The following is a 69,338-nucleotide window of genomic DNA, read 5'->3' on the forward strand; positions in this document are numbered from 1 at the left end:
GTTAACAAACTATAGTTTTGGCAAGTCAGTTAAGAAATCTACTTTGTGCATGACAAAAGTCATTTTTCCACAATTGTTTACATACTGATTATTTCACTTATAATTCACTGTATGACAATTCCAGTGGGTCAGAAGTTTACACACACTAAGTTGGCTGTGCCTTTAAACAGCATGGAAAACTCCAGAAAATGATGTCATGACTTTAGAAGCTTCTGATAATTGACATCATTTGACATCATATGTGTCAATTGGATGTGTACCTGTGGATGTATTTCAAGGCCTACCTTCAAACTGAGTGCCTCTTTGCTTGACATCATGGGAAAATCAAAAGAAATCAGCCAAGACCTCAAGAAAAAATATTGTAGACCCCCACAAGTCTGGTTCATCCTTGGGAGCAATTTCCAAACGCCTGAAGGTACCACGTTCATCTGTACAAACAATAGTACGCAAGTATAAACACCATGGGACCACGCAGCCGTCAACCGCTCAGGAAGGAGACACGTTCTGTCTCCTAGAGATGAACGTACTTTGGTGCGAAAAGTGCAAATCAATCCCAGAACAACAGCAAAGGACCTTGTGAAGATGCTTGAGGAAACAGGTACAAAAGTATCTGTATCCATAGTAAAACGAGTCCTATATCGACTTAACCTGAAAGGCCGCTCAGCAAGGAAGAAACCACTGCTCCAAAACCACCATAGAAAAGCCGGACTACGGTTTGCAACTGCACATGGGGACAAAGATCATACTTTTTGGATAAATGTTCTCTGGAGTGATGAAACAAAAATAGAACTGTTTGGCCATACTGACCATCGTTATGTTTGGAGGAGAAAGGGGGAGGTTTTCAAGCCGAAGAACACCATCCCAACCGTGAAGCACTAGTGTGGCAGCATCATGTTGTGGGGGTGCTTTGCTGCAGGAGGGACTGGTGCACTTCACTAAATAGATGGCATCAAAATGATGTGGATATATTGAAGCAACATCTCAAGACATCAGTGAGGAAGTTAAAGCTTGTTCGCAAATGGGTCTTCCAAATGGACAAGACCCCAAATATACTTCCAAAGTTGGGACAAAATAGCTTAAGGACAACAAAGTCAAGGTTTTGGAGTGGCCATCACAAAGCCCTGACCTCAATCCTATAGAAAATATGTGGGCAGAACTAAACAGTGTGTGCGAGCAAGGAGACCTACACACCTGACTCAGTTACACCAGCTCTGTCAGGAGGAATGGGCCAAAATTCACCCAACTTATTTGGGGAGGTTTTGGAAGGCTACCCGAAACGTTTGACCCAAGATAAACAATTTACAGACAATGCTAACAAAGACTAATTGAGTGTATGTAAACTTCTGACCCACTGAGAATGTGATGAAAGAAATAAAAGGTGTAATAAATAATTCTCTCTCCTATTATTCTGATATTTCACATTATTAAAATAAAGTGGTGATCCTAACTGACCTAAGACAGGGAATTTGTACTAGGATTAAATGTCAGGAATTGTGAAAAACTGAGTTTAAATGTATTTGGCTAAGGTGTATGTAAACTTCCGACTTCAACTGTAAATGTGATACTTCAGTTTGGTTTTTTTCATACATTTGCAGACATTTCTAAAAACCTGTTTTTGCTTTGTCATTAAGGGGTATTGTGTGTGGATTGATAAGGGGGAAAAAAACAATTTAAGAAATTTTAGAATAAGGCTGTAACTTAACAAAGTGTGGAAAAAGTCAAGGGGTCTGAATACTTTCCGAATGCACTGCAGTCAATGTACTTGCTAGGCTAAGTCTAACTTAGTGAAGCCCTTACTTTTTAGAGTGATAAGCTGTAGTCAGGTGGTCATTACCATGTAATGAGGTGTTAACTATAACCAGTACGTAATATAGCACGTAATATAGTGTTCATAATTATGACCAGCTGGTCAGATAGAGGTCATAATTATGACCAACTGGTAGTTTTGTGGTCAGACAAATATGTCATATTCTGGTCCGTATTCCTTTTTTAACCAGTTTGCGTCCAGAAGAATACGTCCTAAAAATATATCATACTGACTGACGTCTTTTCAACCAGGGTATGGATTCATTACCATCTACATTTGTGGCCATTTTTTATTTCCGCTTCCTGGTTAAGTTTGCAATGAGCACCCCTATGTTTTCTTGTCATCTGAGGAATGTTTGTACCAAATATCATGCTTGTGAACATCACGTTGCGTTTTTTTTAGCTAAAACTATGCTGACTACTAAGGATGCTCTAGTCTAGAGCGCCTGGTTAAATCTTGCTTAAGATAATTATGAAACTCTCTCCATGGTTAAAGTAGGAGGATATATATGTTATTGCTGTAAAAAAAATGTGTGTGTGCTACATTTAATATCATAATTTTTTACAATTATTACTTTGACATGTTGAATTATTTTATATTACGTTAATTTCCCTGTGGTGGAGAAAGCGTGTTACTACATACATTACACAAGCTTGCATTTTCACCACATAAAATTGAGTGGAATTACACATTCAGGGTCGTGATTCGTTAAAGTTAAATAACAAAGCAAATGATTTGTTGCCCCATTTTGGTAGCCTCCCATAATCTCTGTCCTACATTCTAGAATTTAGATGACTGTCTTCAACTAATTTTATTTTAACCAGTGATGTAAAAATTATTCTCAGATTCCGTGTGGCATTTGAATAGTGTTAGTTTAAACAGCACATACACCCCAAATATTTGCCCCACATTCAACTGATTTCAACATCATATAGATAGTGATTAAAGCCCCAGTGCAGTCAAAAACGTGATTCTCCCGTGTGTTGTCTATAATACTGGAATAAATTGGAATAATACTGTGAAATTGTGAAAATTATGATAATGCCCTTTTAGTGTAAGAACTGTTTGAAAAGACCACTTTTAATTTCAGCCTTCTTTGGCAACCTGGTCTCAGAGCATTTCGTATTATTCCGTACGTACAATAAATCAGAGACACCGCATTTAGTATGATATGTTGCGTTTTGTATGGTTTGTATTCATTAGTGGATGTCCATCACCCATTTTGTATGATATGTTACGAATTACAATTGGTATTATATGTTACGAATGAGCAAAATGTACAATATGTTACGAATTTGCAAAATGTATGATATGTTACAAATTCTAGCTTTGTGGCTAACGTTAGCTAGCTTGCTAACATTAGCTAGGCAAGGTGTTAGGGTTAGGGGTTAAGGTTAGGGTTAATTTTAGGATTTAGAGTAAAGGGTTAAGGTTAGGATTAGGATTAGGGGAAGGGTTAGCTAAAATGGTTATGGCTAGGGTTAGGGGAAGGGTTAGCTAACAGGCTAAGTAGTTGCAAAGTAGATAAAAAGGAGTAAGTAGTTGAAAAGTTGCTAAAAATGCTAAAGTTGTCCCAGATGAGATTCGAACTCACAACCTTTGGGTTGCTAGATGTTCGCGGCAGTAAATTAGTTAATAGATAAGAAAGAGAGTTCCAAACCTCTCTGCCAATAATAGCTAGTTTTCAGATCACTCCCAGACAATCCTAGCAAAATTCTTGCTTGATTAATTGCTCTTTGCTAAGAAGATATTTTTGTTTCTTTTTGACCATTTTAATTTAAAACAATCACAGCAAGTTACTTAATTGTTAACAAGAAATTATTTGATATTGAGATAAAAACGGCTGATTGGACCTTTAACAAACAAAAAATGGCCTTACACTTACTGCGCTGGCAACTCACTTGAATCAAAACGAGACACTTCAAAAACAGGAGGTTGGTGGCACCTTAATTGGGGAGGGCGGGCTCGTGGTAATGGCTGGAGCGGAATGGGTGGAATGGTATCAAATACATCAAACACATGGTTTCCTATATCAAAATGCAAAATTCCAAAATGTGGCTGACTGTCTTCTGCCGGTTGTCCTCTAACCAGTGATGTATATGGGGCGGCAGGTAGCCTAGTGGTTGGACCAGTAACCGGAAGGTTGATGGATCAAATACCCGAGCTGATAACGTAAAAACCTATTGTTCTGCCCCTGAGCAAGGCAGTTAACCCACTGGGTGCCGAAGATGTGGATTTCGATTATTAGAGGGATTGGGTTAAATGCGGAAGACACATTTCAGTTTGCATGTGTTTTTTTAGTTGTGGTAGTTTCAACAGCGCATATAACCTGATTTCAACCCTAATTGATATTAATATTGCCCCTTGTCACTAGTCACCAAAACGGGACCATCTCACCTATTCCCTACTCACCTTCTAGACATGCCCTCTACTTCCAATTCACCACACCTTAACTCACTCTGCTAATCACCACCAGTTTGCAATATTTACAAATATTTTGAACAAATTCATTGGAATATAACTGATTAAATACTGATTAAACACACACACACACATTTCAAAACAAGAATTTAACATAATGGCATTTTCCCAGATTTTTTCATTGACACAGAGGTTGCAAATGAATCCCACCCCAGTTCAATTTGAGCATAGCTCATGAGCCCACCTCTGACACTGCTCACACTGTATCCAGTTCCCACAGGTAACACAGAAGAGCTTGTTACAGAACAATCATTCTGCATCCCCTTCTTTTAGGGTGTTTGTTGTGGTTTTGGAACCTGAAGCAAACTTTTTCAGTAGCGCCACAGCTTTCTTCAGTATCACAGCTTTCTCCCTTTGCTTTCTTCCTTCTCTCTTAGTTTTTTTTGCCTTGTCCTCCAGGAACCTCTTGTGGGGTTCAGTCTGTCAGGACTGTACTCAGCCTTAATATTCCTAGGCCTCGTCTCCTGTATCCTTGGCCTGGAGGACAACTCCAATATGACCTCTGCCGCTGTTTGTTGTTATCAAACTGGTACTTTAACCTAGCTTAAGATAGTACACCCTAATCCTTTTCTTTAATGTTCTAGGCTACTGACAGTGCTGTAATGTCTGGGGTGTAGTGGAGGAAGGAGTCAGACGCAGGAGACAGAGAGTTCAGATTAGGCACGTCTTTAATACACCGACCAGGTGAAAAAGCAGACGCCACTCAACACAAATACCCCAAACCAAAGGGGAACTAAACTGTATCCAAAAAACACATACATGCGTGCACGACAAGTACACATAGAACAATCCCGCACAAAGAGCAGGCGGGCCGGCTGGCAAATAAAGCCCAACTAATAACCAAATTAACCACGGGTGTAACCAATAAACAGACAAGGAGGGGGAGGAAAAAATCAGTGGCAGCTAGTAGGCCGGTCACGATGACCGCCGAGTGCCACTCGAACGGGAAGGGGAGCCACCTTCGGTAGGATTCGTGACAGTACCCCTGACGCTCGGCTCCCGCAGCGCGCCGACTCCGGCCTCAAGGTCGACCCGCAGGGCGATCCGGATGGAGGCGATGGAAATCCCTCAACATCGACGGATCCAAAATGTCCCTCCCCGGTACCCAGCACCTCTCCTCCGGACCGTACCCCTCCCAGTCCACGAGGTACTGCAGGCCACTCACCCGGCGTCTCGAGTCCAGAATGGCCCATATCGTGTATGCCGGAGACCCCTCGATGTCCAGAGGGGGAGGAGGGACCTCCAGCACCTCACCGTCCTGCAGGGGACCAGCTACCACGGCCTGAGGAGAGACACATGAAACAAGGGGTTAATACGATAATAGGAAGGGAGTTGTAATCGATAACACACCCCGTTTACTCTCCTCAGGACTTTGAAGGGCCCTACACACTGCGGCCCCAGCTTCCGGCAGGGCAAGCGGAGGGGTAGATTTCGGGTCGGGGGCCTCACTGCGGTGGCGGTCAGCACTCCTCTTCTGCCGTCCACTGGCTTGTTGGAGGGATTCCTGGACGGCCCTCCAGGTCTCCTTGGAGCGCTGCACCCACTCCTCCACTGCAGGAGCCTCGGTCTGACTCGGATGCCATGGTGCCAGGACCGGCTGGTACCCCAACACACACTGAAATGGGGACACGTTAGTAGAGGAGTGGCGTAGTGAGTTCTGGGCCATCTCAACCCAGGGGATATATCGCCCACTCCCATAGCCAGTCCTAGCAACACGACCGCAGAAACCTACCCACCTCCTGGTTCACTCTCTCCACCTGCCCATTAGTCTCGGGGTGATAACCGGAGGTGAGGCTGACCGAGACCCCCAAATGCTCCCTGAACGCCCTCCATACCCGGGACGTGAACTGTGGACCTCGATCAGAGACGATGTCCTCCGGCACCCCGTAGTGCCGGAAGACGTGGGTGAATAATGCCTCCGCAGGCTGTAGGGCTGTAGGGAGACTGGGCAACGGGAGGAGACGGCAGGACTTAGAGAACCGATCCACAATCACCAAAACCGTAGTGTTCCTCTTGAGACGGGGGGAGATCGGTCAGGAAATCTACGGATAGGTGAGACCATGGCCGTTGTGGAACGGGGAGGGGTTGTAACTTCCCTCTAGGAAGGTGCCTAGGAGCCTTATTCTGGGCGCACACCGAACAGGAAGAGACATAAATCCTAATGTCCCTAGCCAAGGTGGGCCACCAATACTTCTCCCGGAGGCCCCCCACTGTCCTTGCCACCCAGGGTGACCCGAGGAGGGTAGGATGTGAGCCCACCGAATCAGTTGGTCCCGGACACCAAGCGGCACGTACTTCAGCCCAGCTGGACACTGAGGAGGTGCGGGCTCTGCCCGTAACGCCCGCTCGATGTCCGAGTCCACCTCCCATACCACTGGTGCCATCAGCCTCGAGGCGGGAAGGATGGGAGTAGGCTCGGTGGACCGATCCTCCGTGTCGTAAAGGCGGGACGGTGCGTCAGCCTTTACGTTCTGGGAGCCCGGTCTACATGACAAAGTAAAACGGAATCGGGTGAAGAACATGGCCCACCTTGCCTGACGTGGGTTCAGTCTCCTAGCTGCCCGAATATACTCCAAATTCTGGTGGTCGGTCCAGATGAGAAAGGGGTGCTTAGCCCCCTCAAGCCAGTGTCTCCACACCTTCAGAGCCCTGACCACCGCAAACAGCTCCCGGTCCCCCACATCATAGTTACGCTCCGCTGGACTGAGCTTCCTCGAAAAGAAAGCACAGGGGCGGAGCTTTGGTGGCGTACCCGAGCGCTGTGATAGCACGGCACCCACCCCAGCCTCGGACGCGTCCACCTCCACTATGAATGCTAGAGAGGGGTCCAGGTGCGCCAACACGGGTGCATCCGTGAACAGCGCCTTCAACCTGTTGAAATCTCTGTCTGCCTCTGCTGACCACCGCAAACGCACCGGGCCCCCCTTCAGCAGTGAGGTAATGGGAGCCGCTACCTGGCCAAAACCCTGGGTAAACCTCTGGTAGTAGTTGGCAAAACCCCAAAACCGCTGCACCTCCTTTACCGTGGTCGGAGTCGACCAATTACGCACGGCCTTAATGCGGTCACACTCCATCACCACACCCGAGGTGGAAATGCGATAACCCAGGAAGGAGACTCGTTTGGAGTACAAACACTTCTCAGCCTTGACGTATAGGTCATGCTCCAGCAGTCTACCAAGCACCTTGCGTACCAGAGACACATGCGTGGTGCGGGTGGCTGAGTAAAGCCCAACTAATAACCAAATTAACAACAGGTGTAACCAATAAACAGACAAGGAGGGGGAGGAAAAAATCAGTGGCAGCTAGTAGGCCGGTGACGACGACCGCCGAGCACCACTCGAACGGGAAGGGGAGCCACCCTCGGTAGGAGTAGTGACAAGTGCAGATTATTTCCAAGTTCATACAATAGCTAACTGATTGATTAAAGATTTTCTTTAGATTTTCTATGATCTATAGATGTTTCTCTTATGTCTGATTTCTGAATTTCTCTGTGGCATTGTGTTGTGTGGCAAAACGGCCCATTTTAGAGTGGCCTATTATTGTCCCCAGCACAAGGTGCACTTGTGTAATGATCATGCTGTTTAATCAGCTTCTTGATATGCCCACCTGTCAGGTGGATGGATTATCTTGGCAAAGGAGAAATGCTCACTAACAGGGATGTAAACAAATTTGTGCCCAAAATTTGAGAGAAACACGATCATTGTGCATATGGAACATTTCTAGGATCTTTTATTTCAGCTCATGAAACATGGGATCAACACTTTACATATTGCATTTATATTTTTCTTCAGTATAAGTACCTTACTGTGATTGTTTTAAATTAAAATGTTCAGAAAGAAAAACAAATATCTTCTTAGTTAGCAACGGGCAATTTCACTACAAGAATTTCGCAAGGACTGTCTGAGTATGGTGTGAGTGAGGAGGGGAAAACTGAAAACTAGCTGTTTTTGGCAGAGAGGTTTGGAGCTCTCTTTCATATTGGTAAATTAATTAATTTACCACCTGCTGATGTAACCAGGCAGGCCAAAGCCCCATCCCTGAAATTTCACTAAAAGGACATTATCATCATTTGCACTGGGCCTTTAAGAGGAGGGGTCTTCATTGCCATCGTCAAGCATGAGTAGCTAGCTACTCAACCATTAAGTGAGATCCATTCACTATATAAAAAAGGAGCGATTGTGCAGGATGGGTTATGTGCAGTGCACCTATTCACGACAATGGACAATGTTTTACTGCGCCAGAGTAAGAAAATAACTGAGGTTCTTACAACTGGCCCACGTCCTGTTTTAGTAGTTAATAGTAGTTAATAGGTAGTTATTAAGGTGCGTGAGTACGGAAATCCGCAAGTTGGGTCTCCAAAACGAAGTTGAATGCATAATGAATAAAGGGAGCACTGAACGCTAAGTGTGGAAGACGCTAAAGACGCTATATTTGATATGCGCAGAAAAGAGGAGAAATTAGTCAATGGAGAAATCTGACAACGAAACCGCAAGTGCTGAAACGGACAGCTCCAAGCACAGCGTCCGTGCTCTCACCGGGTGCGTCTTGTTCATGCTGATCGTCTCCACGCTTTTTGGGAATACGCTTGTGTGCGCCGCTGTGATCAAATTTCGACACCTTAGATCTAAAGTGACTAACTTTTTTGTAATCTCCTTGGCGGTGTCGGATCTATTCGTGGCCATTCTTGTGATGCCGTGGAAGGCTATGTCTGACGTGGCCGGCTACTGGATCTTCGGCAGCTTCTGTGATACCTGGATAGCTTTTGACATCATGTGCTCCACCGCGTCTATTCTCAATCTTTGTATAATAAGTATGGACCGATACTGGGCAATTTCGAGCCCTTTTCGATATGAACGTAAAATGACTCAAAGGTTTGCTTTCGTTATGATCGGAGTGGCATGGACCCTCTCCATTCTTATCTCCTTCATTCCCGTCCAGCTCAATTGGCACAAGTCAGAGGAGGAAATGGAAAGAGTGGACGACACTAATCAAATCAACCAAATAGAGGACTGCAACGCAAGCTTGAATAGCACGTATGCCATATCTTCCTCATTGATCAGTTTTTACATTCCCGTCGTTATTATGGTTGGCACTTACACCCGGATCTACCGGATTGCGCAAACCCAGATCCGGAGAATATCATCCTTGGAGACTGCCGTGGAACACGCACAGAACAATCAGCAAGCAGCCGAGAAAACAAACTCATTAAAAACAACCTTTAAAAAAGAAACTAAAGTTTTGAAGACACTCTCTATCATTATGGGAGTGTTTGTATTTTGCTGGCTGCCTTTTTTCGTGGTCAACTGCATAGTACCTTTTTGTGACATTAACAATCTTGGTGATCGCCTGTGCGTAAGTAACACCACGTTTAACATGTTTGTGTGGTTTGGATGGGCAAACTCATCGTTAAACCCAGTCATATACGCTTTTAATGCTGATTTCAGAAAAGCATTCTCCACCATTCTGGGCTGCAAAAGATACTGTTCCAGTTCTGTAGAAGCTGTCCATTTAAGTAACGAGTTGATGTCTTACCGCCACGACACTACGTTCCAGAACGCAACTATCAATGCCTCTGCGCATTGTGCGCAACGCCTGCCCATGGTCTCACACGGGGAAGATTTGGACCTACCATTTGACAAAGTCTCCGTTGTCTCTAATACCTCACGTAACCAAAGAAACATTATCCTGCCTGCAATACTGCAGCTTGAATGTGAAGCAGAAATATCATTAGATATGATGCCTTTCCCCTCAACTGGACCCAATGAGTGTTATGTGATTCCAGGTCAAGTTGAGGATCTGTGAAACAAGTCTACATTTTGCTCACGTTGTGTCTTTTTTTATGTTTGATCTACAAAAGGGCAGTTATTATCCCTATATTCTGACGTGCCGATGGTTTTATAGTGTGCAATATTCGGGCATATCAGTGTACATAAAAGCATTGGTACAAACCCCAAGTAATTGAGTTGAAGATGAAAAAGAAAAAGATTACACTGACCAATAAATGTCTCTTTCTTAATTGTAATTTTTACAACTCATAAGGAAATGTAATTATGCTAATACAATACATTGTGTACTTTAATACCATTCCACTCAAAATAAATAAAAGATGCATCATGTGTGGGCGAGTAAGTCTTTGATATGGTAAGATGCAGGAACCAAGTAGTATAATTACAGATAATTGGCTGTTTAATTGCAGTGGCAATTATGTGGTAGTTATCTTGTGAATGTAGCAGCAGGTTTAACTGTGAAAGCATACCCACTCCAGGAGAGGTAGAGAGTGAAGAGTACATGTTTGCAAAACATGTAAGTGATATATAAAAGCAAACATACATTGGAGCCAAGGTAGACATTTATGGGCCAGTTTCCCGGACAACAGAGATTGTTTTATAGTCCAAGGCTAGGCTTAATCTGTGTCTGGGGGAGGACAATTTGGCCTGTACTCACAACCATCTCAGAGTAGGAAAATTGGACTAGAATCACTTCTGCCTTGTAAATCATAATGAATTAGAGGGGGTGGGATGTAATCCCAGATAAACACTCCTTCTCTGAAACATTTTGTGAATAAGGGCCCTGGGGCTTCATTTATAACGATGGTGTACATTGACATGTACAAACTTGGCTCACGTCATACATGTATGCTTCCCTTTATAAATCAGACTTGGCGTAAAACGTGTGGAGGACCATCAATGTTTTATTTTTCCAGTGACATTTTACCATTTCTGAAACACAAAAAGAATTGCAAATTGTTGTGGACCTGAGAACAGATAGTTTGAATTCAATAATGTTTTGCATTTGCTTTCAGAAGAAAATAAAAACTACAGTAGGCCATTTTACACGCTTCAATGCAAAAAATCAGCTGTCTGTTGACCTTTTAAATAGTTACTGTATGCTATGAACCATGCTCACTGGATACATAGAGCACAAACTTGAAATAATACTGACCAAAAATGTAAACGCAACATGCAACAATTTTTTTTTTTTATTGAGTTAGAATTCATAAAAGGAAATCAGTCAATTGAAATGAATTCATTAGGCCCTAATCTATGGATTTCACATGACTGGGAATACAGAAATGAATCTGTTGGTCACAGATACCTTAAACGAAAGGTAGGGACTTGGATCAGAAAACCAGTCAGTATCTGGTGTGACCACCATTTGCCTCATGCAGCTCGACACATCTCCTAGAGTTAATCAGGCTGTTGATTGTAGCCTGTGGAATGTTGTCCCACTCTTTAATGGCTGTGCGAAGTGCATGGATATTGGCGGGAACTGAAACACGTTGTCATACATGTCAATCCAGAGCATCCCAAACATGCCCAATAGGTGACATATCTGTTGAGTATGCAGGCCATGGAAGAACTGGGACATTTTCACCTTCCAGGAATTGTGTACAGATTCTTGCGACATGGGGCTGTGTATTATCATGCTGAAATATGAGGTGATGGCAGCGGATGAATGGCATGGCAATGGGCCTCAGGATCTCGTCACAGTATCTGTGTATTCAAATAGCCATCGATAAAATACAATTGTGTTTGTTGTTCATAGCTTATGCCTAACCATACCATAACCCCACCACCACCATGGGGTACTCTGTTCACAACGTCGACATTGGCAAACCGCTCGCCCACACAACGGCGTATACGTTGTCTGCCATCTGCCTGGTACAGTTGAAAACGGGATTGATCTGTGAAGAGCACACTTCTCCAGTGTGCCAGTGGCCATCGAAGATGAGCATTTGCCTACTGAAGTCGGTTACGACGCAGAACTGCAGTCAGGTCAAGACCCTGGTGAGGACGACGAGCACGCAGATGAGCTTCCCTCATCTGAGATGGTTTCTGACAGTTTGTGCAGAAATTCTTCAGTTGTGCAAACCCACAGTTTCATCAGCTGTCCGGGTGGCTGGTCTCAGATGATCCCGCAGGTGAAGAAGCCGGATGTGTAGGTCCTGGGCTGGCATGGTTACACATGGTCTGCGGTCATGAGGAATGTTGAATGTATTGCCAAATTCTTTAAAATGACATTGGAGGAGGCTTATGGTAGAGAAATTAACATTTTATTTTCTGGCAACAGCTCTAGTGGACATTCCTGCAGTCAGCATGCCAATCGCAAGCTCCCTCAAATCTTGAGACATCTGTGGCATTGTGCTGTTGGACAAAACTGCATATTTTACAGTGGCCTTGTATCGCCGCCAGCGCAAGGTGCACCTGTGTAATGATCATGCTGTTTAATCAGCTTTTGGATATGCCACACCTGTCAGGTGGATGGATTATCTTGGCAAAGGAGAAATGCTCCATAACAGGGATGTAAACAAATTTGTGCACCAAATTTGTGAGAAATAAGCTTTTTGTTTGTATGGAACATTTCTGGGATCTTTTATTTCAGCTCATGAAACATGGGACCAACACTTAACAGGTTGCATTTAAATTTTTGTTCAGTGTAATTTGAGTGTCCCGGATTTACATGTGCTATGTTACATCTACTCTATGAGACTAGGCTGGAGAGTCAAGTCCATTTATATGTGAAAAAGAGCACCACCGTGTGGTGGTCTCTGGTAGAGGTGCTGGTTTAGATTTGTATTTGTATTTATTAAGGATTGCCATTAGCTGCTGCCTCAGGCCTCTACTCTACTACCACATATCTACAGTACAAAATCGATGTGTACATGTGTGTAGAGTGCGTGTGTAGCATGTGTATGCCTGTGTCTGTGCCTGTGTGTGTGTCTTCACATACTTCGCTGTTCCATAAGGTGTGTTTCTCAGTTTTCTAAATCTGATTCCACTGCTTGCGTGAGTTACTTGATGTTGAATAGAGTTCCATGTAGTCATGGCTCTATGTAGCTAATGGGGATCCTTAATAAATACAAATAATGTGTTCTGGACTTGGTTGTGAAGAGACCTCTGGTGGCATGTCTTGTGGGGTATGCATGGGTGTCCGAGCTGTGTCCCCATCTTAGCTACTGTTTTGACCATGACAGTTTACAATCCAGGGATACTCCAAGCAGTTTAGTCACCTCAACTTGATCAATTTCAATATTTAGTTGAGGTTTAGTGAATGGTTTGTCCCAAATACAATGCTTTTAGTTTTTTGAACTATTTAGGACTAACTTATTTCTTACCACCCATTCTGAAACTGACTGCAGCACTTTGTTAAGTGTTGGAGTAATTTCACTCGCTGTAGTAGCTGACGTGTATAGTGTTGAGTCATCTGCATACATAGACACACTGGCTTTACTCAAAGCATGTCATTAGTAAAGATTGAGAAAAGTAAGGGGCCTAGACAGCTGCCCTGGGGAATTCCTTATTCTATCTGGATTATGTTGGAGAGGCTTCCATTAAAGAACACCCTGTGTGTTGAATGTCCTTCCCTATAAGTGTGCTGAAAGTCTTTAGTCAATTTTTCCAGCAGCAGACTATGATCAATAATGTCAAGAGCCACACTGAAGTCTAGCAAAACAGTTCTCACTATCTACTGTTTACAGTAAAATAGCATTGTATCTGGTCAAACACTATTTTTTCCAAAAGTTTACTAAGAGTTGGTAACAGGTTGATTGGTTGGCTATTTGAGACAGTAAAGCGGGCTTTACTATTCTTGGGTAGCGGAATGACTTTTGCTTCTATCCAGGCTTGAGATCACACACTTTCTTGTAGGCTTTGATTGAAGATATGGCAAATATGAGTGGCAATATCGTCCGCTATTATCCTCAGTAATTTTCCATCCTAGTTGTCGGACCCTGGTGGCTTGTCATTGTTGATAGACGGAACTCAATATTACAATGCTTGTCTTTCATAATTTGATCAGTGTAGTGTCAATGTTTGTTGCTGGCATGTCAAGTTTTCTAATCTTGCCAATGAAAAAAAGTATTATAGTATTTGGATATATCAGTGGCTTTTGTGATGAATGAGCCAACTGATTCAATGAATGATGGAGCTGAGTTTTCCTTTTTGGCCAACATTTCATTTAAGGTGCTCCAAAGAGTTTTTACTATCATTTAATCTTTGTTTCATAGAATAGTTTCTTCTTCTTTTTATTCAGTTTAGTCAAGATTTCGAAATTTGCAGTACGTTTTCCAATCGGTTGTGCAAACAGACTTATTTTCTATTCCTTTGCCTCATCCCTCTCAACCATAAAATGTTCAATTCCTCATTAATCCATGGGGATTTAAGTTTTTACAGTAATTGTCACGCCCTGACCAAGGGAGCCTTTGGGGTTCTTTATGGTGCAATAGGTCAGAGCGTGACTAGGGGGTGTTCTAGTCTTGAATTTCTATGTTGGTGCGAGTATGATTCCCAATTGGAGGCAGCTGATGATCGTTGCCTCTAATTGGAGATCATACTTAGTGTGGTCCTTTTCCCACCTGCGTTTGTGAGATATTGTTTTGTTTTGGTTCAGTGCTACGAACTGCACGTTTGTTTATTCTTTTTTTTTTTTGAAGGTTCACTTTAATAAATACACTGCTCAAAAAAATAAAGGGAACACTAAAATAACACATCCTAGATCTGAATTAATGAAATATTTTTATTGAATACGTTTTTCTGTACATAGTTGAATGTGCTGACAACAAAATCACACAAAAATTATCAATGGAAATCAAATTTATCAACCCATGGAGGTCTGGATTTGGAGTGACACTCCAAATTAAAGTGGAAAACCACACTACAGGCTGATCCAACTTTGATGTAATGTCCTTAAAACAAGTCCAAATTTGGCTCAGTAGTGTGTGTGGCCGCCACATGCCTGTATTAGATCTGAATGAATGAAATATTCTTATTGAATACGTTTTTCTGTACATAGTTGAATGTGCTGACAAAATCACACAAAAATTATCAATGGAAATCAAATTTATCAACCCATGGAGGTCTGGATTTGGAGTGACACTCCAAATTAAAGTGGAAAACCACACTACAGGCTGATCCAACTTTGATGTAATGTCCTTAAAACAAGTCAAAATGAGGCTCAGTAGTGTGTGTGGCCTCCACATGCCTGTATGACCTCCCTACAACGCCTGGGCATGCTCCTGATGAGGTGGCGGATGGTCTCCAGATGGATCTCCTCCCAGACCTGGACTAAAGCATCCGCCAACTCCTGGACAGTCTGTGGTGCAACGTGGCGTTGGTGGATGGAGCGAGACATGATGTCCCAGATGTGCTCAATTGGATTCAGGTCTGGGGAACGGGCGGGCCAGTCCATAGCATCAATGCCTTCCTCTTGCAGGAACTGCTGACACACTCCAGCCACATGAGGTCTAGCATTGTCTTGCATTAGGAGGAACCCAGGGCCAACCGCAGCAGCATATGGTCTCACAAGGGGTCTGAGGATCTCATCTCGGTACCTAATGGCAGTCAGGCTACCTCTGGCGAGCACATGGAGGGCTGTGCGGCCCACCAAAGAAATGCCACCCCACACCATGACTGACCCACTGCCAAACCGGTCATGCTGGAGGATGTTGCAGGCAGAACGTTCTCCACGGCATCTCCAGACTCTGTCATGTCTGTCACGTGCTCAGTGTGAACCTGCTTTCATCTGTGAAGAGCACAGGGCGCCAGTGGCGAATTTGCCAATCTTGGTGTTCTCTGGCAAATGCCAAACGTTCTGCACGGTGTTGTAAGCACAACTCCCACCTGTGGACGTCAGGCCCTCATACCACCCTCATGGAGTCTGTTTCTGACCATTTGAGCAGACACATGCACATTTGTGGCCTGCTGGAGGTCATTTTGTGGGGTTCTGGCAGTGCTCCTCCTGCTCCTCCTTGCACAAAGGCGGAGATAGCGGTCCTGCTGCTGGGTTGTTGCCCTCCTACGGCCTCCTCCACATCTCCTGATGTACTGGCCTGTCTCCTGGTAGCACCTCCATGCTCTGGACACTTTTGTAACTTCCTCTGCGCCGGTGTCCAGTCCGGGCACGGCGTCCAGTCCCAGCGGTCAGATCAGTGGTCTGAGCGGGGGCTATGTCCCACACCGGAGCCGCCACAACGCTAGTTGCCCACCCTAACCCTCCCCATCCAGGTTCAGGTTTTGCGGTCAGATTCCGCACCTTTGGGGGGGGGGGGTTCTGTTACGCCCTGACCATAGAGAGCCCTTGGGTTCTCTATGGTGCAATAGATCAGAGCGTGACTAGGGGGTGTTCTAGTCTTGAATTTCTATGTTGGTGTGAGTATGGTTCCCAATTGGAGGCAGCTGATCGTTGCCTCTAATTGGGGATCATACTTAGTGTGGTCCTTTTCTCACCTGCGTTTGTGGGATATTGTTTTGTTCTGCACATTTGTTTATTCTTTGACTCTCCTCACGCTGCGCCTTGGTCCTTTCATTATGTACTGTATACGACGAACGTGACAGTAATTTTCTTAATGGGTACATGCTTATTGGAAACTGGAATAAACAATTTCATAAGTGTCAAGTGCAGCTTCTGGTTGCTCCTCATTACACACCACAGGCTATCAAATATTCTTTACATCATCAACACAGGAATCACTACAAAACTTATTGTATGACCTCTTATACACCATATTATGCCCAGCCTTCCTACATATGGCTACTATATTGTGATCACTACATCCGATGGATTTACTAATGCATGTTGATGATTTCATTCTTGTTTGCTATTTGTAAATACCCTGGTAAGTTGACTGAACCAGGTTGTAGGCACTGGTTACAGTTTGAAGCTTTTTGCTGAATAGCCAGCTGGATGAAAGACAGTCAATATTTAGTTCACCCAGAAAATATAGCTCTCTGTTAATACCACATACATTGTCAAGCATTTCACACATATTATACTGATACTGACTGTTAGCACATGGTGATCTATAGCAGCTTCCCACCAGAATGGGCTTTAGGTGAGGCAGATTAACCTGTATCCATATTACTTCAACAGTATTTAACATGAGATCCTCTCTAAGCTTTACATGAATGTGGCCCTGAATATACACCGCAACATCACCCCCATTGGCATTTCTGTCTTTTCTGTAGATGTTATAACCATGTATTGCTACCACTGTGTCATCAAAGGTATTATCTAAGTGTGTTTCAGAGAATATGAATGCTATCTCTTACTAGCAAGTTATTGATTTAATGGACCTTGTTTCTTCGGCTACAAATGTTAATGTGGGCTATTTTTAGCCCTTTTCTGCGATGCTTGATTGTTTTTATTGCATTACTGGGAGGCTTATCAGAAGTAGACATGACAATGTTATTTATATATGTAAGCTGATAGTGCAGGGTGAGCTGAACACAGTGGACTTACTACTAGGGCACACTGCCTCAGTGCTATGATTACTGTATACAAGGCACATGATTACTGTACACAATAGCTGTAGGATCAACAGAGGCATTCAGCGGAGTTAGAGGGACATACATTAGGTTACTTACATTGTGACTGCCAACACCACTGTGATAATGTAAACTCAGCAAAAAATGAAATGTCCTCTCACTGTCAACTGCGTTAATTTTCAGCAAACTTAACATGAGTAAATATGTGTATGAACATAAGATTCAACAACTGAGACATAAACTGAACAAGTTCCACAGACATGTGGCAAACAGAAATGGAATAATGTGGGGGGGTCAAAAAAAAAGTAACAGTCAGTATCTGGTGTGGCCACCAGCTGCATTACTGTAAGTGCTGCAGTGCATCTAGATGTTTTAAAAGCGTGCATCAGAGGCTTGTATGCAGCTTGTATGCATGGAGACCTGGAGATGCTAAACTCATTTATGTTAATTAATGGTAAATTACCGTGATACCAGCAGTCTTTTGTATGACAATAACCAGCTGACAAAACCAGCTGACATGACCTCCACAGCCGTAGTGGGGAGTATCAAACATAGAGGAGGAAAAGGGTGGAGCATCACCCTTGGCCAATAATGTGCCGGTGTTTTCAACCCTAGTAGTGTATCCACTGGGGTTGGAAACAACAACCTCTCCCTCAATGTGAGCAAAGGAGCAAAGGAGCTGATCGTGGACTACAGGAAAAGGTGGGCCGAACAGGCCCCCATTAACCTCAAAGGGCTGTAGTGGAGAAGAGGCGACTCCGGGATGCTGGACTTCTAGGCAAAGTTCCTTTGTCCAGTGTCTGTGTTCTTTTGCCCATCTTAATCTTTTATTTTTATTGGCCAATCTGAGACACGGCTTTTTCTTTGCAACTGTCTAGAAGGCCAGCATCCCAAAGTCGCCTCTTCACTGTTGACGTCGAGACTGGTGTTTTGCGAGTACTATTTAATGAAGCTGCCAGTTGAGAACTTGTGAGGCGTCTATTTCTCAAACTAGACACTCTACTGTACTTGTCCTCTTGCTCAGTTGTGGACCGGGGCCTCCCACTCCTCTTTATATTCTGGTTAGAGCCAGTTTGCGCCATTCTGTGAAGAGAGTAGTACACAGTGTTGTATGAGATCTTCAGTTTCTTGGCAATTTCTCACATGGAATAGCCTTCATTTCTCAGAACAAGAATAGACGGACAAGTTCCAGAAAAAAAGTTATTTGTTTCTGGCCATTTTGAGCCTGTAATCGAACCCACAAATGCTGATGCTCCAGATACTCAACTAGTCTAAAGAAGGACAATTTTATTGCTTCTTTAATCAGGACAACAGTTTTCAGCTGTGCTACCATAATTGCAAAAGGTTTTTCTAATGATCAATTAGCCTTTTAAAATTATAAACTTGGATTAGCTAAATACAACGTGCCATTGGAACACAGGAGTGATGGTTGCTGATAATGGGCCTCTGTACGCCTATGTATATATTCCATAAAAAATCTGCCATTGCCAGCTACAATAGTCATTTACAACATTAACAATGTCTACACTGTATTTCTGGTCAATTTGATGTTATTTTAATGGACGGAAAATGTATTTTTCTTTCAAAAACAAGGACATTTCTAAGTGACCCCAAACTTTTGAACGGTAGTGTATATACTGGTTGACCTCCACATTAGGAACGTGCTGACTTCACTAGCCTCTGTGTTATGAGAAGATGGGCGTGTTACTTTCGCCCCGGCTCTCCACTGCCTGGCTAAAAGGTGAGCCACCTTCTTGTCAATGGTTATCCCAAATTGAACTCAGAATTTATCAAAGTGGTCTCAATAATTCCTCTTCCGCTTTGTAGTGTACATCTCAGTTCAGGTCGGACAAAAGGTTAAACTACATTAAACTGTAACAAGCCCACTCCTACGGCCCAAATGGGTTCTCTTGCATGTCAAAACATCTTGAACTGAAGAGTGCCATAATCGGACACTCAACGTCTCATGAAAACAATGCGGCAGGAAAGCAGTAGCCTAGGTAGAGAGGAAGACTGTATGTATAATGTCCATCCTAGCCTACTAAATAGTGTGCAAAAAACACAAGTTTATAGTACGCTGTGACATTTCGAAAATAGTACTTCGAATGCGTCATCTAATGCGTGATTGCGGTGACTTTCGTTCATTTTATTTTTTGGTACAGCGCGTCATTTATATGATTATCAGCGGTTGTCAAACTTGAGTCGTAAAAGACCAGTGAATTCTACTAGATCAAACGTCGAAATGAGTATGCAATTAAGTAGTTTAAGTATGTAGTATGCTCGTATGGCTAATCGTACACTATCTTGGGAGACATCATACTGACAAGTGAAACATGTGTAAATAACAATGATAGTTATTCCACTACCTACAAAAACAGATAACGCAAAGTTTGGTCCATAAGTAATTACATGCAACTTCAATTTTTTTTTTTTTTTTTACAGTAGACTACAAACAATTTACAACCAAGGATTCACAAATAGCTCATTTATTTTGATGTGGCTGTTTTGTGTGGAGATTATTCCCACCCAGATCCAGCCATGATGCATCCAATTAGCACTAAGCAAACACTGTTCAAACATGACGTACAACTCTAACGAGAGTTAATCAGACAGGAATATCATGCAAAAGGAACAAAGTGCTGCGAGAACATCACGCAACCACAGCATATTAGTGTAAATTAACTTCACATTATTTCAAATGACAGACACGGTTCTCACAGCGCATCCAAACACTGACCGAGGGAAATTGACAAACTACATGTTTTGTTTTCTCTGCGTAGTCTCGTCACCCTTGTGTGGTGTGTAAAACAAACAGCTTTCAAAGCAAAACAGACTTCGTGGAGGGGCAATTTATGACAATTTAGGAGTCCTCAAATTTGAAGACTTTGCTGCGGCCACCATTACTGAATGAAAGGACACTGATCCTGATCTTTTAACTGTCACTGTAGACCAAACAATACACCTAACAGGATAATGATCTGAAATTGTGTCCTGATTTACAATACTGGATAAATAAGCCATTAGGCAATAGGCACCAATGGAAGAAAACAGACTGAAACAGGGAGTGACCACCTAGGCTTGTCCAATAAACATTAATTTTCCATTCCACAACTTTTGAAACATTTTTGCTACCATGTGCCCTAATAAATATGACCCAGACATCCCCACAAGGCAGACTTTGAAAACACTGATTTTGCCTGCTGGTTGATGGAATACATATTCTATGGGTCATTCATTTACAATAACTTGGGCATAAAAATGTAAATAAATTAACACGCTAGTACAAAAAAATAGATACACAATGTCTCCAGAAAATAACTACTATAACACATAAGTTTTTTTGAATTACAGTTAGACATTAGCCAGTTGTAGTTGTCCTGCACAGCATTTGTTAGAATGGCTACAGATGGAAATGCTTCAAATGGAGGAAAAAATAAATAGATCTGTTTGTGCATGCATTTAGTAAAGCTGTTGCTGCCCTGAACATAACAGAAACAGGCTGAGATGTTCTTCTGTACAATTAACTTGTTGCTCTTCCTTCCTCCGTTCCACTTCTATCCATCCACAGAGGCATCGGGCTTTAATATCTGATAGGTGATCAAATACTCTGGATAGGCCTAGAGTAAATGACACAGGTGTCAGATCAAGTCAATTTGAACAGCTTGGTAGTCATAAGGGCATGCTACCATACAATTAACACATTAGATCCAAGAGGAGCAGTATTAAAAATGTAATGTAAGGCTGATAACAAAGAATGACAATCCTGTGACTTCAGTAGTTAGTGTCAAAATGAAAGTCACACACTAATGCAATATGCCAAAGCCACTAGTTACCGTACCTGCTCTCCTCTGTAGATGACATACTCTGCCAGTGACAGTCCATTGACACTGGGCCTCCCTGTGACAGAGTGGTGTCCTGGAGGGGAGTGGGCCATCTTCATGGCACTGAACTGCAGGAAGGACTTGCCCAGGGTCACCCTGCAGAACAGCAGGTGCCTGAAGACCCATAGAACCCATCACAGACAATCAGACATCACGCCACATGTGATGCCAGGAAGGAACCTCCATTCAATCAATCCACTTGACACATTTGAGCCATTCTTTCTTAACGTTGTGAAACTCTCATTGGAGTGTTATTAGCGCCCAGCTATGGCTTGGTTCAGTTGTACTGTGGTGACTAAGACCTCAGCTTTGATATGGTTTACTGTGGTAGAGAAACATCAAAGGACTGGGTGGCTGGTTTACCGTTGGCACACGTAGCAGGACCGGTCTTTGTGCAGAGGGCAGCCTGTACCGCCTCCTATCCCGTAGACGTACTGGTTACTCTTAGACGAGTTCTCAGCAAAGTAGATGCCTGCGCCAAACATGCCGCCTTTGTAAGCATGCCTCTCATCAAAACCCTTGTGGAGGATGGCGTTGACAAACGGCGAACCTGTTGGGTCAAGAGCGGCATGAATGCTGGACTGAGCACTTGTAAATAGGATTTCTGAGTGTCTAAAACACTTAAGCACGCAAAAAAAGATCAACCACGAACACAACATGACCCAAGTGGTTTCTGGAGTGTCACGGATGATGGGTTCTCATTGGAATGTGGGCGGTGCTATTCTGTATATTATTCTCTTACCGTGAAACAACATCCGTTCATTGGAGTGATTGTGATTCTCCTCGGAGACCTCCTTCCTTCGATGGGTGTACCTCTCCCAAAGCTTCTTGTTGCACACTTTCTGGATCTGCAGATCAAGAGGGGAAAATAGTGAATTAACAATACCTTTCTCTCAAAGCAGGGATAAGAGAATATGGTTAATGGTGGTTAATAAATTTGATATAACATCATCTGAATGTGCAGTTGAATAATGACTTCCATTAACTAGACTTTCATTAACTAGATTAAACTGGACGTGCTACCTGTCCCAGACCTGCTGTTTTCAACTCTCTGGAGACAGCAGGAGCGGTAGAGATACTCCTAATGATCGGCTATGAAAAGCCAACTGACATTTACTCCTGAGGTGCTGACTTGCTGCACCCTTGACAACTACTGTGGTTATTATTATTTGACCCTGCTGGTTATCTATGAACATTTGAACATCTTGGCCATGTTCTGTTACAATCTCCACCCGGCACAGCCAGAAGAGGACTGGCCACCCCACATAGCCTGGTTCCTTTCTAGGTTTAGGTTTCTTCCTAGGTTTTGGCCTTTCTAGGCAGTTTTTCCTAGCCACCGTGCTTCTACACCTGCATTGCTTGCTGATTGGGGTTTTAGGCTGGGTTTCTGTACACCTCTTTGAGATATCAGCTGATGTAAGAAGGGCTAAATAAATACATTTGATTTGATTTGACAGAATAAAACAGAGCTTTGCCTTCCTAATGTGGATAGAAACCAGCCAACTGTACCTTAACAATGTTGTATCTGTTGAAAACCCCTCCAGCAAGCCCTCCATCTCTGTGCCCTCTGATCGTACTCTGCAACTGTTCAAAAACAAGACTCAAAATTCGAGTCAACATTTTCTAATTTACAACAAGATATGATCAATAAGATGTAAGAGTTTGATAGCGAGTCATCTTGTTGGTTGTACCTCCTCCTCCACCAACTGAAACTCCTTGTCGTCAGGCGCCAGATCTATTAGTATGGTCCCACTGTTCGCCGTGTTCAACGCAAGGTATGGGTTCAAACCTGCATCACAGGAACGTGAACTTCTTTTTACTATTGCAGTAGTTCAAAACTTCCTTCAGGATGTGAACATCAATCGAAGCACACTGCCCTTTCATACACGAAGATCAAGTCAAAATCTAAATCTCTGATGGTTGCATTCACTAACAGCCCTTGGAAAACACGTCGTTAAATGCTAAACACATTAACATACATTTGAAGTGAACCTGTGTTATGGACAACTGCATGGGTCCTGTAGTGTGTAAACGTACTTTGAGGTCCGCTAGTGAGTCTCTCTACTCCTTTGATAATCTTGTGTCTGTGTCCGTAGGCATTGATACCAATCTCTTTCAGCTCCTTGTGTCCCATCTCTACCAGGACATCCAGTGTGATCTTCAAAAAGAGAAAACGGTGAACTTTAAAATAATGCCAGATCTCACCTTCAGCATCTTAAGTAATGCTTCATAGGCCTATTGTGGAACATCTGATGCTGAAGACATCCTTGAAGCTTTTTATATAAAAAGAGGTTTATCTAAGTTATCAGACTTAAGCGAGCTGCGTTTTGGGGTTCAGCTTACCTGCTCTCTTTCAAAGATCTCTAGTAGGTGTTCCAGTCCAAGGTTGTTGAGGAACTGTCCGATACTCAGATCCACACCTGGACCCTCCTTCTTGTCCGTGCCCATAGCCCCAGAGGGCCCCAGGAGAGCAGGTAGCTCAGGGAAGGCAGTGCAGGTGGAGGCAGTGACCTGATTGTCCAGACTGTTGCTGGAGGCCAAGGTGGACAGAGGTGTGGAGCTGGCTGAGAGGCTGGGGGGGACCACCACCCCTACAGGGGCAGACATACGGATTACCTGGGGTTTATAGCAACCGGGCAGGGCTGAAGGTGGCATGGCCGCTGTCAACAAGGCACGAACATCGTCCACCTGTAGAAAGAAAAGATAGAAAGGAGAAAGAGGCATTGTCCCTAATTTACCAAGTCGTGGAGGAGAAATGAAGAATGACACAAAATATTGACGACTCAATCACAGTACAACCATGCAAAGGAACACGATTAGACTGCATTAGCGACCGTTGCCAACACATCAATAACCCATAGAAAGTATGAATAAGGCTACATGCTCCTATGTGAGCAAACCCTTGACATGCATATAGTACATTCAAGTAATTTAGCAATGTGTGATGAGAGAGAGAACTTTCCAGGCATTTCATTGCCAGAGACAGAGACAGGTCCTCTCTTCTATTTAGAAAGAGGTCATGTCACCCAGTAGTTGCTGGTGAAGGTCAGGCCATGTGAGAGTGTAGAAACAAGCATTGAGAGACATTGAATCTCCTCAACAACAGCGAATCTCTGGAAAGAATTCCAAACAAGACTATGTAGGTGATGTTTAACATGCTGTTAACACGAATCACAAGCACAATATACAATGTCAGGGTGTTGTTGTGATTAGAGGGATTTCATGTATCCAAGAGCAGTAGACATGACAAACAGGTGAGTGTGGTGGCTGTGAGGATGACAGATTATGCTACCCCTTCCCACACAATCCCGTGTTGGGGAGAGGTTGTCAGCTCAGAGACAGGATAGCAAGTGTGTGTGGACGGATACCGTGACGAGGTCCAGCGGTGATTGGCCTTCCTGGTTGCGGAGGGCGGGGTCGGCCCCGTGAGCCAATAGCAGGGCACACAGCTGGGTCCTCCCTTTCTGCGCTGCCTCGTGCAGTGGAGTGAACGCCCACTTATCTGTGGCGTTCACGCATGCGTCGTACTTGATGAGCAAAGCAGCCACATCCACATGCTGCAAATGAGAACACATTGGACTCCACTTGGCTCTTGGTTCGTGTCTTGTAACTTTCTCTCGTTCTTTTGGTCAACTTGCATCTCAGACTCAGATATAGGACTTCTACTAGGTAAGACCTCTACTAGTTAATTCACCCTTTCTCTTCTAAAATCTAGGTTGAGGTGGTAACCCAACCAACACAGGTTTAAGAAACAAAGCAAACAAAAGGGTGAGAAACATCTATAGGGAGAGAAAGGGTTACGAATATTGGTTTAAAGAAAAATCGCAAAACACTATATTAAACAAACCAGATGACACCATTTTCTTGTTTTTTTATTTACGGAAAACCAGGGGCACACTCCAACACTCAGGCATATTGTTTAGTGAGTCCGCCAGATCAGAGGCAGTAGGTGAATTGGACCATTTTCCTGTCACGCTAGCCATTCAAAATGTAACAAGTACTTTTGAGTGTCATGGGAAATCTATTAAAAGTACATTATTTTCTCCAGGAATGTAGTGAAGTAAACGTAGCATTTGTCAAAAATATCAATAGTAAACCAAAGTACAGATACCCCCAAAAAACGACTTAAGTAGTACTTTGAAGTATTTACACCAACTGCTTATTTGAGATGATCCAATCTGTGTGTGTAGTTAGAGCAAGCACCAGGCGGTCGGGGAGGACTGTGGTGTGATGAGCTCCTCGTTTCTCAAGGGTCTGATCAAAGCAATCTACTGGCCTTTTGTTTCCAACAGTGTTTTGTGTCATAGAGACATGAGTGCTAATCATTTGGCCAACATACATACTTCACCCCTCATCACTGAAACCAATTCATGATGACATTTCTTTTTTTTAAAGGAGCTTGTTGTGAAGGCCGCAGAAGATGCCAATTTTTATTCAAAGGTGTGCTTAATCTCTGAAACCAATTCCTGGTTACATTTTTAAAGAAGCCTTTGACAAGGATCTTGGTGAGTGTTTGGTGTGCCGAGTACGAGGCACTGACTCTTTCAACAACCACAGAAAAACCTAGGCACATCAATCAAGTCTCTAGACATCCTGTTTACTTTTGGTGTCTCTGAGAAAATCATACCGTACAGGTAGTAGGAAGACTCAATGGACACCTTTAGAGTGTGATTGTGCTGTGAGTGTGTACAGTAGATTAGGGTAACTGGGACTCACCCCGTAGGAGGCAGCGTTGTGCAGGGGGATGAGTCCTCCCTTGTCCTGGGAGTTGACCTCTGCTCCATGCTGAAGCAGGTACTCTGCTACCTCCAGGTTGTTGTAGCCAGCTGACACAATAGACACATAATTCGTTTAATCAGAAAAGGCAATGATCTGAAAATGCTATTCTCCTTAAATCCGTAGTCCCGTCCTGATGGTCTGCTGGCTTTTTCAAGTTAGTTGAATCAATCAAATTCAGGAGAGAAGACCAGACTTGAAATGCAACATTTAAACTAATTGCCTTGAACACAGCTCCCTAGTAACGGAACAAGCACCAGCTGCCAAACAGCCTCCATTCCCGTTGGCAACACTATGGCTATGGTCCAAACACTTAAAAGACACACCCTATCCCCTCAGCCCTCAAGTTAAGTGGACACTTCTGATGACGTATCGTGATGTCTGACGAGTATACACTTGCAGGGCAAGGAGCGAGGGAGGAAGGAATGATTTTTTAAATGGACCAGCCTTGGCCGGAAATTTGTCACTCGTTCGTCCCGCGATGATTGTGTTTCCAGCCACCGGTAGCTTGTGGGTGCTGTATATGTGCTACAGTCAATTATGAGTGCATGTCTACTTATATTAAATATATCATTATTAATATATGCCTACTGTATGATAGCTAGCAAATTAATTTGCGAACTAACATTAGCCTGCTTAGCTGGAACTTCTGAAGAAGGAAAATGTTTTTCTATAATTTCCCAAAAACATATTTACTTTTTATGAGACGTATTTGTACCGTCATGTGCATGAGTAGCACAATTTCTAACTTACAGTTGAAGTCGGAAGTTTACATACACCTTCGTCAAATACATTCACAATTCCTGACATTGAAATCCTAGTAAAAATTCCCTTTCTTAGGTCAGTTAGGATCACCACTTTATTTTAAGAATTAAAATAAATTGTTTAACTTGGGTCAAACGTTTCGGGTGGCCTTCTACAAGCGTCCCACAATAAGTTTGGCCCATTCCTCCTGAAAGAGCTGGTGTAACTGAGTCAGGTTTGTAGGCCTCCTTGCTTGCACACGCTTTTTCAGTTCTGCCCACAAATGTTCTATATGATTGAGGTCAGGGCTTTGTGATTGCCACTCCAATACCTTGCATTTGTTATCCTTAAGCCATTTTGCCACAACTTTGGAAGTATGCTTGGGGTCATTGTCAATTTGGAAGACCCATTTGCGACCAAGCTTTAACTTCCTGACTGATGTCTTGAGATGTTGCTTCAATATATCCACATCATTTTCCTCCTTCAGGATGCCAGCTATTTAGTGAAGTGCACCAGTCCCTCCTGCAGCAAAGCACCCCCACAACATGATGCTGCCACCCCTATGCTTCACGGTTGGGATGGTGTTCTTGGGCTTGCAAGCTTCCCCCTTTTTCCTCCAAATATAACGATGGTCATTATGGCCAAACCAGGGGACATTTCTCCAAAAAGTACGATCTTTGTCCCCATGTGCAGTTGCAAACCGTAGTCTGGCTTTTTTATGGCAGTTTTGGAGCAGTGGCTTCTTCCCTACTGAGCGGCCTTTCAGGTTATGTGGATATAGGACTCGTTTTACTGTGGATATAGATACTTTTGTACCTGTTTCTTCCAGCATCTTCACAAGGCCCTTTGCTGTTGTTCTGGGATTGATTTGCACTTTTCGCACCAAAGTACGTTCATCTCTAGGAGACAGAACGCATCTCCTTCCTTAGCGGTATGATGGCTGCGTGGTCCCATGGTGTTTATACTTGCGTGCTATTGTTTGTACAGATGAACGTGGTACCTTCAGGCGTTTGGAAATTGATCCCAATGATGAACCATACTTGTGGAGGTCTACAATTGATTTTGGTCTTGGCCGATTTATTTTGATTTTCCCATGATGTCAAGCAAAGACGCACCGAGTTTGAAGGTAGGCCTTGAAATAAATCCACAGGTACACCTCCAATTGATTCAAATTATGTCAATTAGCCTATCAGAAGCTTCTAAAGCCATGGAATTTTCCAAGCTCTTCTGAGCAACTGAAATTACAGTGAATTATAAGTGAAATAATCTGTCTGTAAACAATTGTTGGAAAAATGACTTGTGTCATGCACAAAGTAGATGTCCTAACTGACTTGCCAAAACTATAGTTTGTTAACAAGAAATGTGTGGAGTGGTTGAAAAACGAGTTTTAATGATTCCAACCTAAGTGTTCGTATACTTCCGTCTCCAACTGTATTTGCATTTGTTTTTACTTACGCTTGTATGTTGACTTGTCCATTGATGTTGTTTTTAAGTTTTCGCCGTCTTTTCTTAGCGGATGTACAATCGTCGCACATCGAGGGTGTGTCTTTTAAGGCTGCGGTTCAAGCACTTAAAAGACACACCCTTGTCCTTGCCTTATGCCCTTGGGGGAATCTCCGTCGCCATCTTGGAGGGCGGTCCAAGTGATTAGCCAAGCAAGGTAAGTTTGCAACGTAAGCCCCACCTCCCTCGTTTTTAGTCGACTTTCCGAGTGTACAATTATGTTCACTCCAAGGCCTGAAACTCCCCATAATTCAATTTGCGGCGATTGTGCATCCGCTAAGAAAAGTCAGCGAAAACTTAAAAACAACATCAATGGAGTAGTCAACATATAAGTAAGTTAGGTAAGTTAAAATGAACGCAAATAAGTTAGAAATTGTGCTACTAATACCTACATGACGGCACAAACACGTCTCGTAAAATGTTTTGTTTGGTTATCTTTTGGTAATTGTAGAAATAAAACATTTTACTTCTTCAGAAGTTCCAGCTAGGCAGGCTAACGTTAGTTAGCTAATTAATTTGCTAGCTATCATACAATAGGTGTATGTTAAAAAGTATATATTTAATATAAGTAGACATGCACTCATAATTGACTGTAGCACATATAAAGCACCCACAAGCTACCGGTGGCTGAAAACACAATCATCTCGGGATGAACGAGTGTAGAATTTCCTGCCAAGGGTGGTCCATTTAAAAATAATTCCTTCCTACCTCGCCCCTTGCCCTGCAAGTGGGCGAGGGAAGAACAACAGCCCAACTTCCACGGCCTGATGAGGTCAACCTGGGACTCCAAGCCAAACTCTACCGAGTCCACCCCCCTGGATCCTTCATCTGCAGCCCTCGGCTTCACCCGGTCCATTCCCAAACCCCCGCCCCGAATCCTCATTCTCACATCCATTACATTTCTCAATAAACATTCTAAACCCTTAAACTTGTGAATGTTGGGTTGGAACAACGGCTTGTACACACTGAAGCTCTCAATGACTAGGGTTCAAGATCACTGTCCTTACAGAAAGCTCCAGTGCGCTGACTGACCTGCCAGGTGTAGCAGTGTAGAGTGCCGTCCATGTGCGTCTCTACAGTTAACATTATCGGGGCTGCAGAGCTTCTCGACCCGGGCCAGACAGCCCTTCTTGGCTGCGTCCAGCAGGGCAGCGTCTCCTCTTAGCAAGTCCTGCATGTCAGTGTCCCCATCCTTCACCAGGTCCAGTGGAGTGCTCCCATCTCGGTTCTTCTTGGTCGGGTCTGCACCGTGCTGGGAGGGGAGTGATAGGTGTGTGTGTTTAGATCATCTGTGCTAGAACTGGAAGGCTCTATAGTATGTGTTCTACTGCACAGGATTAGGATGTGTCTGGTTTCTCGAAATTCAAACGCAATTGTTTTCAGGGTAAGTGATGACTCTAAATCATTCCAATCCAAGTGGCTATGTAGATGATCCAACACAGTTGAAAATAAACTAGCACTAATCTGTAAGAGGGAAACAAACTCCGGGAAACAAACTCCTTACCTGCAGCAGCAGTTTGCAGATCTCGTATTTTCCCTTGGCGGCGGCCTCGTGCAGAGGGGTAAACTTCCACAGGTCAGCTATGTTGACCAGAGCCCCGTGGATGACCAGCAATTCAGCCACCTCATAGTGACCGTAGGAGCAGGCATTGTGTAGGGGGAACAGGCCACTGCAGGAGACAGAGCGCGAGAGAGAGACGGACACACATTACCCTTCTGAGCGACGAGTCTGACACAGGCCCATTGGAGAATAGGTAGAGCCTTGCGTTTTTCCTGACCAAATCACCTGACCGGGAAAAGCTCCTGGCCTAAGTCAGGACCTGTGCTCACCCTTTGTCTTTGGCATGGACGTCAGCCCCATGCAGTAGAAGGTACTCCACCACAGACACACGGTTATACCCCGCCGCAAAGTGGAGCGGGGTGGATTGACGGCCCTCTACATCCCTACAGTTCACATTCTGCATGGTACACAGCTTCTGCAAACATAAATACAGCAGGCATGTTATCACGAAGACTACTGTTACCATTTGAAATCAATCATTTGTAACATGAGTATTATACCAATAGGGCATTGGTTGGTCAGATTATGCCAAAATGTATTGGAGATAGTTACTTCAACAATCTCCAAATCTCCAGACTTGGAGGCTTCTAGCAACTGCCAGTCCACATCAGAGTTTCCAATCAGAGTTCCCTCTGAAAGACATACATAAGACATTTATTGACACGTGAAACGGGAGCAAATATTTCCACCCAGAATGATCATCCCAAGCCAGGTTCCTGTCTGTTCGTGTAACATACTCCTAGCTGTTTCCAGCCTACCATGCAGTATCTCCTGCACCCTCTCATTGCCCATTTGGGATGGAGAGAAACCCCGTAGAGACATGACGAGGGGGTCGCAGCCTGATTTCAGCAGCAGACGGCAGGTCTGGAGGTGGCCACAGTGGGCCGCACGGTGCAGAGCTGTCTGGCCCAGGTTGTCCAGGGCATTGACCTATAGGGATATAATAGTAATTAATTTATTTTATGGGGGCAGACACAATCAAATATTGACACTTCGTATTATCAAGAATCACATGCATTGCACCGAGGGCTCTAAATTATGACCATTTTGGTTGCATATGCTCCTAGATATTTCCTGTGTCGACCTGACATTTTATTTTGGGAGCACCAGTGCGACCAGGAGAAGAAAAAAAATTGCCCAGATAAAAACTGTTGTAAAGATAGGCTTCCGCTGTGCAGTTGTTTCTGAGTGCCTGACCAAAAAGTGACTTTTTAGGGCCTGTTCATAAACCATGTCGCGGGTCGTTCCAAAACCACTCACAGGCATTTGTTTACACCTTGTTCAGTCATGTTACCTCATTAGCTAGCTAGCTAACAGCCAAGTATATTTAAACATTTGGAGGCACAGAAAGAAAGGACAAGGTATAGCTTCTTTAGAAGATCAATGATCGTAGCATGAATGACTGAATGACTGATTGATCTCTTGCTTAATTTCAATCAATACCAAAATATATTCCTAGATATTATTTTGTGCTCCTAACTCTAAAGTTGGGAGCACTAAGGATGCATTTAGAGCCCTGATGCTCCATTACCACACACACACACACACACACACACACACACACACACACTCGCTGAATCATAGGCCATTAAGCAAATACACATGTTGGCTTGATCTTTATACTATTAATAACGCTCTGATAACACCTGAACTTACCTTTGCCTCATGTTTCACCAACACCTCGATTATGTCGTTGTGTGACTTTTCAGAAGCCAGGTGCAAGGGGGTCAGGAAGCTTGGACAGATTACATCACAAACAAGTTAAAGTGGTTGTAATCTCTTATCAGAGCATTCAGACTCATTTATATCTGTCATATCAACAACGGTAAGAGTAAAGTGACTGGTAATTGCTTGTGGGATAAGGGTCAATGACTGACACACTTTGCACTACTCACTCTTTAGTCTTCTCATTCACGTTGGCCCCTTTCCTCAGCAGTAACTCGCACACTTGTTTTCTCTTGGGATAGGGAGATGTCGCTGCACAGTGCTGTTAGAAACACATCTTAGATCTTAAAACACAGAGTAACCCAGAAATGTAAAACAATATATGGGATACTAGCACTGCAATTCATTGACTGTATAATCTGCAGCAACACTATCTGCAGTACGTTGGCAACTCAGTAGTGAGGTGTCTTACCAGTGCGGTTTCATGCGTAAGGGGATGCTTGAAGGTCATGGTCTCCAGTGACAGGTGCTTCTTTAGGCGGGGCAGGTCAGCTTCACGTGCTGCCTGGAGCAAGGCATGACCTCTGAACTCATCTGTCACAGACACAAGACACAGCTATTGCATAGGGAGAACAGGACTCATTATCAAGGTGTTGCCCCTTGCCTAAAATAATTTGTTTCATTCAGTTTTATTAGAGTATTGTAGACGACCTCCAAGCAAAAAAACAAGGTTCATAAAGAATAGGAACAATGAAAAAGAGGGAAAAATATACACGGCTTACAGGCCAGGCGTTCTTTGAGCTGCGAAGTGGGAGACAGGTCAATGGCGCTCTGGTTGTGGCAGTTTAGGAAAGTGGGGTCGGCTCCGTAGCTGACGAGCAGGGAGCACACGTCCACCCTATTCTTAGAGGCGGCTTCGTGCAGGGGGGTGAACTGCCACAGGTCCATGGCATTCACACAGGCGCCGTGCTGCATTACCAAGGAAGGAGCGATGGAGAGACAGGGGTCAAACAAGACTTGTACAATGAGCATTTGAATGTTCAATGGGCCTCTGGGTTAAGAAATGTGCATTTTGCATACAGTGACACAAAAATACATAAGCTAAATACAGGAAGAATGTGTTTCAGACAAACCTTTACTAAAATCTCAGTGACTTCGTAATGTCCATAGGAGCAGGAGTTATGAAGGGGCACCAGATCACTGAAACGTCAGAGAGAGTCATCCATCAGAGAACTTGCTGGCACAGTATTGGAAAGACATACAATGCCTTCCCTGCAGCATACGATGCTGATTCAACGAGGATGACGAAAGGACAGAGACCAAGTCGTACCCTTTGTCTTTAGCATGGACGTCAGCCCCATGCTTTAACAGCAGCTGCACTGTCTTCACACGGTTGTAGCCAGCAGCCAGATGCAGAGGGGAGGACTGAAAGATACACCACAAAGGACCATTTGAAATGGATTTGTTTGTTTGTCCAGACTGACACACTCTTTGTTAGTAACATGTTTTGGGCACGACTATCTGTCTTTTACCTCATTTTAGTGCATTTGGAATTTTAGAGAGGCGATGGAAAATGTTGTCTGTTCATGAATAGTTTAGGAGAGCACGTGAATTACCTTCCGACCGTCACTGGCATGACAGTTCACATTCAATGGTGTTAGCAGGGCCATCAACTTGTCTTCATTCCCACTCCTATGAAAGCATCACATGTATTAGAACATGTAGAGCACAATAATGGTCACAGTTGATTGCAAGGCATCTGAATGGTGGCCATTTAAAAATCTGAGATATACTCCACCTTGCACTTTCTAGCAGGTCATCTTTTCTATATTCACCTGTGATTAGGAAAGTGTGGAAACATATTAGCCCATGTATTCCAAGATAACTCTTGTTCTTCACCATTTTGATTCATTCAACTGCGTGTTCTGCCACTCTTGGTTCCCAGAGGAACAGTTTCAGTCTGTTCCCATGCCCAAAATAGATGCAATCATGCAATTCGGTGCCTCTAAAGTGCTTGTGAGGAACATGTTCCTCCCACTCACCGGTCAGCACTGCTTTAGTGGACTCCTCAGCCAGGTCCAGCGCTGTCCTCCCATCTGTGTTACGAATCGTTGGCTCGGCTCCATGTTGCAGGAGCACTACAACACCAAATTCACCCATATCAGCATTTACAATATATAAACAAATAGCTTATGTTCTACACCAACAATATGGAGAGGGCACACCAAAGTTGCCATACTTGGCTTTTACAAAAGTGGTCCTGAAAGCCTATTACAGACGTATCTATGACGGATTGTTCTGGAGATGTGACCATGATACTCAAAGCCATAAGAGAACAGTCACTGTGCTTAAACAATGCATATTTTCCCCCAAGGGTACAGCCTCACAGGGAGGCCAGAATCCAACTGTACCTATGCAGACGTCGCTCTTCCCCTTTATGGCGGCCTCGTGGAGGGGTGTGTAACTCCAGTTGTCCCTGGAGTTGGCATCGGCCCCATGGTGCAGGAGCAGGTTGACCACCTCAGAATGGCCGAAGGAGCAGGCGTTGTGGAGTGATACGAGGCCTCCCTCATCCCGGGCATGCACGGTGGCTCCGTTTTGTAGTAGGTAGTCCACCACATCCCTGCGGCCAAATCCTGAATAAGAGAGACGGTATGGATTTATAGATGCACCTGGTCCACAGAGAAGCATAAACATACCTACTTAGTGACTATGCATAAACATACCTACTTAGTGACTATGCATAAACATACCTACTTAGTGACTATGCATAAACATACCTACTTAGTGACTATGCATAAACATACCTACTTAGTGACTATGCATAAACATACCTACTTAGTGACTATGCATAAACATACCTACTTAGTGACTATGCATAAACATACCTACTTAGTGACTATGCATAAACATACCTACTTAGTGACTATGCATAGACATACCTACTTAGTGACTATGCATAAACATACCTACTTAGTGACTATGCATAAACATACCTACTTAGTTATTATGCTTTTTTTTCTTCATGTTCTTAATTGGAAAATGACTGTTACTGCTTATTAATAAATGCATTGATACATCAATAGCAGGTGTAATATAACATAAGATAATAAAATAGTAAATCCTCGAAATAAGTCCTTTATGAATCAACTTGATATTAGGGAATGTATTGTGGATGCACATTGTACAGCCTTTGTGTCTGGATTATTCTGTTACAATAAACTATTAACTGTACAGCGTGTCTTGTTACATTGTCTGCTATATTAGTTACTATATTTGTTACATTTGCAGTGTGGAACATTGTAGCGAGATGTTTCCTGCGCCTAGCAACATTTCTTACCAGCAGCGAAATGCAGCGGGGTGGATTTTCTGCCGGCGGTGTCTCTACTGTTTACATTCTCCGGTGTGACAAGCATCCTCACGCGCTCCACATCTCCGTTTCTGCAGGCCTCGAAGATCTCCCTGTTCGGCTCGCCGGACCCGGGTGTATCTACTCCCGGGGAGACACCACCCAAGCCCATTACCCTTGAACACTGTCGGGTGGACATAAGTGGTGTGGTATTTTCGTAAATGTAGAGCTTGGAATTTGTGTTTGCAGACCCCCAAAACCTTGCCACCGAGGCCATGAAAAAGGAAGCGTTTCTGCGAATTTATCGCATATCGTTACAAAACATGAAAATCGCGATGAATTCCGTGACATCGACAATAAATATGACTGTCAGAGTCAAATCCTTCCTGGCAACGAGAACATCAGTGCGCTGTCAAATAAGCCTCCCATACCCAGTCCACATTAAAATCAGCCTGTAGGCTGCGGCTTGGAGCTTCTATCATGTTGCAGATACGTCATCTACCAAAATATCGATTCATACCGAACCCCATTATAATTGTACAAAGCAATTAATTAATTATGTAATATTGAAAGCCTCACAAAGGGTGGTTGTATGCCCCAAATAACAGGACTGCTATTCTGCTTGCAGCACTAACGATGACGTCACTTTCATATGGTAATGAGAAAAACCTTCAAAATGAAATCCTGCATTTCAAAACATTGCAAGGTGGACAATTAATTAAAAAATATATTACATTTTAATCAATGACGATTTTTTTTGTGTGCTTATAAACAAATGCAAGAAGGAATTTATGGAGAATTAAAAATCAAATCAAAAGTTGTTAACATTATTTTAAGACCATATTGAAAAATATAATGTTCAGAGTGGTATGTTGACAATAGTGGGCTTAAATTGAAAAAAGTATTGTTTGTGCCAATGTAAAAGTGGGGTTGGGAGTACTCATTGGGGTCTGTAGAATCTATTTTTGGTGTACTTTTATGGGGCACTAACTGATAAGGAGTGTTGCAGTTCTAATTACATTGGTAACAAGTTTATAATAGTAATAAGGCACCTCAGGGGTTTGTGGTATATGGACAATATACCATGGCTAAAGGCTGTATCCAGGCACTCCCATTGCGTTGTGCGAAGAACAGCACTTAGCCGTGGTATTCTGGCCATATACCGCAACCCCTCATGCATTATTGCATAATTATACTATGGGATTTTAAAAAAAATACTTGTTTCTGATTGGCTTGAAGGGCATTCTAGAGCGTGCATTACTTCTCTATCATGCACTGTATTTGCACGGCACAATTCAATGGATATAGTTCATTCTTACATGTTCTATGTTTGAGCTGCTTTTGAAAGCAAAAGTTGAATTGAAAACATTATTGGCATTGTTGAATTCGATTTTCATCATGGCAAGCTAGGGCTGATGGTTTTGTTAGCTGTTTGTTTGGTTACCACGGAAACTACTGTAGCGATCTCGTAAACTTGCTATAGCTAGCTACTTCAGTGGATGTTGAACACATTTCTACATAAGAGATAATCAACGAGCGGCTATGAGTTCTATGGGAAATAATGAACGAGTGGAAGGTGGGGGACCCCACTCTCGTGGAGTGTACTGTAACTGACCTTTCAAGGAGCTGCATTATTTTCCAGAGAACACTGAGTTGATTATTCCTTTTATACCATGGCAATAACTTAACACATTTGCCAATTGAATGCCAATTGGTTAAAATAAATTACAAACTTTGTTACGCACATGCGCTGTATTAGCCTTAACCTGTACATTTCCACTGTCTGTTTCTGTCAAGTAAGGAGAAAACATTGTTTTTCCTCTTTTGTTTCTGAGTAACTTAGTCACATGGCCAAAAGACAAAGGGCCATCTGAGAGTGACCAGTTTTTGGTCCATACCGTTCTTCTCCTATCTTTCAAGGACACAGCTGTGTAAAGATATGAAGAGAGCAGAGGCTGGCTTGAGCAGCAGCGACAATTCTATTAGCAGAAAGGAGTAACAAAACTGTCGTTATCACTTGTTTGTGCGCTATCTTCCCACCATGATCTCACACACCTGCTAATCTGCCAAGTAGACAAAGGTTATAAAAGCTGAGACCGAACTCTTGTTCATTGGGCTCTTAACGCTGCACTTTGGAGTGGATTGTTAACTGCTCCAGATTTGCAAATCGGACAATAAAACGTTTTGAAGAATCTGCAGAATCTCTTCCTTTTGATTAGAATTCCTTTTGATTAAAACCTCCAGGTACTTAGTCAAACATGGATACTAAGTCATTCTTGCATATTATCATCCATTATAGGGGGAAAGGGGAGTTCCTGGAGAGACAGCAAGTTATCAGTATAAGCTTCTTTAGTAGCATTGAACATGATAGCCTTGATGGCCTTACAACAAGAAAGCAAAATGATCAAAAACATTAAACAAGTACTTCCTTGGACAAGTACCACCTTGACCAGCCAATAAGTAGTCAAGTGCCTCCCTGTTTTGCGGAGTGCTTTTACTTCTTCATTTAAAGCAACCAATGCTTCTCTAGTAGCATTTCCCATTTTTTTCAGAACCCTCAACCTCAATTCTCTCAGTGTTTCCAAGTACTCTCATGGCTGGTACCACCAACCCCAACAGTACACATCCATCCCCAATTAGGTGGTAAACTCCTTTTAGTGTGATATACTTATTGTAGACAGAAATTGTATAACTCACATTTACTGGTGCTTGTAGTACAGAATCATGTACTACAAGAGGGCAGTTATTGCTACCATTAACCAACATAGTACAGTTACAAACATTTTCACACAAATGGTTACTTCCATTTCCTCTAATACACTAGGGGGCTACCAGGGATCCTACTATAGGGATGGGTGGGTCACTGCAATTGTTTGTCTAGGATTTACAAGGCTGACAGTAACATTGTATGTCACAAAATAAGTCATGGGGTCAAGATTCTTTGGGGGGGAATTGGCCAATGACAGTATTGAAGACAGTTGAATAGTAAAGTTCACCCCCAAGGGAATCCCTATATATGGGAGACCATTACCTACTCCCACAGGACCCAACCCACATACCCAACAAGATGTCTTATATGAGATGCCATTTGTCACCATTCCAGCTGGAGAGAGGAACAGACTCTCTCCCTCATCTTGACCTTTTACTTCTCTTTTCCGTTGGCTGACTTCTCCTTCTGGACCACTACTCTGGGTCTGCGGCGGTCCCTTTGGCTCAGGACTTTCAGCTTCACTTGAACGGTCACCCACAGGAGGGCAACTAACTGTTCCAATCAACACATTGGTGCAGATCCAAACAGGCAGGCCACACAGCCTAAAGGATGGGACTCCCGCCATCCTCCTCAGTGGCAGGAATTTGTCTGCAGTGCGAGACGTGAATCCAGGTGTCCCTCCCAGTTACCTTTACCGCAGTCGGGTTGGTCAGCAAAACCTGATATGGTCCTCTCCAATGAGGATCCTTCCAGCTCTTGCTTCTGTAGCCTTTTACCCCCCAAAACTCTCCAGGGCGCAGACAATGCTCAGTTCCTCCTGATAGTTTGGGCAGAGAAGCCTTCACCCGTGGGACGAGAGTCTTAAGAACGTTGTTAAGTGAGACACAGTATGCTACCATGTCTTCTTCCATTCCCTGCAGCGTCAACCTGTTTTGAGGAAATGGCATGTGTCACGTCCTGACCTTAGTTCCTTTTTTATGTCTCTATTTTAGTTTGGTCAGGGCGTGAGTTGGGGTGGGCATTCTAGGTTTTGTTCTAGGTTTTGTATTTCTGGTTTTGGCCTGGTATGGTTCCCAATCAGAGGCAGCTGTCAATCGTTGTCTCTGATTGAGAACCATACTTAGGCAGCCTGTTTTCCCACTATGGGTTGTGGGTAGTTGTTTTGTGTTGCTGCACCTTACAGGACTGTTTCGTTTTCGTTTCACTCTCTTTGTTATTTTGTTTAGTGTTTCTGTTCTAATAAATATAACATGAACACTTACCACGCTGCGCATTGGTCCGATCCTTCCTACTCCTCCTCAGAAGAGGAGGAAAACCATTACAGCATGTTAGGTCGCCCTGTCAGCACCTCAATTGGAGAGATCAGTCACTTTGTGGGATTTCTGTCAGAATAGCCTTTTCCACAGCTGCTGATGTAGCTCTTCTTCAAGGATATTTCAACATTCACCAAACAATGATTGTGCCCCTCATAAGGGGTCAACTCAATGAAGTCCATCATCAAGTGCTCAAAGGGGCCCTCTGGCCTGGGATGGGACGCGGGGGATACTGAAATGCAGTGTCCAACATTATTAGTCATACAGATCACACATTTCCTACAAAAGAGACCAACTTACAATAAACAAACATGCACAAAACCATGGGGGAAACAGGGGGTTAAATAAGGAACATATCATTATGGGAATGGAAACCAGGTGTGTACAATGAAGACAAAACAAATGGAAATGAAAAGTGGATCGGTGGCGGCTAGAAAACTAGTGACGTCGACTGCCGCCCGGAAGTCGTGACACCTTGATATTTTCCATGTTTAGCAATGCACTGTGCGACTTTGTATCTCCCCTCTGTAGCTTGATTTTTGACTGCATGTTGATTTGTAAACACACTGATTTGCTTTTGATATCAGCCCTCTTGATTCCTTCAGCCTTGTCCGCCCCATGCTTGAAGTTTTTGTCATGTCTTCTTTCAAAATAATTCCGTACACTTCATGTCCGACAAACAACAGTTTTACAACAGAGAGTGCAAACAGACTGGTCCTTCAGTAAAACGAATCAATACTTCTTTGTCCAAGAGGCAATAAATTGTTGAATATCTGCCTTATTTTTCTTTGCTGATTACATTTTGCGTCCTTAACTTTTTTAAATAACAAAAGAAGGCTTGTCTGCTGCTAGCCATGTAAAAACAAATCTCTCATCTTCAGTGCTGCCTTGGTTTTGAAGGGAGAGGTGGGTCGTCTTGTGCTGAACTAATAATTTGCAAAGTAATTACGCAAAAGTGGCTTGCAAAGTCACAGAACATCCTAACACAATAATCAGGTTACAACAGCTAGTAACTAGTAGTAACACATTTGCAGAGACACAGAGGACACAAAAATGTCCACTACAACTCCCCAAATACAGTTTTGCCAAGCTTGTAGCGTCATACCCAAGAAGACTCGAGGCTGTAATCGCTGCCAAATGTAATTTTTTAATTAATGTGCAAAAATGTCTAAAAACTTGTTTTTGCTTTGTCGTTATGAGGTAATGTGTGTAGATTGACGAGGGGGGAAAAAACAACATTTTAGAATAAGACTGCAATGTAACAAAACGTGGAAAAAGTGAAGAGGATCTGAATACTTTCCAAATGCACTGTATATGCATTACATATTGGCTTATAGATTTAAAAAAAAACCGATTATTTGTGCCGATGTAAGAGTGGTGTTGGGAGTACTCAGTAGGGTCTTCATGGGGCACAGTTTTTTCTATTGTTGCCAATGTAATGGGCGGAGTAAAAGGCCAGCAACACTCTGTATTATTCTGTGCCCCGTGAAACGACACCATATATAGATTCTACATATCCTACTGAGTACTCCCAATGCCACTTTTACATTTGCACATGGAGTTGTTTTTATAAAAATCTATTTGTAATTTATAGGTCTACAGTCTTTTTCATTGGGGCCACTGACTAAAAAGTGCTGCTGGATATGTAGAACTCAGTCCCCCAAGAAATAACACCACATATACACAACTTCACCGCATCAAAGGGACGATGGACGGGGCCATGTACAGTCAAATCTTGGGTGAGAACCTCCTTTCCTCAGGCAGGGCATTGAAAATGGGTCGTGGCTGGGTATTCCAGCATGACAATGACCCAAAACACACGGCCAAGGCAACAATGGAGTGGCTCAAGAAGAAGCACATTAAGGTCCTGGAGTGGCCTAGCCAGTCTCCAGACCTTAATCCCATAGGAAGTCTGTGGAGGGAGCTGAAGGTTCGAGCTGCCAAACGTCAGCCTCAAAACCTTAATGACTTGGAGAAGATCTGCAAAGAGGAGAGGGACAAAATCCTTCCTGAGATGTGTGCAAACCTGGTGGCCAACTACAAGAAATGTCTGACCTCTGGGATTGCCTACAAGGGTTTTGCCACCAAGGACTAAGTCATGTTTTGCAGAGGGATCAAATACTTATTTCCCTCATTAAAATGCAAATCAATTTATAACATTTTTGACATGCGTTTTTCTGGATTTTTTTGTTGTTATTCTGTCTCTCACTGTTCAAATAAACCTACCATTAAAATTATAGACGGATCATTTCTTTGTTAGTGGGCAAACGTACAAAATCAGCAGGAGATCAAATACTATTTTCCCTCACTGTAGGTTCAACAGACACTACTGACTAATCCCAATCCCACGTTTACATCTGCACAAATAATATTTTATTTTATTTATATAAACCAATATTTAATTAATGTGCAGTGTATTGCATTGCAGTGCATGGAGTGGGTGGAGTAAGGACTCACCAGCACACTGCATTACACCCGTTGCCCAGCACAATAGAGAAATTTACGTTTTTTTTAGACTTTATTGAGTAATTCCAATTCCACATATTGTATTTTATTAGAACTGTATTTCTTTACCCTACACAATAGCTTTCAACATTCCAGTATTGGTGTACATTTTCGAAAGAAATGCTGGTATAAATAATACAATATTAAAAAGTATGTCATATCATCCTTTTTTTTTTAAGGCAGTTGCAATGCTGTGAAAAACAATTGTACAGAACGAGAGTTTAAAAATAATCGGTGTTTCCAAATTCTATCATGTCTTTGTAGGGGGACTCTTAATTGGAGAATAAAATAAATCAGCAATCGTGCTAGGCACAGCAGCACGACTGGATTTTAAGCATCTCATCACGTGATGGGTGAAAATACCTCGTTTTTTAAAATAACCGGAGGAGGAGAACGGTTATTTTTAAAAACGAGGTATTTTCACCCATCACGTGATGAGATGCTTAAAATCCAGTCGTGCTGCTGTGCCTAGCATCGCCTCTGGTTGTGACTCTTTTTTGTAATGAAACCACTTCTGAAGCATTATGCACTGACTGGAAATCGATTTATCTATGAAATAAAGGTCACACTTACTTAAAAAATATAATTTCATTATTATGAGGAAGAATATGAACATCTAATTGTCTCTCCACTGCAGTCTTCTCTTCTTAATTTGCCACTGGATAGTGCTTATTGTCACATTTTTACAGCAGCAGACCTATATGCCTGTTATACCCATACCACCTATACAACCATAAAGAAAATGTTCAAAAATGGTTTATACTTCAGAAGGAAAATAATATGGGAAAGAATTTGATGCAATATTATTATCAAGTTATTATCCCATACTGTCTAATTAATATAATATATGTCTATGCTAGTTTCATGGTATGCTGGGCCTGCTCTTGCTATATATCTCACCTCATGTATCTGTCCAATGGCTTACCACCAGTTTTCACAATTCACATTTTTTTTAAGTGAGTTTGACCTTGAATTTTCGGTGTAAATCTGGTGTATTGGCTCCACTTCAAGTGGTCTGGACAACTGAGCAGTGTCCCAATTTATCACAGATCGGATAGCCAGTTGTGCCATCCCAAAACCTGCACATGAAATTAATAATGTGTTCTCTATGATAAATATTTAAGAAGTATAATTCAACCCTTCAACCAAAGAGCCATATACTGTATGTGCTATTTTCATTTTATGATTACTATTTTGTATCTTGTTGTAAATTCACTGAGATAGAAATGTATTGTACTGTTGTCGATTTATAGTCTGTATATAATATCAAGACTCTGGACTGTTCATATTGACTATACAACTAGAAATATACCATATCACCAACATTTTCCAAAATGGAAAAATATACAGTACCAGTCAAAAGTTTGGACACACCTACTCATTCAAGGGTTTTTCTTTATTTTTTACTATTTTCTACATTGTAGAATAACAGTGAAGACATCAAAACTATGAAATGTCATATGGAATCACGTAGTGAACAAAAATACCAAGATTGTGTAAAGCTGTCATCGAGGCATAAAGGGTGGATACTTTGAAGAATCTCAAATTTATGAGGATTTTTTTGAACAGTTGACTGGAACTGTAGTTCTTCGGTAGAAGGGTTCCATTTTCAACACAAAAAAACCTAATGAACTTGAGGATATGAAGTTACTTCTATTGCCAATGACCTATGTAACTACAGTCTGGTGAGGACAAGGCAAACGCATCTGAACTTGGTGTGCTAAAAATACTTCTCAGTAGCTGCCTGGCCCCTGTTTCAGGCCCTCTATTCATATCAGCATCAGCACCCCCTATAGGCTGTTGGGAGAGTACTTAAATGTGGGAAGACTCCATGTTCTATGATGTCATTTCATATGGTAGTGTGAATCATCTGTTTATTGGTTGATACGGTATATGAACCAAATAAGCCACATTCAAAAAGATACCCACAAATAGCTCAGTAGACTATACTTATCAAAAGTTGTGGTACATTTCTACAAAGGACCAATCACCTAGTTTGTTGGCTCTATACAGAATGGATTATATCATGATATTTTTTTAAAGGGACGAGTATGCATTTTGGCTGCATTTCAAAAATATGTCCCTACTCCCTAAGAATCATTTTGGTCTTTTTCCACTGAATGTCTCTAAGTCTGAAACAATGTATTTTTCTACTCAGTTGGGTTGTTAGGCAGACTGCCAGATTAAACACTGTAGAGTGAATCCTTCAGGTAGGCCTACCATCTGACCTAACCAATCCAGAATTCATAACAATTCATTGTTGTGATATGGGTACTCTACTACTTGCAGGGATATCAGCCAGGAAAGCATTTTGACCGAAATAAAGTTTTAACTACGTATCTTGGTCAATCATTCAAACCACATCCAAATGCTAGAAGAAATATCCAACACAAGAATAGAAAATATGTTGTTACAAATAGAAATAACCGCCTAATAGCATAACTATAACAGAAGTTTGCAGTGTTTTCTTGGGCCAGTGCCTCAAGTATAAGGAACTATAAAGATTTGGATCTGAAGGCATTCCCACACAGTATTGTTCGTTTTGCCTCAGGAAACTAATAATGCTAACTCATTTGAAATTCCACCGACAGTATGGTGGAAGAAAAAGCAGGTGAAGTGTGCACTTTTAAAGGATATTGAATCATGTGAAACTAAGCCTCAATGGTTCCTGATATCAAGAAAGCAACAGGCACACTATTATGACTATTTTCGGCTGCTGCTGCAATTTTAACCTTACTTAGATACTGTATTTAGAGAGTAATTTACACTATCTCGGTGTGTCACTGGTATGTTTTTCAGTTGCTCCGGAAGTTACTGTATAACAGTGAGCATGCATTCCGCAGATATGCAGACCGTCATTAAACGTAACTTCCTGTTATGTAAAAACCAACGAATGTGTAAGAACTCCTGACCGTGACCGCTCGGGAAGCGCACACAGTACTTGGCTTCAAGCCAAATGGTTGCTATGAGGAAATAGGTTGCAATCAGAAACGTTTTTAGACAGACTACTGTGTGAGAAACTTTTTTGCCTTTACCAAGTTTTTATAAACCCTATCTAGATTGGATTGTTTTAGTCATTTGCTTTTACATTCGGGGATATTACACATCATATTGTGAAAGTAGATCATCCATTTACACAGTTATAACTCAAGTCAGTTATGGAACGGAAATTCTTTCAAAATTCCTACTGCAATGATGTAAGAGTCATGTATAGCACCTTATCTCCCAATAGAGACAAGAGCAGAATCTCAGTCACGTCTGAGTAATAAGGCTTCTGATGCTGGACATTTCACTTGACACCCTCTCTCACACTACCCTCTCCATGGCCTCTCTTCTGTCTACCACGTTCATGATAGCGGTGAAAACACTCCTCCAGCCCTTCACAAGCTAAAAAGAGCTACGATAATCTGCACTGCTCTAAAGCCAGCAGAGACAAATATAAACAGTTTCCCTAGGACGCTTCAGGGCAGAAGTTGTCCTCGCTAGCATGGCACCTAGCAGATGTTCATACCCCTATGATGAACTGATACTCAGACAAGTTCAACTAGATTTGCTGTGTCAGGGTGGAGGTATTTCAAAGCCTACAGCTGCCTGAGATCTCAAAGAAATGTCTCCCAAACCAGGCTCCCACTTTTATAGTTATATTTAGATTATGATCCCCTAATTACCCGATCCAATTAGAGTTAGTTAGACCTGGAATTTCACAAATAGGCTAATGGTGTGTACAAAATGCCTCAGGTCTATCTGCAAACTATGATATATGGTATTATAGATGTATATAACATATAGACTACAAACTATTATTATTGTTATTGACATGCACATATTTAGTTGCTAAACATAAAAACAACCAGTAGAGGTCTATTATGACTCAAAATCTAAATCTTCTCCTCCACTCCCCATCCTGCAACGTAACCCGAACCGACTAGACATTTCAGCACCTCGGGTAGGACGGTAGACGCGCAACGCTGAGCTGGTCGCTGATTGCTCGAGCGCTCGGCGTTTGGCTTTACCATTGGCTATCATCCGGGGTTAATTTGAAGCAGTATGCGAATCGTCTGGATGTACAGATGGAGACTGGAGAGCGCCTAAGCCATTGTCAGTACAGCTGGACTGCAGAGGTGAAGTGGGCGTGCCACGCAGCATTCAGGATCCTCAACCTTCTTTGGAATGGCAAAATAAATAAAAACACAATTCTGTTCTTATGAAGTTAGTCCGTTTATTCATCAGCAACATTTAAGGTTTTTGGCTGTTTCAACGCTTTCCAATGAATTGCACAAGGTAAGCTCACAGTGCGTCAAATGTGAAGCGATTCGGTGGAACTACTGTCATTGGATGGGGCATGAATTTTGAACTGCGCAATTAATAAAAACGAAAAGTTTCTTAAATATAATAGTTTTTCAATCCCAGATGAGATTACATCTGTCGATGAAATATCATAAATTGAATCACTGACCAGTTTTCTTATGCCTGTGATACTTTTTTATTACATTTTCATTGACTGGCCAGTATTGTTGCATAGAGCTAGATAAAAGGTCACCTATTTATACTCAAGCCTACTGCCCCCATGATCTACATGAAAACGAATAACCTATAGTCTATGTGGCACAGCTATTATCGTGTGAGCAAGGACTTGAAAGTTGGATAGCTGTTTATCTTCTGGACTTTTGTAAGCTATTGCTGAATATTGTCTGGATAATAATTAGGCCTATTTGAACTGTAAAAGTATGCAATATAGCTCCCTACATACGATTATTATAGCCTGCTATAAACTATTTTGAGCATTATTATCAGTGTAGATTTTCAAACTGTTCCAGGAACAAATATATTGAATACTTTTACACATCTGTGTTGGATTAATTTAGATGACAGGTCTCTTTCAATTAATGAACTACATCAATCCCCCCAAAATAATGACAGCATTTCTGTATACAATATTACTACGGAAGTGTGGTTTGAGTATGCCTAAAATACTGTTACCTCTGACACAGCATAGCCTGTGTACAGACTTCTGACATGAGTTCTATTACTTTCTTTGACCACATCCTGTATGGGCTTGACTATGTTCAGTTTCAACTGAACATATAACAGTTTCACCTAGAACCCTGTTGTCCTCTTGGTGCGGTCTTCTTTTTCAACAGGGTCCTACACATGTTGGACACCAGGCCGATGCCAGGTCCTATCATGCCAGTAGATGTAGCCATGAGGATCTGCCTGGCAAGCTCTCCGCCCCTCCGCAGCTTCTTCAGCACGTACAAGGACTGCCGATCGCGAAACCTGGCCAACTGCTACAAACCACTGAGGCCGTGCATCAGCTCCAAGCAGGAGGCAGAGGCCTCCAGCCTGGGATGGAAGAGTCCCAAGGCCAGCGGGAAGAAGCGGGTGGTCTTTGCCGATTCAAAAGGCATGTCCCTAACGGCCATCCATGTGTTCAAGGAGTTTGAGGAGGACCCACTGTCTGACCTGCAATTTGACCTGTCGGACCTGGCCAATGCCACCACCGGCCTGAAGGTCTCCATAGAGAAAAGTTTCACTCTGGACTTCCCTCAGCCTGCTGCAGATTATCTTGACTTCAGGAACCGGCTTAAGAAGAACCAAGTGTGTCTGGAGAACTGCACGCTCCAGGAACGGTCACTCACTGGCACTGTGAAAGTGAGGAATGTAAGCTTTGAGAAACTGGTTTCCATACGGATAACGTTTGACTCATGGGAAACACACACGGACGTAGCATGTACGTACCTGAACAATGTGTACGGTTGTTTGGACACGGACACCTTCGCTTTCACCGTCGACCTGCCAAGTTCTGTGCCCTCGCAGGAGCGTGTAGAGTTCTGCATATGCTTCACTACCCAGGATCAGACGTACTGGGACAACAACGATGAGAAGAACTACAAGTTGCTCCACAACGACACAGACGCTGACCAGACCAGCAATCCCATCATCCAGACCACCGCACCAGTTGAGTTCAAGAGAGACGGCAAGACGCCGGAGATGGAGTTTGACCAGTTCGGGAGCCCGAGAACGTCCAGTGGATTCTTCCCTGAATGGCAGAGCCGGGGACGCATAGAGACCACGGCCCCATACTGGTGAAGCAACAACAGGGCCTTCATGAGAAATCCACAAGATGCTCTCATAACATCAACTCCATTTGAGCGATAGCAGAACATTTAACTGTGTGTTCATATGAGAGTGCCGGCTGACCCCCCCTCAACAATGAAGATATAACCACAATCTGAACCGTTAAGATGACTCGAGCGTCAACAGTTGCGGTCATTGTGGGGCCCTAAGAATGGACATCTTTGTTTTTGTCACTGCAGTGGAAAGGTTCAGAATGTGCTGTCTCTTCATGTTTTGTGGGTATATGTGAAGAAACAGAAATCTATAAACAACCATTTGATCCTGTAACCACCTGTTGTTGTCATCCAGTTAACCCCCTAATCATTGTGTACCTGTACACAACATAAAGCATTGTGGTAATATGCCATCATAGCCACACAAATATTATGACTTAAATTGCCTAGAATTAATTACAAATTGCAAAGGGCATTAAAGGCTCAGATATAATAGTGTACTCAATTTATGCAGTGAACTAAAGCATTTTATAGATTTGGAAATGTGTTCAATTACGATTTGTCGTAACATAGATGCCTTCCTCTGTGATGTTACTTTGATTGTCCGTTAAGCAGTTTGTAATACAATGGCGTTACTTCACCACCTGTATACACAGTGAGTAAAGCTGTTTTCAAAAACAGAAAGACCACTCCAAATTTGGGAGCCTGCACTTTAATTCATATTTTTAGCATTTAGGTTTAGCATTTTGTACATGGAGTGCTGTTTTGGTGAGTTTACAGTATATCAACATAATTAGCTTTACTTGCCCTATAATAGCTAGAACTATTCCTTGGTGTTAGATGTACGGCAAGCCACCAGAATATCAGTACAATGTAAGTAAGTCACCCAAATGTTGCCAGACATTGTTGCCAGAGCACACGAGTTTGCACTGACCGAAATATGGTATGCCTTTAACATGTGAAAGAATAAGAAGTTGAAAGTGGAATCATTTGGTACAACATAAAGTACTTCATATTGAAGTTGTCTAAAATGCCATGGTACCATTTGATTGAAGACTTTCAGGTGAAAAAAAATGAAAAGCAATACAGGTAAAAATATGCATGACGATACCCCAGCATATTATCAATTAGGTGTAGGCCTAAAATGGAGCACCTCCTTTTTTCACTTAGCATTTTTCCTACCTCCATGGTATTTGTGAAAATCCTTCACATGCAAACACATTCAATGTGCTCTTCCTAACCTGCTCTTCAAACTGTTTGCTGCTACTGTACGAATGTGCTGTTCTATCTTCAATGTGTTTCGTGGACCCATGCTATGTGAATTGTCTCCTATGGGTAAAACAAGGGGGAAGAGAGTGAGGGCAGTGGGGATGTTATTTAAGGAATGTATGAGTAAGTAAGGGAAGTGCTTAAAAGGGAAATGAATGGAAAATAGGTCAGTGTTCGAGGGCTATGCTTGGGACTGAGGCTTCAGTGTTTACCAGACATTGGTGAACACTGTTAGCTACTTTGTTTCTGAAATGGAAATACGGCCGAATGTAAAGGGCTATGACACAAGCCGCGGTGTCTAACCACCAGCATGGTTTTTTCTACTGCAAGCAAAGGTCTCTGTGTGTGAGAAATGGTTTACTGTTTTCTGTGTTCCTTTCAGAAATAAAGAAAAATCTAATGTTTATAGGGTGAAAGACTCCTGACTTTTCAATCTGGATTTTTTATGTATGAGATGATTATGTTGTCTAAGCAGTATTATCCAGCTGGGATCACTGTATGTGCAAAATACCATTGTCTAAAGCTCAAGTACAACATTCTTGATGACATTTTGTGACTAAATAGGGTGCACAAATTATAAAAGTGGTGTGACTCTTATTACAAAAGTATATTTATACAGGGGTGACCCGTTCAAACAATCAAGCAATTGAGAGCAGACACAAACAGTCATCTGGTCATCTATGAACATTTGAACATCCTGGCCATGTTCTGTTATAATCTCCACCCGGCACATCCAGAACCAGGCCAACCCCTCACAGCCTGGTTCCACTCTAGGTTTCTTCCTAGGTTCTAGCCTTTCTAGGGAGTTTTTCCTAGCCACCGTGTTTCTACACCTTTATTGCTTGCTGTTTGGGGGTTTTAGGCTGGGTTTCTGTACAGCACTTTGTGGCATCAGCTGATGTAATAAGGCCTTTATAAATACATTTGATTGATTGATTGATTGATTGATAGTAGGTCAGGGTCTTGTCCATTGTTGGTCCATATGTTTCCAGTGTCGCATGAGACGCACGTCTCTCAGAAAGAGCAGAGAGCCTCACTTAAGAATGCTGAAGAGACAAATAGCCACACAGGCAATGTTAACAGACGGACGTAGAGCACTGGGCAGACAGAGAGCATGTCTCATTGGCCAAGATTGATGAGCTGCCAGATGTATGAGCATAGACCAGACAGGTCGCTGCTATTATTAGAGACAGAGAGCAGAGCAGACGATAACACAGACTGTGTGAGCATAATGATCGCTCTGCCTGCTTACCAGCACGTACAGCCATTTGCTGCAAAAGCTGTTTAGAAATGCAGTTTTCTTCAGGACCCGGAAGAACTTGGCATGTTTGACTTTGCATTCAATTAGAGTGTAGAAGAGAGAGAATGACACAGAGACGAAGGGAAAGAAAACTTCTCCCGGACAGGTCGAGTGGGGAGACGTCTGTGTTTACTGTTTGAACGTCAGAGTTGAATTGAGCGAGTCAGTGACTATCAGGTTTAGATTGGTTAAAGCAAGGAGATAGATCCGATTAAGTAACTAAGAAGCATCGTCTTGATAGCATTCAGTGGTCTGTACCCTAGCTGAGGCTTATCGCTTGTTTTTGGACTCATCTTGCTCTTCTTCTACTTGCCTGTCTGATACAGGGACAGATGGTCAGCGATTGAGCGTCAACGCACTCGTCCCATGCATGAATCGATCAGCACGTGAGCAGCTGAACCAATATCACAAACCGAATAATACTATTTCAGCTAGTTGAAATAAATTGTATCAATAGAGTACAAAAACATTGCTGGAATTGGCATAGCCTACCCTGCAAATAATGGGACCCTGAAATGATATAATCTCCTTGTTAATGACGCAGGACACTTCAATAATATCATTTGGATACATAGCATTTCACACATAAACTTACCAAGGCTATCACAAGTAAGATGGACGAAGCCAGGTTTTGTGATTACTCCGACATGATCCATCTCTAGGTAGTCCGTCAACTTTCTCACAACTTGCTTACAATAAAATCTACTATAAGTAGAAGTGGTGAAGATTTGCGGCCATCAAGCCATGTGTCCTTGTGCGTTGGTCAGGAGCTCACCACCTTTTCGAAGTCAAAAAGGTCAAGCACAGTACCTCGGGTAGCAACTGTGGGCGCTACTAACTGTCCAGTCACTCTACGACCTAGACATGTCATATTACTCACTCATTCACACCTGCCCTTTACACTGCCAATGCCTTACTCTAGCCAGCATCCCAAAAATGGATCCTTTGCTATTAACACCTTGCGAATGAGCCCAACGGCCTGCCTGATGTGTGTTTACTTTGGTTACTCATCAGATAGAGTTGAATGAGTAGTTAGGGAACATAATGTTTCCAAATACGTTATGGGGTTATAATGACAAATACATTATGGGGTTATAATGACAAATACATTATGGGGTTATAATGACAAATACATTATGGGGTTATAATGACAAATACATTATGGGGTTATAATGACAAATACATTATGGGGTTATAATGACAAATACATTATGGGGTTATAATGACAAATACATTATGGGGTTATAATGACAAATACATTATGGGGTTATAATGACAAATACATTATGGGGTTATAATGACAAATACATTATGGGGTTATAATGACAAATACGTTATGGGGTTATAATGACAAATACGTTATGGGGTTATAATGACAAATACGTTATGGGGTTATAATGACAAATACATTATGGGGTTATAATGACAAATACATTATGGGGTTATAATGACAAATACATTATGGGGTTATAATGACAAATACATTATGGGGTTATAATGACAAATACATTATGGGGTTATAATGACAGATACATTATGGGGTTATAATGACAAATACATTATGGGGTTATAATGACAAATACATTATGGGGTTATAATGACAAATACATTATGAGGTTATAATGACAAATACATTTTCATTCCATTAAAACTCCAAAGAATTCCCAGACACATGTCCCTTAAAGCTGGATACAGTATATGGGGTTGTCAGTGGTTCACCAATGATCGAGAATCCACTACAGGTCAACTCAGTATTGACACGGTATCCGCTTGAACATTGAAGCCAAAGTAAAGATCATTGTTTGTAATCAGGTTATTGGGAAACAGGATGTTTCATCATTGTTTACTGACAGAGTTGAGTTATTTTCATGTTGCTGGTCACAGTGAAAATGATGTTATTTTGGCAGGGACAATATGGCCTCAATTAATTGTTACAGGATCAGCACATAAGACTGGATTCAGACTTGAAACATTGGTTTTGTCTTTCCATGTACTGTACACGGTTAAAAAATCCTGTTGTTTTTAAGGTAACAGTAATCATAACATTAACCTTACAGTAATGTACTGTTAAACCAAAGTTTCTTTGGTATTTACAGTAACATACTGTATTTTATTTTACTGTAACTTACAAGTAATCGGCTGCCAGTAAGTTACTGTAAAACAACAGGATTTTTTTAACAGTGTATGTATGTCCTTAATCTTTTGACATGTTTTTAAAAAATGGACAAACCAATGACTGGACTCTGTCAACTGACGTTAATGCATACTATTTCTGGTAGAGGTCAGAGAGGTCAAATGAAATAATCCATCTCTATGAACTTGAACTTCATCTCAAGTCCATGGAACTATAGTGATTAGTCAAATGGCAGTCTTGTGTAAACATATGATGTCTTTACAAGGGTAGGTTTCTCTGTTCTTTCACTTGGAAAGAAACATAAAACACTTGCCCTCTCCCATGCTCTCTCTCCTTAATATTTTGATTTACTTTGGAATTACTTCATGTTATTTTGATACATGCTACTCTGATGTGAAAGCATTGTAGCTGTGATTTTCTAACGAGACATGGCATATTGGCAGACAAAGACATTATTGAAATTACGCCCATTATTCATTCATTATCAACTTGTCTACTGCAGAACGTTTGTAGAGTTGACACTTGTCTCTTCATGGGATACAGAGTTCTGATTTACAAAAATAGGTTGAAAATACCTTGATGCGGTCATTTTGGTCTTTGGTTTGTTGGTCAATGCTAAACCCAGACAACATCCGAGCCCTGATGGACCACTCTTCTACCTAGAGAAACTAGGGACATGAGTGGCTTGTTTAGAAGTACATCTAAAGCTTGAATATACCTATAGGGCACAAAATAATGAGAGTGACTGACTGTTTTATATGTCAGACAGAATTCACTTGGGGAAACAACATCTAAAGAAGTCTTGCTAAACTCCAAGCAACCCCAAAATACCAGACACTACCCCATAGAGGCAAAACATGGCATCTATAGTGAATTCTAGTAACTCCTGATCAATCCTCAAGTGTGTGTGTGTGTGTGTGTGTGTGTATGTGTGTGTGTGTGTGTGTGTGTGTGTGTGTGTGTGTGTGTGTGTGTGTGTGTGTGTGTGTGTGTGTGTATGTGTGTGTGTGTGTGTGTGTGTGTGTGTGTGTGTGTGTGTGTGTGTGTGTGTGTGTGTGTGTGTGTGTGTGTGTGTGTGTGTGTGTGTGTGTGTGATTGTAATGTCTATTACTTAATGGGCAAACTTTGTTACTAGTGGGTGACATTGGGCAGGTCAGTGGGCCCCAACATCTCCAAGGTGTCTCTGTACTGTACATCATCGGAAGAGGTGGAAACTGAATATGTAACACATTCTTTGTCCTTAAGTCACATGCTGTGACCAGATCATGTTAACGTCCTCCTCTTATATGTTGTCCTGTCAAGCCCTCACATAGAATGTAATGACATCATAGGGGGCAAGAGCTGACATCACTAGTGACTCATAGAGCACAGCACACAAATAATGAAAGTGAGCTTTTTACCACGCTTTCTTCCTAGTCTCCATTCCTTCCTTGCAAACTGACACTATTCTTGGCGCATGCCTCAGCTGCCTGGTATGGTGGCAGAATAATCTAAATGTCAACCTTCACTCACACTAGCCAGGGTCCTGGACTGCAGAGTACGTGACTGCTCATAGTTGAACAGAGACACATTGTTATACAAAAGCAAAAGGGTGAAGATACACTTTACATGCAGAGTTGGATATTATTTTATGCCGTTTACCATTAAATAGTTTGTATGCTCACATTGGACAGAGAAAGATGTCCCACGTTAATATAAAGAATTGGCAATGTCTCTTCCTTGTACTTTGAAATCTTCTTTATTCCAAAGTGTTAACTTTAGGTGTAGCCTATTTCCCATTACAATGTTCACAGACTAAAACTTAATATACTGAAAGTACAGAACTAACCAAACCTCTTCAACTCTAAAAAGGCTACATGACATCTGTCTGGTCTAGTGGGACCCTGGAATGTCGAAATCTCATGAGGAAATAGAATGTAAACAAACAGTATGACGTAAACCATGCAGAAAGAGTCATAGAGCTCTTGAGCGAGAATGCTATATTATTGCTTAAAAGGAATACAGGAGACAGAGGAGTATTTAAGCATTAAATGACCAAACGTCAATAAGAGCTTTGATTTCAAATCAACATTCCATAAGCATTAACCCCCCCCTATAGTCGATGTCCGCGCATCCGCATGAATCTAATTAGCATTAAACACACATCTCTTTTATGCTAGAGAAATGTGTTTTTGGCATGGGCTGCATCTCAATCAACCGCATCCGTCGATGTCGGCCATCCGCATCGGCGGTGGAAGGTGACAGGGCTACAGCGGTGTTTGTAAGACCGACCAGGAGACATCCTGAATATCGGTCTTCTCACGGAAACGTCTGTAGCGTCCGAACGATTTGGCCTGCAAAACTAATATGACCCCTCTATGGGAAGACGAGACTCCCACAAACACATTGTTTTGCTGAAGGTAGCCCGTTTCAAAAATGAATGGGACTACAGTGCCGTCAAAGTATTCATACCCCTTGACTTTTTACACATTTTGTTGTGTTGCAGCCTGAATTTAAAATGGATTAAATGTAGATTTGTTTTGTCACTGGCCTACACACAATACCCCCGTAATGTCAAAGTAGAATTATGTTTTGTTTTCTTGTTGGTACAACTTAATAAAAAAGGAAAAACTGAATGTCTTGAGTCATCAAGTATTCAACCCCTTTGTTATGGCAAGCCTAAATAAGTTCAGGAATAAAAATGTGCTTAACAAGCCACATAATAAGTTGCATGGACTCACTCTGTGGGCAATAATAGTGTTTAACATGATTTTTGAATGACTGCCTCATCTACTGTATGTACCCCACACATACAATTATCTGTAAGGTCCCTTAGTTGAGCAGTGAATTTAAAACAGATTCAAGCACAAAGACCAGGGAGGTTTTCCAATGCCTTGCAAAGAAGGGCACCTTTTGGTAGATGGGTAAATATACAAAAAGCAGACATTGAATATTCCTTTGAGCATGGTGAAGTTATTAATTACACTTTGATGGTGTATCAATACACCCAGTTACTACAAAGACACAGGCCTCTTTCCTAACTCAGTTACCGAAGAGGAAGGAAACCACTCAGGGATTTCACCATGAGGCCAGTGATGAAAAAACTATTACGGAGTGAAAGGAGAAAACTGTGGATGGATCAACAACATTGTAGTTACTCCACAATAGTTACATAATTTACAGAGTGAAAAGAAGGACGCCTGTACAGATTACAAATATTCCAAAATATGAATCCTGTTTGCAACAAGTCCGAAAGTAATATTTTTTTAAATGTGGCAAAGCAATTACATTTTTGTCCTGAATAGAGAGTGTTATGTTTGTGGCAAATCCAATACAACACATTACTGAGTACCACTCTCCATATTTTCAAGCATAGTGGTGGCTGCATCATGTTATGGGTATGCTTGTAATCGTTAAGGACTAGGGAGTTTTTCAGGAAACAGCATGGTGCTAAGCACTGCAAAATCCTAGAGGAAAATCTAGTTCAGTCTGCTTTTCACCAGACACTGGGAGATGAATTAACCTTTCAGCAGGACAATAACCTAATACACAAGGCCAAATCTACATTGGAGTTTATTACCGAGTAGACAGTGAATGTTCCTGAGTGGCCGAGTTACAGTTTTGACTTCAATCTGCTTGAAAATCTATGGCAAGGCCTGAAAATCAAATCAAATCAAATGTTCTTTGTCACATGCGCTGAATACAGTGAAATGCTTACAAGTACTTAACCAACAATGCAGTTTTAATAAAAAATAAGAGTTAAGAAAAATATTTACTAAGTAAACTAAAGTAAAAAATAAAAGAGCAACAGTAAAATAACAATAACAAGGCTATATACAGGGTGTGCCGGTACCGAGTCAATGTGCAGGGGTACAGGTTAGTTGAGGTAATTGAGTTAAATGGTTGTCTAGCAATGATTAAAAAACAATTTGACAGAGCTTGAACATTTTTGAAAATAATAATGGGCAAATGTTGTACAATCTAGGTGAGGCTCTTAGAGACTTACCCAGAAATGTAATGTAATCGCTGCCAAAAGGTGATTCTAACATGTATTGACTAGGGGGTTTGAATACTTATCAAATCAAGAAATATTAGTTTAGGTTTCATTTTATTTTGTATCTTTTTTTTATTTTATAGATTGTTGACAAAAAAAAAGACAATTAAATCCATTTTAATCCCACTTTAAAACACAGCAAAATGTGGAAAAAGTGAATAATTTCTGAAAGTACTGTATAGTAGTTTAGTAGAAGTAGTTTAGTGCAATATAAAGGAGTTATATATGGGTACAAAAATGATAATAATAGTCATAATTTCCGGATCTTTCTTATATAGGATACAAGACAGACAGACACTTCAAAACAAACTTATTTTTAATGTATTTTTTGACTATCTGTCCTTTCATGTATTGATCTGTTACTCGGTGCGTTTCTATGTGGTAATAGATGTAAAGCCAAATTCAATGTTTTATCAAATCATTTTTGTATTAATTTTGTTGTGATAACAAAAGAAGTCCTAAAATTCCAAATCAAATAGCTAAATGATCCTTGGTATGACTATTATAAAAACAATTCCACATGTTAGTTTAGTAGAACCTCCCGCCCACGCCCAATAGGCTGTCCTGCCCAATAGGCTGTCCCGCCCAATAGACCAGACAAATGAGATGAAAAGGAATGAGTGTCAAACTGCTTAGTTCACAGCGACTTCTGATATAATTCGTTCTCACAGTGAGCCTGAGGTGTCTACTGTACTGCACGTACCTGTTGCTTTCAGTTGGACATGACTGCACTTCATCAAAGGCATGTCACATGTTCAATGAACAAGGAAATACTGAGAAAATAGAATTACGCCTGCAATCTCAGGGCTGTTGTAGATGAGCACGGTAGGCATATGACTTCCCCAAAATAGCATTGTTGAGTAACACCTTGAGCTCTTCATCATACATTTTTTTAAAACACTTTTCTGTGGCTACGGCATTGCCCCATATCTTCCCTTTCACATGGACATTTTGTTGTTTGTGCTTTGGAACTGATGGACTGGCACAGGGATTAGTGTGTGCTGAATATCTCTTGACTGTGACGTGCTTCAGAGAGCGCGTCGTTCGCCGCAAAATCCACATCAGAGCGGGCGGTGAGGACCGGCGGAGAGAGAGAAAGCACGGGGGAACAGGGAAATTACATCGTCCAACAGGGACACCATTCTTCCCTCAATTTAAAATGTGCTTATCACACTGACCATCGTTGTCTTGCCCAGGCACAGACCGGGAAACTCCAGGACCACGTGATTTCTCATGACTGACCTGATGTGAACAGGGACAACTCGGAGCCGTCGTTACTACTAACTATAACTAGGCTAAGTTATGAAAAGTGAAGTTTAGTAGCTAAGGCCCAGTCTTCTGAATTGTATCAATTTGACTGGATCATATTCTCCAAAATGTGAAAGGGCTGAAAAACTCTAGTTTATGTAACTCTCTTTCCAATATCAGATTCACAGCCATGTCATTACATTGAAAATCACAAGGCTCCATCTGTCATAAACTTGGTTTAAATAAAGCCATCAGTCTTTATGTATATAGCAATATGTCACCCTAGATGAAAGACTTCTATATTTCATTTCAGCCTGTGACATAGACCTACTGTATTTGCTCTGAATATTACTATAAACCTATAGCCTGTTCAAACAAAGATTGGATTCCTCAGCTGATCATCTACAAAATGAAACTAAGCTAACATATGTTAGCCTGTTTCCATGAAAATGCTGCTCATACCCTATTTAAATTGGGATTATACAAAGCCTTAAGACCCTCAACAGCGTATAGTGGATTTGTCTTGTTTGATATACAGTACACTCTAATATGACCCGGTTCAAGAGGTCAAACTTTCATTGCAGAGGCGATCATAAGAGAGCTACAGTACTTCCATATTGATAGCAAGGTATGTCTGAATAGCCTCTGGTCAGAGCCTTGAGCTTTGACATAGAGATGACAGGGTATCCTATCAAATAAGGGGAAATTGAAAACGTATTTTCAAAGACCTCACTTGTTTCGCCTCAGCGTAACGGCACGCTCCACTAAATTCTTTCCAAATCCTCCCAGGATTTTCCATTAATGAAAACACCAGAGCATAATAATCCCACCCCATCCCCCGTCCATCTATACCTCCATCCCTCCATCCCTCCATCCTTAAATCTGGTTGACCAGGGGCTCAACCACTATTGTTCACCAAATAACATTCTTCATCCTCTAAAATGCTTTCCTTTATACATTTATATTTACCCTAAGGGATGGATGGTCAGTTTGAAAGCTACTGTAAGAGATGAAGATACCGTATTTTACAAGAATTGATCATCCAAATCTGTTGTATTCTTTGTTGTGTGTCTTTCCTGATCTTGATCCGTTGTGCGATGGGGGAAACTGTCCTTAGGGTCTTCCTAGGTTACCTAAAGGCCAGTGAGGTAATATGTGGCCTTTTTTTCAATTAGAGTTGCTCACCTCCTTTGTCCTCTTTCTGCTCCGTTTGAAAAAGGTCAAAGTTAATCGAGGAGAGTCGGCGAGGAGAGTGAACGTGGATGGAAATGCACTTGCTTGAAATGAGACAAATTAAGTTAGTGGTGCAATATGTTTCGTAGATAATAAGTAGCGTATTGTTTTTAAACGTGTGCATTTTTTTCTCCTCTGTCAAAACAAAAGCTGACTCAAAAGGGGTGTGGCAGATTTTCTCTCTCTTCCGCGGTAGAATACATGAGTATCCTCAATGAAAGGTGGCTAATCGAGGAGGGAAGGACACTCTACCATTTGCCTACTAATGAATTGAGACACTACCCGTCCACTCAACCACTTATCAGTTTTCTCGGGTCACGGAGGAGAGAGGAGGGAGGAGAGAGTATTTTACCCAAACGAGAAAACCCCTGTGTCCTTGCCCAAGGTAGTAGGGGATTGGATAAAGCTGCCTGACCTGGAACATTTTGAATCATGGGGGTAAAATCTCTGTCTGAAGAGTAGCATTGACACTTTAGAAGTTTAGATGGTGCTAGGCTGTTTATCTTTGATTGGGCATGATTCCAAAACATGGAACTGTGAACCTGATCTGACGTCTGATTACAGACCAGAGAATGGAATGCATCATGCGGGAAGTACTGGTGTTATGTACCATGTGTGGCATACAACATGTCATGATATCCTGGACTGTGTACTGAGTTTACCCAGTCACAGCTTATAGGTCAAACATGAAGACAAAGGGAGAGGGTGGGTCCCAACGGTCACCCTTATTTAAAGGGGCATTCCGGAGTTGAAACAATAACAAAGCGGCCACTATGTATTTTGGTAAAAAGCTGAGGGATGGGCTTGAAGAAATGTAACCACTTTTAAATTCATAGACATAGCTATTGATGCAAGGACTGACCATTCAAAATATCCAATTCATAGTTTGAAAGCATATTTTGAAGGTATACAGTGTTTGTTAAGCTGCAATTTACAATGTTAACAAACATTGGAGTAAAACAAGCTTATGTTTTGGGTTCTGATGGGGTACGACAGTTGAACTAACTCATGGGGCATTTCTAAGTTATATTCTTCAAGAATCAATGAGTACATTTCAATCATTTATAATGGATGTAGCAACTACGGATTGCCACTTTAAGAATGATTGCCTTTTTATTACACTTTATTGAGATATTGCTGGTTTCAAATAATCCCCATTTGTTGAATAGATAGCAAACCAAAAGCCAAAGACATAGCCTGTTAAATTTAGTGACTTTCATTTATATTCAAAGAGGGAGTTCTTTTAGATTCCACCAATGTTTTTAAGAGCACTTCCAAGCCCCAAGTAGGTCAAGTAGGAAGAGAAGGTTATGTAAGGAAAGAGTGTTGTTTTACCCTGTGTCTACTTGGATCTATGTTTTTTCCCCTTTATTTTTATTAACAGAATTTTCTGTTCCACATACAGTGAAGACACACAGTACCAGTCAAAAGGTTGGACACACCTACTCATTCAATTTTTTTTCTTTTTTTCTTTCTTTTTTACTATTTTCTGCATTGTAGAATAATAGTTGAAGACATCAAAACTATGAAATAACGACATTTGTTATTTCATAGTTTAGACGTCTTCTACAATGTAGAAAATAGTAAAAATAAAGAAAAAACATTGAATGACTTGGTGTCCAACCTTTTGACTGGTACTGTATGTCATCACTGTATGTGGAAAAGAAAATATTGTTAATAAAAATAAAGGGGAAAAAAACATAATATGGAATCATGTAGTAACCAAAAAAGTGTTAATCAAATCAAAATGTATGTTATATTTTAGATTGTTCTAAGTAGCCACCCTTTGAGGGCTCCCCAGTGGCGCAGTGGTCTAAAGCACTGCATCTCAGTGCTAGAGGTGTCACTACAGACCCTGGTTTGATTCCAGGCTGTATTACAACTGGCCGTGATTGGGAGTTCTATAGGGTGGGGCACAATTGGCCCAGCGTCGTCAGGGTTAGGGTTTGGCCCGGGTAGGCTGTCATTGTAAATAAGAATTTGTTCTTAACTGACCTGCCTAGTTAATTAAATATTAATACAATTTGCCTTGATGACAGCTCTGCACACTCTTGGCATTCTCTCAACCAGCTTCACCTGGAATGCTTTTCCAACAGTCTCAAGACTGGAGTTCCCACATATGCTGAGCACTTGTTGGCTGCTTTTCCTTCACTCCCTGGTCCAACTCATCCCAAACCATCTCAATTGGGTTGAGGTCGGGTAATTGTGGAGGCCAGGTCATCTGATGCAGCACTCCTTCACTCTCCTTCTTGGTCAAATAGCCCTTACACAGCCTGGTGTTGTGTTGGGTCATTGTCCTGTTGAAAAACAAATGATAATCCAACTAAGTGCAAACCAGATGGGATGGCGTATCGCTGCAGAATGCTGTGGTAGCCATGCTGGTTAAGTGTGCCTTGAATTCTAAATAAATCACTGACAGTGTCACCAACAAAGCACCCCCCACACCTCCTCCTCCATGCTGCACGTTAGGAACCACACATGCAGAGATCATCCGTTCACCTACTCTGCGTCTCAAAGGCAAGGCGGTTGGAACCAGAAATCTTAAATTTGGACTTGTCAGACAGATTTCCACCGGTCTAATATCCATTGCTCGTGTTTCTTGGCCCAAGCAAGTCTCTTCTTATTATTGGTGTCCTTTAGTAGTGGTTTCTTTGTAGCAATTCAACCATAAAGGCCTGATTCATGCAGTCTCCTCAGAACAGTTGATGTTGAGATGTGTCTGTTACTTGAACTCTGTGAAGCATTTATTTAAGCTGCAATCTGAGGTGCAGTTAACTCTAATGAATTTATCCCCTGCAGCAGAGGTAACTCTGGGACTTCCTTTCCTGTGGCAGTCCTCATGAGAGCCAGTTTCATCATAGCAATTAATGGTTTTTGTGACTATACTTGAAGAAACTTTCAAAGTTCCTGAAATTTTCTGGACTGACTGGCGTTCATGTCTGAAAGTAATGATGGACAGGCATTTCTCTTTGCTTATTTGAGCTGTTCTTGCCATAAGATGGACTTTTACCAAATATGGCTATGTTCTGTATACCACCCCTACCTTGTCACAACACAACTGATTGGCTCAAACGAATTAAGAAGGAACGAAATTCCAGAAATGAACTTTTAACAAAGTACACCTGTTAATTGAAATGCATTCCAGCACCAGTACCTCATGGTTAGGAGAATGTCAAGAGTGTGCAAAGCTGTCATCAAGTCAAAGGGTGGCTACTTTGAGGAATCTAAAATATAAAGTATATTTTGATTTGTTTAACACTTTTTTGGTTACTACATGATTCCATATGTGTTATTTCATAGTGTTGATGTCTTCACTATTATTCTACAATGTAGAAAATAGTACAAATAAAGAAAATGCCTGGAATGAGTAGATGTGTCCAAATGTTTGACTGGCACTGTACATTGAGTGCTAAACCCCCCTAGGTTAAAAGTTGGGTCAAAAAAATAAGAAAATCCCTTATGTTGATGATTTTTTTCCCCAATCCAATCAGTTTTCCACATTGCATTTTTTGGTTGAAATGACATGGAAACAATGTTGATTCAACCAGTTTTTGCCCAGTGGGATAAGCTCTCTTTTGACATGACTTGTAATGATAAACAATAAACTGTAACATGTGTTCTGGGTATAAATAACAGCCTACAGAGTACAGATTATGCAATATATGTTTGTATCATAGTAAAAGCTAGCATATAGCCTTAGTGAAAAATATGTTTTTTTTATGAATTCGTAGGACAAATAAAAAGGGATAAAAACATAGGTGCTGGATTTTAGGCCGGTAGCAACCACCACAGGGTGTCCGTTCAGAACACCAGGAAGCAGTAGTTCCAGTTCAAGTGTTTAATGAAGATCCACACATACACACACACACACACACACGCACACACGCACGCACACACGCACGCACGCACACACGCACACACGCGCACACACACACACACACACATACACACATACACACATACAACACCACTCTGATACTAATTTTGGTTATTTAGCTACACACAACAAACATCAGAAAGAAAAGCAATATTTCTTTAAGGAGGTAGAATAAGCAGGAGGGTAAACCGGTCGGTCATCGTAATAGAAACTACTGACTGACTGAGGCCCTGCCTGGTCGAGTCCTATGCTAAGTGCCGGGAATATAGGCTGCTTATTGGCTAATCAAATATTAATGATTGGCGTGACCTTGGTTCAATAAGAACATCAAAAGAAAGTTGGGGTCTTTGGAAAGGAGATGAGCTGACCTTTTTTTTTACACTTAGCTACCCCATAACTTAAATACATTTCATACCATAACAGCTATCAACTGAAAAATACATCTTATGGTGTACAGTATCGAAGGGCATCCAAAGCCATCACTATGTTACAGAGAGTCAAAATAACTGTTGTTATGTTTACATATCTACCAGTGGTGTGCAAAACAAGAGCTTCCTGATTAAGCAAACACACAGTAGATGACGAGCTCAGACAGGAAAACAGCCTCTATAACTGGGCCAGATCGAGAATCTGATGTAGGATAAACAGGATACCTATCACCAGACTGTGCTGTGATGCAGCAGATCTTCTCTACATGGAGATGACAGTACAGGTTAAGGTTAAGGTGGAAAGCAAGACTCCATTGTTGTTTTGACATGACCTGACTCTCTTGTACCCACAACAGCAGATGAGACAGAGAGACAGAGAGAGAGAAAGAGAGAGAGACAGAGAGAGAGAGAGAGAGAGAGAGAGAGAGAGAGAGAGAGAAGGGTAAACCAGCCTTTAAAGGCAGAATCTGAGAGCACCCTCTGCTCCACCCTCAGGCCTGCACAGCACTTAAAGGGATGGGTGTGAATGAGTGACTAAGTGAGTGCATTCCCAGTGTGTGTTCTTCACTGAGCACTCTATCCTTTCTGACTGTGCTGCCCAGCCACAGAGGCAATGATGAATGTGGGATGACAGACATGTCTTGGAAACTTTCCAGTTTCTAAAATGATTAATTCAGATGTCTGCCTCAAAATGAATGAGTCTTGTTTAGGCATACCTCATGTCAGATGAAGAATGTCTAGATCATCCTTTCACCATCAAACTGTTGAATTAATGTCATCCATCCAACCATGTCAATGGTGTGATCTAGCTCAGACTCTGAAAATGGGTGTTGATTTGATTTCTTTGTTTGGTTTTCAGGCCTGTACCTGTCCTGACAGATAGCAATTTTGATCTAAGTCCAAGCAGGAAATGGGTTTTATAACTCTATCTCGCTACAGGCAGATAACAAAAATTTGCCCTGAGTCCTGCTTCGTTGGAATGTCGTGCATGCCTCTTCTTTTCAATAAGCATTGGAAGCTACTGAATAACTTGTTAATTCTACAGTACCCTTTGTCACTACTCCTTGACCACTGTCAAGGGCAGTGGGGTGGTGGTATCCATTTTATAATCTGTTGATTCACTCGTACATTAGTATGGAAGCATTTACTCTAACCATGCACAGTCAGTTCCATTATTATTGGCGCCCTTGATAAAGAGGAGCAAAAAAGACTGTATAAAATCAGTACAAATACAGAGCTATACTGTATGCTTAAAAAAATATTGATATATTACTACAACTCCTCAGTGAAAGTGACTTGTTTAACAACTAAATAAAACAATTCTCCAAATTATTGGCACCCCTGTTTTCAATACCTTTCAACATCAATCAATCAAATTGTATTCGTCACGTGCTTGCTTTGTAGACAACAGGTGTAGACGAATAGTGAAATGCTTACTTACGGATCCTTTTCCAACAATGCAGAGTTAGAGATAAGATAAAACATCAAATACAAAATGTAAATAGTCACACAGTGAATAACAAACACAAAATAAAGAGTAAAAATAACATGGCTATTTATAGGGAGAAGAAAATAAAGATGACAATGTACAGGGAGTACCAGTTCCGAGTGGATGTGCAGGGGTACGCGGTAACTGAGGTAGATATGTACTGTACATACTGTATAGGTAGGGGTAAAGGGACTAGCAGCAGCGTACAGTATATGTGAAAGTGTGTGTGTGTGTGTGTGTGTGTGTGTGTGTGTGTGTGTGTGTGTGTGTCAAATAAAATTTAATTTTATTGGTCACATACACATATTTAGCAGATGTTATTGCGGATTTTGCAAAATGCTTGTGTTCCTAGTTCCAACAGTGCAGTAATATCTAACAGTTCACAACGATACACACACATCTAAAAGTAAAGTAATGGAATTAAGAAATATATCAATATTAGGACGAGCAATGTCGGAGTGGCATTGACTAAAATACAGCAGAATAGAATACAGTATTAACATATGAAATGAGTAAAGTAGTATGTAAACATTATTAAAGTGACTAGTGTGCCATTATTAAAGTGAACATTAATTCCAAGTCTATGTTATATAGGGCAGCAGCCTCTAAGGTGCACGGTTGAGTAACCAACTGGTAGCCGGCTAGTGATGGCTATTTAACTGTCCTTGAGATGGAAGCTGTTTTTTAGTCTCTCGGTCCCAGCTTTGATGCACCTGTACTGACCTCGCCTTCTGGATGATACCGGGGTGAACAGGCAGTGGCTCGGGTGGTTGATGTCCTTGAGGATCTTTTTGGACTTCCTGTGACATCGAGTGCTGGTGGTGTCCTGGAGGGCAGACCGCACCACCCTCTGGAGAGCCCTGCACTTCATGATGACAGAAGTGAGTGCTACGGGGCGATAGTCATTTAGTTCAGTTACCTTTGCTTTCTTGGATACAGGAATAATGGTGGACATCTTGAAGCAAGTGGGGACAGCAGACTGGGATAGGGAGAGAATGAAAATATGTCCATAAACACTCCAGCCAGCTGGTCTGCGCATGCTCTCAGGACGCAGCTAGGGATGCCGTCTGAGCCGTCAGCCCTGCGAGGGTTAACACGCTTAAATGTCTTACTCATGTCGGCCACGGAGAACGAGTGCCCACATTCCTTGGGAGCGGGCCGCATCTATGGCACTGTGTTATCCTCAAAGCGGGTGAAGAAGGTGTTTAGCCTGTCCGAGAGCAAGACGTCGGTGTTCGCAACGTGGCTGGTTTTCCCTTTGTAATCCGTGATTGTCTGTAGACCCTTGAGAGCATTGAGTTGCGACTCCACTTTGTCTCTGCACCAATGTTTTACCTGTTTGATTGCCTTATGGAGGGAATAACTACACTGTTTGTATTCTGCCATATTCCCAGTCACCTTTTCATGGTTTAATGTGGCTCTCCGCACTTTCAGTTTAATGTGAATGCTGCCATCTGCTGCCACCGCAGTTTCTGGTTTGAGTAGGTTTTAATAGTCATAGTGGGAACTACATCCCCTATACACTTCCTGATGAACTAAGTCACCGTGTCCATGTATACATCAATGTTATTATCCAAGGCTACCCAGAACATATCCCAGTCCACTTGATCAACAATCTTGAAGCCTGGATTCCGATTGGTCAGACAAGTGTTGAATAGACCTTAGCACGGGTACTTACTGTTTGAGGGTCTGCCTATAGGAAAGGAGGAGCAAAATGGAGTCATGATCTGATTTGTTGAAGGGTGGGGGTGGGGGGGGGCTTGTAGGCATCCAGGAAGAGAGAATAGCAGTAGTCGAGTGTTTTCCCAGCCGAGTACTACAGTCAATGTGTTGATAGAACTTCTGTAGCGTTTTCCTCAAATTTGCTTGGTTAAAGTCCATAGCTGCAATAAATGTGGCCGCAGGATATGTGGTTTCCTGTTTGCATAAGTCCAATGTAGTTCCTTGAGGGCCGTCGTGGTATTGGCTTGAAGGGGAATATACACGGCTGTGACTATAACCGAAGATAATTATTTGGGGAGGTAATACATCCGGCATCTGATTGTGAGATATTCTAGGTCAGGCGAACAAAAGGACTTGAGTTTCTGTATGTTATCACAATCACACCATGAGTAGTTGATCATGAAACACACACCACAGCCTTTCTTCTTCCTGGAGAGTTCTTTATTCCTGTCTGCCATGTACTGAGAACCCAGCTGGCTTTATGGACAGAGACAGAATATCCAGGGAGAGCCATGATTCTGTGAAACAGAGTATCTTACAGTCCCTGATGTCTCTCTGGAAGGAGATCCTCGCCCTGAGCTTGTCTACTTTATTGTCCAGAGACTGAACATTAGTGAGTAATATACTCGGAAGCGCTGGATAGCGTGGCTTCCTCCTGAGTCGGACTAGAGGCCCACTCCGAATACCTCTTTGTGTGTGTGTGTGTGTGTGTGTGTGTGTGTGTGTGTGTGTGTGTGTGTGTGTGTGTGTGTGTGTGTGTGTGTGTGTGTGTGTGTGTGTGTGTGTGTGTGTGTGTGTGTGTGTGTGTGTTGGGTTGTCAGTGTAAGTATGTGTGAGTGTGTGAGTAGAGTCCAGTGTGTGCACAGAGTCAGTGCAAGAGAGTTAGTGCAAAAAAGGGTCAATGCAGGTAGTCATTTTATTGGCTATTTAGCAATCTTGTTTAGAAGTCTTAAGGCTTGGGGGTAGAAGCTGTTCAGGGTCTTGTTGGTTCCAGACTTGGGGGAATGGTACCACTTGCCATGCGGTAGCAGAGAGAATAGTCTGTGGCTTGCGTGGCTGGAGTTTTTGACAATTTTCTGGGCCTACCTACACCACCTGGTATAGAGATCCTGGATGGCAGGAAGCTCGGCCCCAGTGCTGTACTGGGCCATACTCACTACCCTCTGTAGCGCCTTGCGGTCGGATGCCAAGCAGTTGCCATACCAAGGGGCAATGCAGCCAGTCAAGATGCTGTCGATGGTGGAGCTGTTTAACTTTTTCTTCAGCCTGCTGAGGGGAGAAGAGGCATTGTCGGGCTCTCTTCACGACTGTGTTGGTGTGTTTGGACCATGATAGATCCTTAGTGATGTGGACACAGAGGAACTTGAAGCTCTCAACCCACTCCACCACAGCTCATTTTCTGTAGTCCATGATCAGCTCCTTTGTCTTACTGACACTGGCAGGTCTCTGACCCTATTTGCTATAGGCTGTCTCATTGTCATTGTGATCAGGGCTACCACTGTTGCGTCGTTAGCAAACTTAATGATGGTGTTAGAGTTGTTTGCGGCTACGCAGTCATCGGTGAACAGGGAGTACAAGAGGAGACTAAGCACGCACCCCTGAGGGTCCCCCATGTTGAAGGTCAGTGTGGCGCATGTGTTGTTGCCTACCCTCACCATCTGGGGGCGGCCCGTCAGGAAGTACAGGATCCAGTTGCCAAGGGAGGCGATCAGTCCCAGTGACCTTAGTTTAGTGATGAGCTTCGAGGGTACTATGGTGATGAACGATGAGCTGTAGTCAATGAACAGCATTCTCACGTAGGTGTTCCTTTTGTCAAAGTGGGAAAGGGCAGTGTGAAACGTAGTAGAGATTGCGTCATCTGTAGGATCTGTCGGGGTTGTATGCGTATTGGAGTGGGTCCAGGCTGTCTTGGATGATGGTGTTGATGTAAGCCATGACCAGCCTTTCAAAGCATTACATGGCTACAGATGTGAGTGCTACGGGGAGATAGTCACTTAGAAAGGTTACCTCACCTTGCTAGAATAATGGCACAGAGCCTTTTTCTAAAATGTTTTATGAGATTAGAGAACACATTGGGAGGGATCTTAGACCATTCCTCCATACAGAATATTTCCAGATCCTTAATAACCTTCGTCTGAAACTTGATCTTGAAACCTACACTTCCGTCTTCAATTCTAAACACAGGTTTTTAATAGGGTTCAAATCCGGAGACTGAGATGGCCATTGCGAAATGTTAATATTGTGGTCAGTTAACCATTTCTTTGTGGATTTTGATGTGTGCCTGGGGTTATTGTCTTGCTGGAATATCCACATGCAGCCAAGTTTTGGCCTCCTTGCAGAGGCAACCATGTTTTGGGCTAAAATGTCCTGGTACTGGGTAAAGATTCTGATGCTGTTGACTGTAGCAAGGGCCCCAGGACCAGTGGAAGCAAAATAGCCCCATAACATCAAAGATCCACCACCATATTCTACAGTAGGTATGGGGTTATTTTCTGCATATGCATATTTATTTCAACGCCAAACCCACCACTGCTGTGCTTGGCCAAAGAGCTATATTTTGATGCCAGGAGGCTGATACTTGGCCGTAACTGTTTCCAAATATGGTTTACATAACAACCTGCTATTAATAAGCCTCAAGCTTGCAGGGCTCTCTCTGGCCATTTGGGTGGGAGATTAAAATGTTTATCTGATTATGATTTCCAATAACCAACCAGAGTTTTTCCTTTTTTTATTGGAAAGGGACTTAGCTTATGTGTGCACCGAGAAAACATGCATGCCAGCATAGGCATGCATACAGTCCCAAAAGTCATAACATCCATTTACGCACATTCCTAGCTCATACCATGAAATGAATCTAAGCCATAACTCAATAACTCCTTCCTCCACAAACAATACACAGGAAAGAGACAAGCATGTCCTTCAATTATTTCATAGTACCTGACTCAGGCAGGCTGGGCTCTTGTGAGGAATTGGAGTG

General features: G+C 42.2%; 3 protein-coding genes across 8 annotated transcripts; 2 read left to right on the top strand and 1 right to left on the bottom strand.

Moving 5' to 3' along the window:
- Window positions 1-8,725: 8,725 nt before the first annotated feature.
- LOC139375597 (dopamine receptor D6b) lies at window positions 8,726-10,090 on the top strand. Its single transcript, XM_071117385.1, has one exon. It carries the CDS (start codon window positions 8,753-8,755, stop codon window positions 10,088-10,090), a length of 1,338 nt encoding a protein of 445 aa, XP_070973486.1. The 5' UTR covers window positions 8,726-8,752.
- Window positions 10,091-20,006: 9,916 nt separating this feature from the next.
- Window positions 20,007-51,068, bottom strand: LOC139376558 (poly [ADP-ribose] polymerase tankyrase-2-like). Of its 6 annotated transcripts, XM_071119290.1 has the most exons (27): window positions 50,793-51,004; window positions 35,021-35,213; window positions 34,092-34,316; window positions 33,723-33,818; window positions 33,479-33,515; window positions 33,297-33,372; window positions 33,011-33,105; window positions 32,814-32,880; window positions 32,463-32,649; window positions 32,153-32,274; window positions 31,911-32,002; window positions 31,672-31,750; window positions 30,774-30,945; window positions 30,568-30,647; window positions 30,285-30,430; window positions 29,959-30,124; window positions 29,487-29,706; window positions 26,148-26,257; window positions 24,800-24,988; window positions 23,775-24,119; window positions 23,469-23,589; window positions 23,123-23,220; window positions 22,941-23,015; window positions 22,174-22,279; window positions 21,795-21,981; window positions 21,389-21,545; window positions 20,021-21,167 (listed from the first exon to the last, which is right to left on the bottom strand). In XM_071119290.1, the coding sequence occupies exons 2-27, from the start codon at window positions 35,199-35,201 to the stop codon at window positions 21,105-21,107; spliced, it is 3,492 nt and encodes a 1,163-aa protein (XP_070975391.1). In that variant the 5' UTR covers window positions 35,202-35,213; window positions 50,793-51,004; the 3' UTR covers window positions 20,021-21,104. The 6 variants fall into 6 exon arrangements, with proteins under 6 accessions (XP_070975395.1, XP_070975391.1, XP_070975393.1 ...); XM_071119292.1 differs by lacking the exon at window positions 24,800-24,988 and having other exon boundaries at window positions 50,793-51,068; XM_071119289.1 differs by lacking the exon at window positions 50,793-51,004 and having other exon boundaries at window positions 35,021-37,178.
- On the top strand, window positions 45,021-49,307 carry LOC139376557 (protein phosphatase 1 regulatory subunit 3C-B-like). The gene is made up of 3 exons (XM_071119288.1): window positions 45,021-45,275; window positions 45,487-45,838; window positions 46,699-49,307. Exons 2-3 carry the CDS (start codon window positions 45,825-45,827, stop codon window positions 47,645-47,647), a joined length of 963 nt encoding a protein of 320 aa, XP_070975389.1. The 5' UTR covers window positions 45,021-45,275; window positions 45,487-45,824; the 3' UTR covers window positions 47,648-49,307.
- Window positions 51,069-69,338: the final 18,270 nt, after the last annotated feature.

This window comes from Oncorhynchus clarkii, chromosome 20 (genome assembly GCF_045791955.1).
Source record: "Oncorhynchus clarkii lewisi isolate Uvic-CL-2024 chromosome 20, UVic_Ocla_1.0, whole genome shotgun sequence".
Classification (NCBI taxonomy): Eukaryota; Metazoa; Chordata; class Actinopteri; order Salmoniformes; family Salmonidae; genus Oncorhynchus; species Oncorhynchus clarkii.

Excerpts from the sequence above, each read along its gene's own strand:
- LOC139376558 (XM_071119289.1), bottom strand. The coding sequence starts at position 35,306 with ATGGCCTCGGTGGCAAGGTTTTGGGGGTCTGCAAACACAAATTCCAAG. Across the intron at positions 24,989-26,147 it reads ACAACGCTGCCTCCTACGGG|CATGTGGATGTGGCTGCTTT; the intron begins GTGAGTCCCAGT and ends TCTCATTTGCAG. Across the intron at positions 21,546-21,794 it reads TCCTGCTACGTGTGCCAACG|GCACCTGCTGTTCTGCAGGG; the intron begins GTAAACCAGCCA and ends ATGGGTCTTCAG.
- LOC139375597 (XM_071117385.1), top strand. The coding sequence starts at position 8,753 with ATGGAGAAATCTGACAACGAAACCGCAAGTGCTGAAACGGACAGCTCC.